This window comes from Meleagris gallopavo, chromosome 2, assembly GCF_000146605.3.
Source record: "Meleagris gallopavo isolate NT-WF06-2002-E0010 breed Aviagen turkey brand Nicholas breeding stock chromosome 2, Turkey_5.1, whole genome shotgun sequence".
In the NCBI taxonomy this organism is placed as follows: domain Eukaryota; kingdom Metazoa; phylum Chordata; class Aves; order Galliformes; family Phasianidae; genus Meleagris; species Meleagris gallopavo.
This window is the reverse complement of record NC_015012.2, coordinates 92,770,816-92,839,259: the sequence shown is the minus strand read 5'-3', so window position 1 is coordinate 92,839,259 and position 68,444 is coordinate 92,770,816. Positions and strand designations below refer to the sequence as shown.

Genomic DNA, 68,444 nt, shown 5'->3' with positions numbered 1-68,444 from the left:
TATATAGTGATCATTTCATTTGTTAGCAGAGTGTACCCGTTTCTGGGACAGAATACAGGAGCTCACATTGTATACTACAAAGCAATTTAAGATAGGAAATAGACTGTACCCTATTGAAAGTATAAGGATGTTTAGTCAGGAAGAATGTAATTATCTAGGATAGAGTTTGGCCCAGAGATGAAAGCTAACCTTATTCTACCCACTGGCTACTTAAACTCGTATCTTTGTATGAAAAGATATAAAGAAATACAAAACATTTTTGAAAAATTGTATATTTTCACCCCCTTCCCCTACTTCCCCCCCCATCCCTACACACGCACATATATACACACACAATTTACTCTTTGATACAATTATTTGCTTTTTTTTTTTTTTTTTTCTGCTTTGCTTTGAAGAGTTGTTTATAAGGTAAGATCAGGAAATCTTTGAATATAGCTTGTACTGAATACATCATCAAAGACTGCAGAGGCTTGAGGAAGAGGCAAATGCAGAACTGTACTGCTGTGTGCTGGAGCTATCAATCACATATGTAAGCAGATTTATACATTTCTTGGATCCTGACTTCACAGCAACCAGAATTAGGGTGAGGAAAAGGGCTAGGCATCATAGAATCATAGAATCACCAAGGTTGGAAAAGACCTAAAAGATCATCCAATCCAACCATTCACCTATTACCAATAGCTCCCACTAAACCATGTCCCTCAACACAACATCCAGTCTTTCCTTGAACACCCCCAGGGTCAGCGACTCCACCACCTCCCTGGGCAGTCCATTCCAGTGCCTGACCACCCTTTCTGAAAAATAATACTTCCTAATGTCCAGCTTGAATCTCCCCTGCCGTAGCTTGAAACCATTCCCTCTGGTCCTATCACTAATGACACGAAAGAAGAGGCCGACCCCCAGCTCACTACAACCTCCCTTCAGGAAGTTCTAGAGAGCAATGAGGTCTCCCCTGAGCCTCCTCTTCTCCAGGCTGAACATTCCCAGCTCCTTCAGCCTCTCCTCATATGGCCTGTGTTCCAGACCCCTCACCAGCTTTGTTGCCCTCCTTTGAACACGTTCCAGGGCCTCAATGTCTTTCTTGCTGTGAGGGGCCCAAAACTGGACACAGTACTCGAGGTGCAGCCTCACTAGTGCTGAGTACAGGGGAACAATCACCTCTCTGCAACACTGTTTCTGATGCAAGCCAGGATGCCATTGGCCTTCTTGGCCACCTGGGCACACTGTTGGCTCATGTTCAGCTGAGCATCAATCAATACCCCCAGGTCCATTTCCTCTACGCAGTCCACCAGCCACACCGCCCCAAGCCTGTAGCGTCGCCTAGGGTTGTTGTAGCCTAAGTGCAGGACCCGCCAGCTTCTGCAGGAGAATACTTTGGGAGGCAGTGTCAAAGGCTTTGCTGAAGTCTAGGTAGACCACATCAACAGCCTTTCCCTCATCCACCAGTTGGGTCACTAGATCATAGAAGATCAGTTTGGTCAAATAGGACCTGCCCTTCATGAACCCATGCTGGCTGGGCCTGATCCCCCGGTCATCCCGCACATGCCGCATCATGGAAACCTTGTCTTCTAACTTTGTGTGGAAAAGAAGAAGTAGGAGGAGGTACAGAGAGAGTTAAACTCTGAATAACAGGTTATTTTTTCCTCAGATACTTATGGAAACAATAAAGAACAGTGGGAGAATTTGCAAGAGCTTATAGAGCTTTACCAAAGGAAACAGAGTGACTAAGATGCTTATTGTAAGTTTAAGGAAGCAAAAGTAGCTGCAGTCTTGAAAGAGTAGCAGATCAACCCTACTTAGGCATACCTTTAAAAGTGAGTGTTCATCAGCTGCTTTTTTTTTTTGGTAGGAGGAATCAATTAGTAGAGCCAAATTGTAGCACTGAGTAGTACATCAGAAAAAATAGATGGAAGCAATCACAGCATCAGCAGCTGTAATCTTCTCCACAGGGAAGCAAAGGCAGTTTTCAGCAACTTCATAGATTTCAAGGGACAGCAGGAAAAGAAGTATATGTTTTTTTAGCCTTTTAGTAGTAGTAGCACAGTAATATGGGAATTTAACAGTAAATTGTACATACACCAGTGATTTTCTTGCTAATTCTTGAGTTTATTTTAAAGGTTTCTGTTGTGTTGTTGGAGAGCTACCAAAGAGCTTTGATTGCACAGTAAACTATATGCTCATCATGTCAGTACTAAAACCCTGTTTAATTAAGGTGAATTTCTGAGAGACACCAACACTTTCAGTTCAGTATGTGAGTTTAAGAAGATAAAAAAATTCTGTCAGGTCATATCACTGTGGGCTCACTCTGGCTTTAGAAGCTCCAGTGCAGTGATTATATCCTCTTTAGTGGAAATAGATGGATTGGAGAGGGTTTCCCAACTTAACTCTCTGTACTGCAAGGTCAGGTTCCAAAGAGGTTAAAAAAACTAATCTGGACCATCTCGCTCCCAGGTCAGAATCAAATCCTGTGGTGTTTTTCTGTAGTCTTTTATGCAGTGTGATTTTAAACTTTTCAAGTAACAGAGTTTCTTCACTTGAGCTTTGTTTTCAATTTAGAGTGTGATTTTCCATAGTCTTCTTCCCTGAAGCCAGCCTGAAATCCCACTGCTGAAGCCACTTCTTCTTCTGACTTCCTATCAGTAACCCTCCCAGATCTTCAGAGGTTTGAGCAGAGCACTGCCAAAAGACATTCCTTGTTTTCTTGTTTGCCAGAATACTCCACTACCATATAGCCTGGTGACTTCCCCAGAGGCAGGAGTACAGCATCTCAGAAGTGAATCCATACAACTGAATTCTGACTGCTGCCCCAAGGTTCAAAGCACAGTGCAGTACCAGAAACTTGATAAGGTTTTTTGGGAGGAACACACGTAAAATGTCCATTACTAAACATGAAGAATAAAAATATAGATGAGTACTGTGCTAAAATTCCCTAATTACTAAAGAAGGGGAGATTTAGATTAGATGTCAGGGGGAAGTTTGCCCAGAGAGGCTGTGGATGTCCCTGGAGGTGTTTGAGGCCAGGCTGAATGGGGTACTGGGCAATCTGACCTAGCAGCTGGCAGTCCTACCTGTTGCAGAGGAGTGTGAAAATCATGATCCTTGAAGTCCCTTCCAACCCAAGCCATTCTGTGATTCTGTGATTCCATGAATATCTGCTTGTTGTTTACTTTTACACTGGCACTTTTTCTGTGTTATATTCAGCCACATGTGAGCAGCTCACCTCCTTTAGGCATCTTACTGAAAGTAACGAATGTAGTCAAGGTTTTCTATTATACCTCTTGATCTTACTAGAGATCTAATGAGATTAAGTAAAACAATGAATGTGAGTGTTAATTTTAACTGGTTAATTAATCGAAGTATTATCTTGTGATTTCCCAGTCAGTATGATGCAATGTGTTAAGATCTTACTCTTTGATATGCAAAGGTACCACTGAAATGCAGATTGCTGAGTAGACTTAGAAACTAAGTCTTGTTAATATTAATTCTTCTAACATTAATTTGGATTCTTATAGTGAGAAGGTTTGGGCACTATGGATTCACAGACGCTTTAGAGAACTTTCATAGATGTAGTTTGGAAACTATTCATCATACAGACGCTTGTGTGATAACAAAGGAAATGCAAGCTGTTAGTAGCTCTTAGTAAATACCTAGGCAAAATAGGCAGTGAGGCTGACTGGAGGACAGTGGTGCATCTGGTAAAATCATATTCTCATTATAGTTATGTGGATTTAGAGCAACTTCCCACATGTGATTATAAGGTGGGCATAGCAGAAAGTTACCAGAAGGTAAGCTAGTTGCAATGTACCCTAAGGTATTTGTTCAGCAACGTGAATCTGTGTATGCTCTTCTAGTGTTAATGAAAACAAGATTAACCTTGTCTTACTCAGTGATAAATAATCTCACATTTATTGTGGAACAGGATCATGTCATGGGCAGCTACTGAAAAATATTGACTTACCTGTGTAGGTTCATTGTATTCCCACTGGTCAACAGCCATCTGTTTTATTAAGAGCTGAAGATAATATGCTAACTCAAAGATTAATTTTTTTAAATGTTTATCTTTCTACTAAAAATGCTGCAGCACTATTGCAGGCAGCAAAAGATAATGGAATGTCTGTAACATGTTTATTTAGACTGCCCAGACAAAATTGATAAAGCAGACTTGTGTCAGGAAGATGGTTTTGTTTTGATAAATTATCCACTGAAGCCTTGTACTTTAAAGGTTGGCAGATAAATCAAGTCTCTCCTAGTTATTTTACAATATTTACTATGCATAGCTATACACACAGTCAGGTACAAGCTACCTTTTTGGCCATCGTGTTTGCTCTTTGAGGTTACTACTTTATGTTCACTCTTTCTGTAGTTTCCCCCCCAGAAAAATTAAAATAACATTTGCTCATAGATTAGCCTTCTTCATCACCAGTTTTGTATTTTGTAATTAGTTTTCTATCATTTCACATTAACATGGGAAAGGATGGCATCCCTTGACGGGACCCACATGGAACAAGAGCATAGTGACCATAGACAAGCAGCAGAGGTAAAACATTATGGACTAACCACAGTCCCCATTCCCCATCCCCCTACACTGCTTGAGTGAGGAAATAGGAGAGAGTGGATGAGGGGAAGTTGGATTTAGTTTGCTTTTAGTTCTCACCTTTAGTAGTAAATAATAAATTATATTAATTTGAATATGCTGAGTCTGCTTTACCCATACTGCTATTTAGTGATCAATCTCCCCATCCCTATCTCAACCTACGAGCCTTTTTTCTCTCACTGTTCCTTTGAGGAGGGGGTGTGAAATAGTAATGTGGTGGAACTGAACTACCTACTGGTGTGAAAGCACCACAGAAGGTGTGATCCCTAAATTAGTTCTTACAGGCTGTGTGACAGACTGTGAGCCATCAGTGCTCTCCTGAAGTCAGACACTACAGTGGTCACAGCACCTCAGAGCTGCCTGCAGAGGGAAAAGAATCTGCTTTCATGGAATCATAGAATCACAAGGTTGGAAATGACCTATAAGATCATCTAGTCCAACCATCTTCTCATTACCACTGCTACCACAAGCACTAAACCATATCTTGCAGCTCCTCATCCAGACTCCTCTTGAACACTGCCAGGGATGGTGACTTCAGCACCTCCCTGGGCAGCCATTCCAGTGCCTGACCACTCTCTGAGAGAAAAAGTTTTTCCTCATGTCCAACTTAAACCTCCCCCGGTACAACTTGTGGCCGTTTCCTCAGGTCCTTTTTGTTGCCTGGGAGAAGAGGCCAAACCCCTCTTCACCACAACCTCCCTTCAGGAAGTTGTAGAGTGCAATGAGGTCTCCTCTGAGCCTCCTCTTCTCCAGACTAAACAATCCCAGCTGCCTCAGCCGCTCCTCATAAGATTTGTGCTCCAGTCCCCTCACCAGTTTTGTTGCCCTTCTCTGGACACGCTCCAGGGCCTCAATGTCTTTCTTGCAGTGAGGAGCCCAAAACTGAACACAATACTTGAGGTGCGGCCTCACCAGTGCTGAGTACAGGGGGATGATCTTCTGCTGGCCACACTATTTCTAATGCAGGCCAGGATGCCATTGGCCCTCTTGGCCACCTGGGCACACTGTCAGCTCATGTTCAGCCAAGCATCAATCAACACCCCCAGGTCCCTTTCCTCTTCACAGTCATCCAGCCACTCAGCCCCAAGCCTATAACGCTGCATGAGGTTGTTGCGGCCAAAGTGCAGGACCCGACACTTGGTCTTGTTGAACCTCATCCCATTCATTTCAGCCCAGTGATCCAGCTTACCTGGATCCCTCTGAAGGGCCTCCCTACCCTCAGGCAGATCAACACCACCTCCCAACTTGGTTTCATCTTTCACGCTGACGTCTCTCAGAAGAGCTTTCACATTATTTTATCTGCTGACTTAATTCTGTTTATGAACCAGGAGCTGATGCTGTACTGGTATGAATGGGTTCCACTAATGTATTTACAACCCGTGAAAGAAAGTCTGAGGTGCCCACAGCTGGAAACCTGCATGAAAATAACCCAAATACCAGAAGACAGTAGATGAAAAACAGCCCAAACAATCTTTGATTCTTGAAACAGAAAACAGCTTTCAGGAGGAAAAGCTGATGCCTTGGGGACTGCAAATGGCAAGCAGATGTTCTGCTCCACTAATTGTCAACCGGTTCAACCTTTTCTGCTAATCTCCTAGGTGTCCGCAAGGTCTTTGTAACTCAGACACTGTAGGAAATACATTTCTGCATAACAAACAACTGGGAAAAATTATCCAAATTTAATTATGTGATTCCACCTGAATGCCTGTTTTTGCCTACTGTTTTGTCATGCATAGTAAATAAATAGGATACATAAATAGGATAGAGTATATTCATCGTGAGCCTGCACCTTTCAGGTCTAAATAGTTTTTCCTATCAATTTGGTTCTGTGCTGAAATTTGTGTTTGCAAGACTGGCCCAGAAGTGTCTGAGTCACAGCATATTCTGCATTATGTCTGCCATTCTGTTACATTTCTTGTAAGAGTTTCAAAAATAAAGAAACGAAATGCATACTCTTATTAACGTTGTTAACTATCCATACAAAATTTGGAAATACAAATGCACATAAAATACATGCAAGATAGAAACAGGGTGAAAAATAATTATGGATGGTGTAAGTGCTATTGTGGATTCTCATCTCCTTTGAATCATTTCCACATTACTCTGCCATTCATAGCCATTCCCTTACCTTCTCATCCCATAACCTGTGTCTTCTTTGTAAAATCAAAATGGTATAAAGTGGAAAAAAAAACCAAAACAACACAGTAACCTCATGACTTCAGCTATTTGAAATATATTATTAAAAAAATATTTATGTGTGTTGTTAAACATTCTGCATGCTACAGTTGCTTCTGTAATAAACGTTTCATGGAAACAAGGAATTTTTCAAGAATTTTTTGAGAAATTAAAAAAAAAAAAAGATGTTCCAGTCAAACATTGGAAACCAGTTAGTTCACCACTTTTCTGCTAATAGAAATCTTGAACTGCTTGGCACCTGACCAGTAGTAAAAGAGCAGTGGTGTGGTGGTGCCTGGTTGGCCTCCTTACTGCTCTGCCAATTTATGGGAGCCCTCTCTGGCTGCTGGGCAGGTGTAAAGGGCTCGGGCTCTGTGTTCTACCCAACCTCAGATCCAACCATGGAAGGCACTTCGGTAGCAGCTTGCTTTTGAACAGAAACATTTGTTGTATCACTAAACATGAACCTTACTTATCTTCACCAGATTCCCTACAGGTATTAGTTGATACTGGTTGACTACTCACGAAAACGTGTAGATCTACAGCAATAGAGAATTTTGTTTGTTTGTCTTTGTGTGCCTTAGGCAGTATATGTAAACATGTTTAAATTCCCAGGTACAAATAATTATTTCGGGTACAATTTATAATAGGAAACATGGAGGATAGATGTAATTCTAATATAAAACTGAATGACGGAGGAAGAAATGGGACATTGAGGAGTATGCTAAATCACATATGTTATCAGATTAATTGGTCAGGATTTGTTTGTACTGCAAATTCATGAAGAGCCTCGATCATAGAACTTAACTGATAATTGCCTGCTTGCAGTCTCATAAAAAGAGGAGACAAATGGTAGTTGATGAAAGGCACCAATTTATGGTCCCTGCAGAAATAAAAGCAAACTGCTGGTATATGGAATGGTCACACAGAGAATTTCTAGTTCCTTACTGTGAAAACAGGACTATTATTAACTGAAAGACATTATTTATTTTTTAAAAAAGTGTTGTAAATGTTCTTTCATACTAGGATCAAACTGCTTATTATTTCTTTGATTTACCTTTTTAAATAAAATGAAAAGGACTTGTTCTCCATAGAATGACATTAAAGCAGGCTTTACAGAATAGGTAGAAAGGAAATCTTGACATTTGTATTATTTATTCTTTTGTTTTGATGTTGACAGAAAGCCTGCTGTAGTTGATAGCAGCATTTTATTGACTTCTGTGGATTTAGAATTGGAAAGTAGATAATCAGCAAAGAAACAAAAACCATGGAAAGATACATACTGGAAATGACAGCTCTCTGCTTGACTCAGTTGTCTCTCTATCCTCTTCCTCATATGTGTTCTTGTGGATTCTAAGTGTGGGGAATAGTGTTTGTTTACATTTATGGTAGTTAATGCAATAGACATTCAGCTCAGTTTGTTTCCAGGCATTTCCATGTTTCAGCTGTTACTCAGTAATACATCTAGCCAATCATGCAGACATAACAATCAGTAAAGGGAAGACCCCATTAGGTTTCTTTTCTATGCAGCTAAGCTTCATTATTTCTGTTAACAGCAGAATAAATGTTTTTAAATGACAAATTCCCCATCCTAATTATCAGTACAGATCAGGGTAAGTAAGCCATATCTGGATTTCCAGCTACTAATTAGGATATGCACTGAACTACTTCAAAATGTATGCTGGATTACACAATTGGTGTGACCCAGTCTGAATTCAAGGAGCAGTTGCTGCTGCTGAAAGCACTATGTTTTTAGCTTCAGCCAAGATTCAGCTGGATTGAAAGCAAAACTAATGGTCTTTTATTTATACCACATAGGAGAAGACTGTCTGTGTATGCCGATAAAGATACAAGGTGTTCACAGGAATGTTGTTTCTTGCTTAAGTTATAACCTGCAGGGACTTAAGTGTACTTACCTTTACCTTGCTGTTTGCCTGTGCTGCCTCTCTTATCTGTGCAGAGGCCACGTCCCCTTGCTTTTCTCTGCTCTCTGCGGATGGTGAAAGTTCCTGGAGGTATTTATTAAGGGCCAAGGAGGGGAAGGGAGAGGAATCTGAGCTTTACTGAATGATTCCCAGATGCTCTTTTCTTTCACTGCCTGCTGGATGCTGGTTGTGAATCTGCAAGAAATCATACATTCAGTGCACATTTTGAAAGATGGGAGAAAAATTATGCGTGCTTCTTTGGAAAGCTATTTGCCATTTGTAGTGCAGAACCCAGGCACTGTGCCGGGCTATACCTGTTATGCAAGGTATTACACAGATGCACAGCAAGACAAACAAACGAGCCTCAGAATCTTCTCCAAAGAATTGCACTTTGTGTACATTGGCACCAGTGAACATAACAAGTAAAGCAGGAGGAGAGAGAGGCAGCTCCTTCGGGCATGTTGTGCATGGCATAGAGTATTTCAATGTAATCAGCAGATTAGAAGTGGTAGCTGCACTTGTTTCCAGGCTACCCATTAATTTTTTGCTGCAGCCTATTCTTCTATGAAGCAAAAATAATTTTTAAGTCTGGGTCCTGAGCCATTTATATAGTTGGGTTTTCTTTGTTTTTCTTTCTCATTTGTACATTTCTTTTGGACCTTTTGAACATACAATCATGACAACTCTTCCCTCATGTTCCAGACAAAAGGGAGAAAAAGTCCATTTTGATTTTTTTCATGGCTGAGTTAAGCACAGCATATTTTCAGCAAATACTCCTTCCACTGAAATCTCACAATTTAAATTTTCAATCATATATTTTTGCTGTTTGTGTGCAAAGCTTCTAATTACAGCATCCTAAATAATCACATCCAAATGGGAAGGGTGACAAAAAGATTGCTGTGCTGCCAAGGGCTTTGTAGACCTTAAATGCTCCTGGGAGGGAAACAGAATATTAAGCCAGAAAAAAAAGTCTTCAAGGAATATTTAGTAATAGATTTTGTCATTTGCAATTAATTCTTTTAACAATAAGCTTCTGAATATAGTGGAGAAATGGAACATCTTGTTTGTCAATTAACGTAAAGTGCTTTACAAAAGATGTTATGACATTTGTCTCACTTTGTCTATATCAACATGACAGTCTAGTTAGTAGCTTAAAGTCTATTTTCCTCATGGTTTTATCATAAAGACAGGATGGAGTCACATTTTTTTTTTTTCTGTGTTACGTACTTACCTTCTCCTTGTGTTTTATTTCAAAAAGTTACTTTAGATTTGTGCTTGCTGCATAGTCATAAATACAATTTTTGCATCCTGGTGTTTATTTAATTAAATCAGTGCTCATAACACTGGAAATGAATTGACAACCAGCATGACTGAAACTATTCATAATAAGAGCTCTAGTTAGCATTCAAATCTATCATTCTTGTGGGAGCTGTGAATAAATTGATAAGAAGTAGATAGTAGCCAGTGTGCTCTTCATGTCATACCAACGTGCATTGAAACATAAATATTCAATATCACTCTGAATTTTGAAATAACGGAGCAAAAAAGGAGCAGAAACTTCACACAGCATGTGCGTGGCATCCAGGGGATCAGGCCCAGCCAGCACGGGTTGATGAAAGGCAGGTCGTGCTTGACCAACTTCATCTCCTTCTATGACTGGATGACCAGACTGGTAGACGAGGGAAAGGCTGTTGATGTAGCCTACCTAGACTTCAGCAAAGCCTTTGACACGGTCTCTCACAGTATTCTCCTGGGGAAACTGGCTGCCTGTGTCCTGGACAGGTATATTCTTCTCTCAGTAAAGAACTGGCTAGAGGGCCGTGTCCAGTGGGTAGTGGTTAATGGATTTAAGTCCAGTTGGCCACCTGTTACAGGTGGTGTCCCCCAGGGATTGGTACTGGGTCCCATCCTGTTTAATGCCTTTATTGATGACCTAGATGAAGGGATTGAGTGCACCCTCAGTAAGTTTGCAGATGACACCAAGCTGGGAGATAGTGTCAGTCTGCCTGAGGGTAGGGAGGCCCTTCAGAGGGATTTAGATAAGCTGGATCACTGGGCTGAGGTGAATGGGATGAGGTTCAACAAGACCAAGTGTCGGGTCCTGCACTTTGGCCGCAACAACCCCATGCAGCGTTATAGGCTTGGGGCTGAGTGGCTGGATGACTGTGAAGAGGAAAGGGACCTGGGGGTCCCTTTAGAGTTAGACTTGGACAGTATTGCTCACATCTCACTACATGGAATTCAACTCTCTTTTAGTACAATAACACTGGTGCAATCATGTTGTAAATGACTAACTAGCAGGGAGAGGTGGTTTTAAGTCAATGTTTACTGTCCTGTAGCAGAGTGGAAAACACTTAACTACTCCACTAGGAAGAAAGAACATTTATTAGCACAAGAAAAATGCAATCTGAGATAAGCCTAAGGCAAAATGCCAAGTAAATTCTGCAAACCATACTTTAGGAGTGAAACTACAGCACTAGGATCAGCATATACAGAACCTCTTTCACTTATGTCTTCTTCAGCATTTTATTTTATTTTATTATTTTATTTTTGCTGTATTCTGTCTGTCTTTTCATGGAAGTTCAGACAGTACAAACTTGAATGAAAAGGGCTCAAGCACTGAAAAACAGAGGCAGAATTTGACTGCTGCCTTTGTGAATGAAGAGGAAAATTTCTGTTGATGTTTACTTGAGTTAGCGAGAAATCTCATGCCAAGAGATTAATGGGTGCCTGCAAATAATGTATGAGCAATGCAAATAAGGAAGGTGCACAATTTCATCCTAGAGGTGATAGATGGTTAAAAAGAAATCCTGCTCACATATGAAATGCTCTGACATTTCTTAATAGCAGATCTGGCTGTGAACTTTGGATTTGATTCTTCCATCTCCAGTGATGCAGATTGAACTCTGTCTTGTCTGATCCATACAGGCACTTGCGATTGCCACATACAGACTGGAGCTATACAAAAGCCTTGGCATTTGTATAATTAACAGAATGCATTAAGTAAGCTCTGGATACAGAATTCAATAATGCAGAGCTTGTTAAATGCCAATAGCTCTAAAGGCAAGCTGATCATCTCATGCCTTCTTTAGGTCCCTGTGGGACTGACTCCCTCGTCAGGAGATCTCCATGGAGGAGACAGTGCCATGTCACTCTCCATGGGGATATGGCACCCTACTCTTCCTTGGGAGTGTGCCCAGAGCTATGTCTGGCTAGTCACATCTTACACACTGCAGCAGCCAGCTGCTTGGTGAGAAGGCCGAAGTGCATCCAGCCTGTTGGTTTATACTTTGTGTATGTGTGTGGTCTGTTTTTGTCCCAAACAAAAATTGTATCTGAATTACATTATTTATCCACACACACTGCCTGAACTCATTCCTCTCAGCCTTCTCTGGGGCCCACCATACCACTCTCTGCTATCTGCTGTGCCAGTCAACTCATCAGACCTCTTGGCAGAAGAGCAAGTAATGCCAAAATCTAAGTCACTCTGGTGGAAATAGCAAGTTTCTTGAGTCCTCTTCTGCAAAAAGAAGCCAAACTTTTCGTGGATTTCTGCATTGTTTTTCTTTGTGCAGCCTTTAGATTTAAGGATTGTGAAGAGAAACTGATTTGTAACTTCTACAGAATGACGTTTGAGAAGGACATGATTATGCAATACTGAATTTACCTCAAATATATAATTATTACATAACTCAGTAGTAATTAGAATGTAATGATATTTACTATCTGAAAGGACTATTAAGCCTGACTGCTCCACATCAGGACTGGTAGAATCTTTTCAAAACTCTTCATATGAAAACTGCTTGAAGTCAATCCCATCCATCTTATCCTTCTACAAGGGTAACGTGATAGAAGTCATCTTCTTCTATTCCTATCTGTTGGAAAACCCTGTTTTGTCATGTGTTTTGTCATGTGTTGTCCCAAGCATTGTTCACTTTCCTACATTCTTAGCAGAAAGCTTAGCTTGTTCACAAAAACTGTTCTTCATGGCAATTAAAAGAAAAAATTCAGAACTCCATATAAAAAAATCAAACAACAATCAAACAAATTATTTCTGAGCACCAGTCAGAGCTGAAAGTATAAATAAAGAGTAAATGCTGATTATTAAGCTTTCTTTGCCAAGATCAGGACTTTGAAACGTTGTCTTGGATTTATTATCATTCTTGCAAGCACAGCTCAAAGCATTTCAGATACGGTACAGGCCCATCTGTCAGCTAGGGGAGAAGAAAAGGCAAGTCAATTAAGAACATTATAAATTAGATTTGTTGCTCTGGGCTGGAAAGATCCAGTTGAGCATGCTGCAATTCTGAACACAGAAGAATGGGAGATGAGCCAAGAGAGAATTTCTCTTGATGCTATCACTTGACCTACTTGACCTGCTTCCCCTGTATCCCCAACTCCCTCAGCCCAGGATACAGCTGTACCCAACCTCCTCTGGCCCTCAAAGTTAGAGTCAAGTACTCTGTGAATGTGTGGGCTGAGCACTAGATCGGGCTATTTAGTCTTGTAGTCTGACCCTGTGACAGAGAGAACGCCTGTTTTACATCTCATTGAGTACACCCAGCCCTGACTTCTGTAGTGAAGAGATTGGTGGCCATTTCCATTTGCCCTGCGTAAACCAGATTTACTTGGTATTGAAACAAAAGCAGAAGAAGTAATTCTTGTGTTATACTGGCAGTGATAACCTGTGACATCCTGCAGGAAGATGGCACAGAATTAATGCTCTTGCAAGTGGCCTTGCACATCTTGTACATTTTCCACAAATAACTGTGGACAGAAGTTGTGGGAGCCCCTTGTCTGGAGGTGCTCAAGGCTGGGTTGGATGGTCCCTGGGCATCCTGATCTCTTGGGGGGCAACCAGCCCACAGCAAGGATTGGGGTTGGAGCTGGGTGGACTTTGAGCTTCTTTCCAACTCAACCACTCTGTGATTCTGTGGTTCTACGCCTCATAATTTAATCTGCTTTGGCTTGGCATTTGAGGTCAACATGGGCAAAGAATGACCTTCAATATGTTTGTTGCACTTTTTTTTTTTTTTCTTTTTCTTTTTTTTTTCTGACAGTCTCCATATCCTTTCTTGGTGATGCAGCACAGTGCTCCTCTGGTATGCGTGTAAAGCACTAATGGGAAAAGAGTATCTGAGAAGTGAACGTAGACCACATTACTCTTAAGTAAACACATCAGGCAGCTGGTAAAGGTCCAGCCAGCCACAGTTCCCATGAAACTGAGCCTTATCTTTACGTTTCATTATAATCTGAAGGAAATTAACACAGAACCCTTATGCTATGTTTGCTTTACAGAATTACGGCTGGAATTGATGATCTTACGGACCTTTTTCAACCTAAATTATTCTGTAATTCTATAATTCTGTGATGTACTATAGGCTGTTTCTCTGTCGTTTTTTTTTTTTTACTGGTTCCTTTGTTCACAGAACTGCTATGACCTATTGCCCAGAGCATGTCTGTGAAGCACACACTCATAAACCTGTTGCCACGACCTTAAAATCATTGCTGCACAATGTGCAGCTCAATTCTGAGTCTGCACTAGACATACTAAAGCTGTGGCTATTTTTGTAGGCAGCATCACTTGTTTTTCCATTCTCTTCACATCATGCACCTGCTTGATGCACAGCCAATCTGCATTCTGCCAGCAGCTTGCATGTGGTCAGCCATCGTATGCCAGGGAAGGAGGTGAGATGCCTCTGCCACACCATCAGCAGGGTAATTTTCCAACTGAAGGCTCATCATTTTGGACAGGAGCGAAGTGATTTCTTCCTTGTATTTAAATAGCTTTGGTCTCAAATAGTGTCAGGGCACCGTGTACTTGATGGAGGTTTCTCAGATGGACTTTGGGATCTACTGCAGCCTGGTGGTTAAATATTGTTTATGTGTTTATGAGAGTTGCCAAGACTGAGTCTATGTACTCAGTGGTCATACTGCAGTGTGGACAAGGAGCAGCTTGGACACCACCTCCATTGCCCAGCAACCACCGAAAGCACCCTCCATGCCTGGAGGATGTCATAGCTTGGGGACTGCTCATTTGTCTGCCAGCACCTAGCTGAGCTGCAGGCTGGGCTTGGCCAAGATGTGACTGATGACTGCAACTGAGATGGATGTGCATAGAGTCATAGAATGGCTTAGGTTGAAGGGGTCCTTAATGATCATCTAGTTCCAACCACCTGCCATGGGCAGGGCTGCCATCCACCAGATCAGGCTGCCCATGGCCTGCACCAATCTGGTCTTGAATGCTTCCAGGATGGAACATACACAAAGTTGATGATACAACTGGATGTGAAAATTGTCCCAGATTATCTCCATTCATCAAGTGGGAGAATAGCAAAAGTGGCCATTTTACTAAGAGCACAATCAAACCTGCATGCAGAAAATAAATGAAACTAGTCTAAACAGAATTAATTTTTAATAACTTTTGCAGTGGTTCATAAATCATCCTCTACTAGCTCATGTATGACTGGAAACTTCTCATGGAAAGCTGATCTTATCTCAGGGGAAGCATTTTGCTTCTGATACATGGAAAAAATGTTTGGTTCAGCTTGTAGAAAGAGGTTAGAAACACAATCTTCTTGAGAAATGGTGAGATCTTTCATATAATCCAGAAATGAAGATACCACAGGTTTCATAAGATGCAAAAAGTGTTACTGGCTCTCCAATAAAGGATGAATTTACTCAATTAAGAAACGTTGCAGGAATTTGTTCTCTTCTCTTGCACTGCACTGGAAATCAGAACTGGGTTTTTAATATATTGGTACAAATTGGAAATAATTTTCAAGGGTAAACTTATGCTTTAAAAAGTATTGTTATTCCTTTTTACTTTTGAGTTCAATTAAAAGATGGATGACTCAAGAGAGTTTTAAAGAGCAAAGCCTGGGTGAGCACTCGTCATTAACGCTTGTGATAATGTCACTAGAATTGGGTAAACCTTTCCCAGAGGAAGGTTGCTCTCATTCTCTCCTTTACCACTTGGTAAATTGTCTGGAGCCTGGGGAATTACATCTAAACATTATAGAATTAAAAATTATATAATTAAAACAAAATTGGTAGGATTTTATTACATCTTTTTCATGCATTTGCCTATACATCCAGATTGGAATTGAAAACCTATTTAAAGGTTTTAAATAGGTTTTATTTAAAGCATTTCCATTTACTTAGGGGATAGATGCCACTGTTGCTATTTTTGCAATTTATAAATGGAGGCATATAGAAATTGAGTCAAATTCAACACTGGCATGAATTTTCCTTCACGCGCCTTAATGCTGAGTTCAGCCATGAAATACTATGTAGCTCACACAGATGATGCGGCTAATAAACATGTAGGAACCTGAGGCACCAGCTCCTGAGTGAGAAATGACCCAATCTATGGCTGGTATCATCTGACATCTGAGAACCATGTGAAGAAGAGGCCACCAGAGGAGGCTACAGCCAGTCCAGCAGCTCAGCTGTTGGTTTAAGAGTTTGCACTGAAAGGCAACGGGAAAGAAATATTCCATTGGCTCAGTGGGTCGTTGTGGTCCTCATGATTTTAAACATTTCAGAAGTTCAGAACTTAATAGTTCCTAGTAGTGTAGTTTGATTGGAAATAAAAGACATCTCCAACAGCACAAAATCCTGAAATAATAAGTTCTACAAATTAAGCCTCAGCTGCTACAGCAGTCAGTCTTGAATAATAATTCATTTTGTAACAAATGAGATGATATTTTGGAAAGATTATTTGTGCAGAACATAAATAGACTATTTAGGACTATAAGAATGTGAAAAAATTGTGCTTGGTGATGCAAAGATAAAATGTTTATCTTGAGACTGTGAATATAATTCTCATTCCATTATATTAATTCTCATTAAGTGTAGACCAATGTGTTTAAAACAGGAAGATGATTTCTTTCATCGAGATTACTAGAATGGAAAGGCAAAAAGTAAATCTCTCATTTTAACATCTCACTGGTTGTCTGAGTTGGGTTTTTTTGACAAGTTTTACAGTGCATTCCTTCATCTACCTCAACCTTTCAATTTTTTCTGTGAATTATACTGCAAGAATGTTTCTATTTTTGCCCAAGTATGAGCTTTTTTAGAATGCAGTTAGGTATTCATCAAAATGGTTTCTCAGCTGAGTGAGAGTCGCTGATTATACAGCAAATCAAAATCGGTCACTGAACATATATATTCACTTACATTTTAAATACTGAACACAGTGTTTTTATTGTATGTATGTTAAAAAGTCAGTTCCAGAATGGCATAATTTACTTCTAATAACTGAATGTTGTGAAAGCTACAGAATTTTTTGTTCAGTTTGTCTTCCCAAATGATTACTTCAAATACTACCTCCTTATCTCCTTAATTTTTTTTTCAATGCCAATAACTGAAATTATGCTCTAACATGATAGCAGAAATCAGTGGCCAAGGATACTAGTGGAAACCTATTGATGCAGAAGATACTCTTTTTTTTTTTTAGCCGTAATGTTGGGCCAGATGCTCAGCTATTGGTTTTATGCAGAAAGTAGGCAGGCTGGGAAGCTCTAGCAATCCAGAAGCAATTGCTTTTGACAGGCTCTACGAGATTATTTACAACCTGTAACCACAGCTTTGCTACCTACTGTATATTTCCACCATGCACAACATCCCCTTCCACGTATTGGCTGAACATGATCCTTTGAACACATAAGTTACAGGGATCTCGTCTGGGACTTCTATGAACTTATGGAAAGCCATAAATCCATTGCTCTGCTCCCTAGATATTCAGTGTTTCTGAAGGAAGATGCAAAGAGTCATCCTTAGAAATTTTGTTAATTGTATTTATACGTGGACTAATGTAATATATTGAATGTATAAAAAACTTTTATTAAGTTCTGACTGGTACTTTTGCTGCCTGGTAAATTGCTTCTGGTCAGAGCTGGGTACATTTAAGTCCTTGGTTGATTTAGGATGTGGATGTAAGTGGCAAAACTCAGTTTATGAGCTTCATTATTTCTGGAGTGAGGCTGCCCGTACAGTTCATTAATCTGCCTCATTTTTATTATCTCTTTCTGAATAGCAGCCACTTTCTTAATATGCATTTTGACACCGAGGTTTAACGGCATTAAAAAAGAAAACAGACCCATGCGGAGAAAGTACAAGTTAGACGTGTTCAATTGCTCAATCACGGGAAGGTGGTTCATCTCAGAAGTGGAATCTCTACCGTTCTTTTTCCATTTAGGTTTCAGTTTTTGCTCTGTTAGTTTGAAAACCATCTGTATAAAAACATTTCATCTTGCTCTCTGGAAAGGTTTTTTTTTTTTTCTCTGCCCAAAACTAGAAGGATGAGGAAAGCAGCTACTACAGGATCCCAAGTATACCATCATTTTTTATGTTTTTTTGAGCACTTCTAAAATCTGTATAAATCAATTTGATAAGAATAAATTCATCTGGCAATAATGCAGTTAATCTTACATGACTCTGTGGAGGGGTGTCCTTCTTTCTGCTCAATCCCTCTACCTTCAGCAATGCACTGCATCTCCATATTGAGTTGAAAAATACTGGGGATGTGCCCTTCCAGTTCAGAGGCAAAAGTAGATCAAATTAATGATTAAGTTGTGCTGGGGTCTGCAGTTCTTTGTCTCAGTAATTCGAGTCAGCAATTCAGATAGGACTTTTTTTCTGTGGGTACATAGGAGAATATTTTATCTTTAACTTTCTTTTCAATGTACTTTTCACTTGGAAAAGTTCTGTATTTAAAATATATGCATATATTTGAGCTGACATTAATTTTCATAACGAATGTGAAAATGTAATGTACGCAGTCAGTTCAAGCTCATTACTGAGCTATTTTAATAACATTCATAACCATTTTGTGCTAAAATAAATAAGCATTTTTCCTCACAGCCTGAACTGCCTATGGAGAGCAATACGCTCTTGCTGTGAGCAAGAGGGGAAGCACCATTTTTCTGATGGCCTGAATCTTTTCACCCTGTCCATACGGTTGCAAAAGGATTAGGACTACATGGATTTTCTGCCGTGTATGGAGCAGTTTAACCTTCATGCATGTGTTCTCTGCTTGGAAGTGTCTGTCTGGATTAGCACATGTTTTTTTAGCTCTGAAATGCAGGGCTTCTGCAATATGTTCTCAGCATAATTCTGGACGAGTGCCTGAACGAATGGAGATGCTCACAGTGAAGGAGTAATGTGATCTTTGGAATAGATGAGTATGAATGGGAATGCTTTGACAGCAGAGATCAGACAGACGTGTGTCAGACTGTCATGCCATTTGCAGGAGTCAGGAATTGTTGCTCGTAGTCATTATTCCTCTTCCAGGGTGTTGCACTTCTTCATGTACAAAACTATCCTTATGCTAAGGGAAAGGCAGTGATAGGATTTAGTCTTGCACAGTAAATAACACCTTGCTTTTTTGCCCAGGTGGTTTTATTCTTGTCTCCAGATTTTTATCATCTGTATATATGCATGTGAACTGGAAAGTTTCAGTGTACAGATAGGCATATTTAAAGGGGTGATAATAAAACATCTTTACAGTGGTAATTTCCACTAGAATTCCAGTGAGCTGATACACAGAAAGTGTTAGGATCACAGAATTGTTCACACTGGGATGGAACTCTGTTACCTCAGGACTAACCTCCTGCTTTGAGCTGGCTGAGCTGAGTGGGATGTTAGGACAGCTGCTCAGGGCTTTGAACCCCCCTTGGATGAAGACTGCACAGGCTCTCTGAGCCTGATCCCATGTCTGACCATCCTCAGTGATATTTCTTTCCTTACAGCTGGACATTTCTTTAATTTATGGCTCCTGTCTGTTACTCTCCTGCTGTGCACTGCTGCAGCTCCTCAATGCATGCCTCACAGGCAGGGGCAGAATGCTGGTAGATCCCCTGATGATGTCCCTCATCCTGGCTGAATCAGCTCAGCTCCCTCATCTCCTCACAGGGTAAATGCTCCAGCACTGGCCATCCTGGTGGCCTGTGCCCAAATTCCCTAAGTCTGTCAGCATCTTCATACATCAGGCTTCTGCAGAAATAATCGCAGAATTAAGGTCTCAAACTTGAGTTTGTATATATTTTTATACCATTCCTTGCTCTTGCTATTCACTGAGCTAATCTTTCAGCATTGTTCTGAAAGAAAAATCTACTGCCAGTCCCTAAGAGTCATTATTCATGTTATCTATCTTCTGGGAATTGCATTAATAGTATCATCTTTATTTTTGCTGTAACATCTTTTTTTTTTTTCTTTTTTCAGTTCATTTGCTGAACTCCATAGATGGTGGATGTTTTCCAGAATTAATGAATCCTTTAGTGACAACACCATAATTCATTCTCTAAAGATTCAATAATCCTTTTTAAAGAATGATGTGAACATCAACAGGTACATGAAAAAAAAGTTTCAGAATTGCTCCCTATTTCTGGCAAGCCAATAAAGACTTCCAGTGGGAAATTTCTGAACATCTGCAGTGCCAGGTCAGGCACCAAACACTCACCTGAGGGATTCCAGGTGTGCTGACACCTCACAGCAAAGACAGAGAAGCTGCACTTTCTTTTCTTCAAGAGAAAGGAAAAAAATGCCTGTATTTAGTTCTCAGCATTTTATCTGTGTTCCAATGCAGTCAGTATAAGTAGCCTTTTTTAAATAACTGATTAAATAAATATCATAGAATCACAGAATGTCCATGAGTTGGGAGGAACCCACACAGAGTCCAACCCCTGGCTCCGCACAGGACCGCCCAAACCCAAACCCTGTGTCTGAAAGCGGTGTCCAAACGCTCCTTGAAGTCCGGCACTCAGGGCTCTGCCCACTGACCTGATCAGCCTGTTCCATGCTCACTGCCCTCTGGTGCACAGCCTTTTCCTGAGATGCTCAGAGGTTCTCTGCATTTATTTCACAGGTCTTTAGTAAACAGTTAACTCCTCTCATAACTGCACAATGTAAGATGAGAAGCCAAAGATTAGTTACTATCTCACAGAAGTGGCAGTTTTAACCTGGAAGTATTTATCGAACTGATTTACAATGCCATCTCCAACCTGTGACCTCTCAGTAGAAATTAAGCCAAGTGTATGATTTTTCAAATTATTAAAAAATATTTTAAAATGAAAGACAATCTGTCACGATTTCCAGCACGAAAAATATTCTTCTAATTCATACGGCACAATCTTGCTGTTGTTGCCTTGGAATTGAAGCAGATACCCATCAGAAACAACCAGAGGAAGAACAGTTCATCAAAGAGGAGAATGCAATGGTTTTATCAAATGAGAAAATATTCATGCATTCATTGAGAATTTTCCCTTAGGACTCACAAGAAAACATTGCCATCTGGAAATAAAGGGGATAAGACATACAGCCATTAATTTTCAGAAACATTCAATATTCCTTTTTGTTGGATTTTTTCCAATTAGGTGAGTCAGCTCTGTGCTGCTTGTGGAAAAAATAAGGTAATGACAAGTTAATTCTGAGGAAAATGTGAATAGACTGAAACTCATTACTGAGTTCACTTCAGAGTTCTTCTGTAGCAAATTGTGGCTGTGTGAAAGATTATTTTCTGCATTATGCAGAAAATAAATATTAATAGAAATTTTCTTTTATGTATATAAATAGAAAGGTGAAACATATAAATATGTGCTAGCTTATATATACATACTCAATAACAAATCTATTTACTATAATATTTTCCAATTATACCTGTAGCAAACTTTTCTGAAAGTATTTACCAATAATTTTGATACAATATGCAATGCTGATTGTATATGTACATATACATGTATATACACAGTCTTACACATGTACTCTGACACTGTTCCAGCTGGATTTGTCTTTAGCAAAGGTCTTGCAGTGCCAAAAGTACTGAAAGGACTTAAATCATATCGAGCTAAGTCACTCAAAGAGAATTGAAAAATTGAGCCATTTAGTATCTAAAGAAAGGAGGGGACAGACTATCGGGGTCTGCTGTGATAGAAAAAGGGGAAATGGTTTCAAACTAAAAGTGAAAATTTAGATTGGACATAAGGAAGAAGCTTTTACATTAAGGGTGATGAGGAACTGATACAGGTTACCCTGAGTGGCAGTGGACATCCCATCCCTGGAGGTACTCAAGGTCAGGTTGGACGGAGCTCTGAACACCTAATGGAGCTGTGGGTGTCTCTGTTCAGTGCAGGGGAGTTGGGCTGGATGACCTTTAAGGATCTCTTCCAACTCAAACAATTCAATGATGCTATGTATGATGGTATCTTTTCTGCAATATAACACCACACCAGGCAGTCTGGTAGAGTGATAAGTTCATGGAATTTTAATACCCAAGTACTACTGACTGCGAGTGCTGTTTTGGCTGTAGTAAAATCCCTGTCTGTCGCTCCATCTGCAATAAACGGGAGATGAAGTCACACCATTTCAATGCAGGGGCACAGCAAGGACTAGGGAACGTGATGCAAAGCATATGTATGGCAGTAAACATCATGGAACTGCACCATTAGTTGTATTTCATCTAGTTCATCTTATTGTAAAAAATGAGCATGCAGTAATGGAATAAGTGTTCGTAAATGTTTCACTATTGAATTTAAATCACAGATTTACTTCAATAACAAACATGGGATAGCATCTTAATTGGTTGTTAGTTGAGTTGCGTGGGTGGTAGTATTTTATCTTTATTCAGATGACTCTGTGAAGTCATATTCAGTTATGTTTTCTGTAGTGAGGGTACTGAACTCAGACATGTATCAAGTGTTCTTCACTTTACTGAAATCATAGGGCAATAACATCAGAATTATTACCAAGTTTTATTTGTAAGATTTGAATATGTATGAGAAGCTGTCTGGAGAATGCTAGATGTACACCAGAAAGGCAACACAACGCTTGGGTCAGAATGCTTAGGAAAAAAAGCCCTTGCAAAATTAAAAGCATTCTGTAAGTACTGTATCTGTAAAATTTGGTGCTGGTTTAGTTTATGAAAACAGTATTCATACATTGCTACTCAGGAGTCAATTTGCAAACCTGGAAGCATGATCTCCTTGCAGACTGTTAGAAAAAAACAGTAAGGATTTCTGAAAGGCTTGGTCTAGACTCATCACCTGGAAGGCATTAACCAACCATGCTCTTCCCAGTGTTGAATTTCTCTTTCCAAAATAGGAGTTAACAGTGCAGTTTCTAATTCTGTTTTCTTTCACATCAGATACTGAGGATCCAAAGCTGCAGATTCTGCAGGGTGGCAAAGCTAGAAGGGGAACGGCAGTGAGGAGCCCATGGTTTTGTCAGGGCAATGGGCTGCAGGGATGGCTGGCAGAGCTTTGTGAGCGTCACAAAGTGTTTGTAATTTGGAGAACAGTCATCTTTCCACCCTGCTAGTTAGAAACTGTAGTATTACAACAGCCAACACACTGTGTTATGTGGTAATTCTCCTGCCTCATCTGAACTTTAAATGCCTTTCCTCATCCAATATCTGTCATTCAGAAAGCGCAAGCAGCCTGTGTGCAAACTTCACGTTCTAATGCATTTTAATGGATCATAGTTAAATAAGACCAATTTGCCACACATTTGTTATTTTCTCTACCTTTATCAGTTTTCACCAGAAAATCATTTACTTTGATTTATTTTTGCATTTGTTGCAGTCTCTGCCAACAATGGATTTTCACTTTTTTTTCCCAGATCATTGGTAGACACTGATGCACTAAACAGGACAGTGAAAAGCCCTGAAGTATTTTAATAGTAATTTGTGGCCCTGGGCAGCCTCAGTTGGTGGAGGGCAGCCAGCCCATGGCAGGGGTTGGGTGGGTGGGCTGTGAGGTCCCTTCCAACCCAACCAGTCTGTTATTCTATGTTTCCTTGATAAGGTATGTTCCCAAAATGCAGCAGCCATGAGGCTGCCGTAACTGCAAGTATCCTCATCCCACCCCATCACAGGACTGATATACACACAAATTTTTCATGTTTCATTACAGGTTGCCATTGTCACAGAGCATTATATGCCTTGCATTGATGCAATGGTAGAATAGGTTGAATTCTGAGATTTTAGATGAGTGCACTGCACTCCACTCCTAACTACAGATTCCCTAGAGTCACCATCATTGTACTGCCCCACACTCTCTTCACCTTGCTGTTCATTTTTTAAATCTACACTAAGTACCAATTTAGATGAGTAAGCTAACTGAGGAAGCATCAGAAGGGATTGTATCAGCAAATTATCTTCCTTTTCCCCTCTTTGTCCTTGCTGTAACGTCATTTAGCCCACAACAGTAAGAAATGTATAAGAATGGTTTCTTTCTATTAGCGGATGTGACACTGATTCTTGAGTTCTTTTGAGCTGCTCTAGCCACTGTGGGTATTTCAGCAGCCAGTTTGCTTGCAACAAGTTGCAACATCTTCAGTCATGTAAAACAGAATTTTATTACTTTCCTTCTAAAAGTCCCTAAAAATTGTGAGCCACAATCTTTTTGGGATGGCACATGTTAGTATCACAGAATCACAGAATCACAGAATCACCAAGGTTGGAAAAGACCTTCAAGATCATCCAGTCCAACCATCCAGTTATCAGTAGCTTGCAATGGTATATAGTATAATATATACATATTATATATAATATAATAGTATTCAATAAGCTTAGCCAGATGGTCAAGCGTTACTGATGTGTGCAGTGACACCTGCAAGTCTCAGTCATGGATGTGAATACTGTCAAACTGTGTCCTATCTACAGCCCTATGACTAATCATAGAATCATAGAATAGCTTGCATTGAAAGGGACCTCAAGGATCATCAAGCTCCAACCCCCTCTGCCACATGCAGGGCCACCAACCTCCATATCTAATACTAGACAAGGCCGCCCAGGGATCCATTCAACCTGGCCTTGAACATCTCCAAAATTAACAACATAGTCCCTTCAAAAAAAAATAATAATAATAATTAAAAATATATATGTAACAAACAGGTATAATTGGTATAATTTGGGTTTAGACAAAGAAGGGAAGTTGACTTCTCTGGAAGTTTATTCACCTCTTACAAAGTCTCTTGTATTCGGAGCCTGCTGGCATGTGAGCAGTGGTTCCCATGTGGCTGAGCCAAGACCATCTCCAGCAGCCCAGCCTCCAAGGCAGGAGGCTGCACGCCTCTTAGCTGCTCATTGAGGTCATATCCACTCTCCTGTGCACTGTTCTTCCCAACTCAGAAACATTTTCAGATACATTAGCTATGAGAGAAGCTCACCTGAATACCCCTTTGAGTTGCTCGGGTCCCAAATGAGCAGTTCAGGTGGTAAGGATCCCCACATAAGGCAGACTGTGATGGCCCCAGTGTGCAAGGCTGGCAGCTGGTGCTCCCTCTTCCAGCCAAGGCAGCATAAATGTGCAGCATGTGAGTCACAGCAGGGATGATGTCGTACAGCAGCAATTAATTTGCTCCTAAGGCAAACCAGTTTGAATGGTGAAGGCTTTTGCAAATGGAACTAACTGCTCCAATGCAAATAAAGTGGCAACAACAACCCCTTAAGTCTGAAACCCAGTAGGCAATGGCTTGACATTTGTGCTGCAAAGAGTTTACGGATTCCCGACAAGCTGGATAGGAGCTGTGTTTTGGAGCAACAAGTGATTTATTTCTGTGACAACCAGTAGAAATAGAAGGACCTGCTGGCAAGCAAGGTCCTTGCAAACAAGCAAGAAATAGCCAGCTGGCCAGCAGCCATGCCCAGAAGAAAGCCCAGGGGAGGGTACAGGTCTTACGTCTGCTTGAGTCTTGCCTGCTAAATAGCAAAGGAATTCGTTGTTGGCTCTTTTTTATTATTACTGTTATATTGTACAGAATTACATTTGTTTTTAGTAATGCCTCTACAAAGTAAGCTGGGGAGGCAAAGGTCAGGCTGCCTTCTAGATATTTCAGCTCTCAAGCAATAGGGCTGTGCTTTCTCTGTTATTCATGAGCAGAAAATCATTCTCATTTACACTGCAGCTGCCCCTGCAGGGACCAATCAAGGTCCCATTGTGCTGCTGTCTGACTGGTGGCCAGGAGCAGAAAATTGCTGGTGCCTGCTTGGATGTGGTTCAGAAGCATCTGTTCTTTGCCATGTAAGGTTTAACATGAGCACATTTGGATAGGCAAAGCACATAAGCCCATGGTTAAAGTGATCTCTGTACAGGAAAATGTATTACAGTGTTTCTGTTCTCTTGAAGGGAGCAAAATTTAAACGTGAGAAAACACTTGGCTAAATCAGACAGGGTTGCTGTACCCAGACCTTGTGTCTTTTGAGCATTACACATCAGAGAGTTTTCTGTGGATGGCTGGGGTCTTTCAACGGGCGTGGTGATGATGGGTTGATGGTTGGACTAGATGATCTCATTGGCCTTTCCAACCTTAATGATTCTGTGATTCTCTGCATAAATAAAAGTCTTGAACCAGCATGGTTTCCCTTGCTGGCACGTTATACGCCTGCCCTGTGACTGAGCACAATGCAGGAGCAGCACTGCGTGGGAGCGTGCGACTCACCTGCTATGGGCTGTAAGCAGCAGAGGGACGGGGCCTTTCAGCTGTCTGAAACAAAATAATGGAGTGTGATAGACTGAGATTAGAATGGGAAAAATGACGCTGAAAGGAAAAAAAATGTAACAGTGATAAGCTGTCCAATTATGGAGTAATCTTGATGGAGCAGGGGAAGAAACCAAAATGGCATGAAGTGTTTAATGATAATTACTCCTGTATAGACTGAGAGAGAAGGGTTAATTCTTTACTTGCTGATAATGGACGAGCTCAGACTTCAGAGATGTGAAAAGTTAAAAATCAACGTATGGCAATGAATTCATTATTTATGTGACTATGACAATTTGTGGTTCAACATTTTTGCTGTTAAAATAATGCAAAAATAAACAACATTGACCAACGGCTCCTTCATATTCTGGGTATGGAGTCAAAATGCTGCATCTTACGCAATACTATGCTGGTAAGCATGTAAAAAGCTGATTTTGTAATGCTGGTAACTGTAATGCAGCAGAAACTTTGGTTGGGATCAGTGGAGTGCATCGGAGTGATAAAGAATTTCCCCATAAAGCTGTTACAGCAGTTGGTGCTGCAGTTTGTCTCCTGCATAGCCAAGCAGGTGCCGGCTGCCAGAACGCTTTCTAAAGCTCTCTGCAATGCTGCCCGATGTGCTGCCTTCCTCCAGCGGCTGTTATCTGACTTTCCACCATCCCATGAGCTCTAACACAGAATTGTGAGCTCTGGCACAGATTGATGAATACAGATTCATTTATTTGCAGTGCTACCTATTAGAGGGTAGAGGTTAATTCTTTATAACATAGGGAATCACAACATTTCATGCTTAAACCATTTTCCACTGAGGTCAGGAGAGCGATGCAATGAAAATAATTTCTGTAAGCATATACAACGTAGTATTCAGTCTTCCTTTTCATTTTGAGATGTAATGTTTAAAGACAGTACTCTACTTAGATTCCTTTTAAAATTTTCCTTCCTTTCTGTGCCTATTATACCTCTTTAACTGACCAGGATGATTTAACAGTACTTGTCTTCCAGCATCTTAATCTTCCAATCTTAAATAGATTTTCAAGGCTCCCCTTACATGGGTAAGAGAAAAGGCAGCTTTAAGGCATTGGCAGCTTTTCATCTACATACGAAAGCAACAGAAAAGAAACAATGAAATGGCACAGCTTCTCCTGGAGCTCTCAGACCTTTCCATCATCTCCATTTTCCCCCTAGCAATTTATGTGAGCATGCTTCATGCATTAGCCTGGTTCGCTCCTCTGCATCATTCCCGCTCTTATACTCTCAGGGCAGGCAAAGCTCCTACTGAATTCAGGCCTAAACTGGCTAATTGCAGGAAGAGAAAACAACTTCTGTTTTAGAGGGATATCTACAGCCAAAGCAAATGCATTAAATACACATTGCCCTGAGTTTACGAGCATTCAAGAATAATGTTGCTGCAACTTCTGATGAAGTTTGATCTGCACTCATAAATACAGAGATTATTCCTCACATTACTGTTCATCCGAAAGGTAAAATGCCATGTGAAATCTGGTGTGGAAAGAAATGCTAATATTCATAGAATCAGAATCATTGAGGTTGGAAAAGATGTCTAAGATCATCAAGTCCAACCTCCAGCCTATCTCCACCGTGCCCACTGACCACGTCCCTCAATGCCACATCTCCATGGTTCTCGAACACCTCCAGGGACTGTGAGTCCACCACCTCCCTAGGCAGCCCATTCCAGCACCTGACCACTCTTTCTGAGAAGAAATTTTTCATGAGATCCAACCTGAACCTCCCTAAAGGTTCTTAAGACCATTACCTCTTGTCCTATCATGAGCATTTTTAGGCAAAATCCAGTAACATTGGATGGAACAGGCAGACAGATCTGCACATCCCAGTCACTGCCTGTAGCAGTGTGGGCAGGAAACACTGGGGTTTGTCAGGGGATGTAGCACTGATGGCCACGCTGGCAGAGGAAGCACTTCTGCCCAGCATAACTCATAAAGAATTCTGCTCCATTTATCTTAGCACATCTGAGAATGAGAATATAATGGTTTTGTGGTTCTTCCTCTTAGGTTTTTTGGCCAGGGAGATTCAAGGAGAACATGAGGTGTAAAGAAAACTGCCTAAGGGTTTCTGAGGTTGCATCACTGTTACATTCAGCTAAAAGCAATAAAATCCTACCTATAGATGTTTTTTATCTGAGTGTCCCCAGAGCCAAGGTGGCATGTCAACTGTGACATGCCCCAGCACACAGCACAGGTTGGTTGCTGCGTGCCTATTACCTCCCTGAGATTAATGCCGTGTGTCACCAATCACTGCAGCCATCTTCCACACATCTGAAAGCAATTTCCACTCCATTAAGCTCCAACCCATGCGATGCCCAGAAAGCTGGAAATAGGCTTCATTTTACCTACAGCTTTAGCAATTGCCAACAACCTACTGTAGCGTAGTTCATTAAGTTAAGACTATTGAATCAGATTCTGCTGGCAGCTAATCCCAGATTTACAAGTGAGGTTGGTGTTAGGTAGGAGATAAAAGCAGTCTCTTCAAGGTTTTACTCTGGAGCTTCTGTACAAGAAGGGGACTGACGGCAACTAAAATTATAGTAGCTCTGCTTTCTTCCAAATTTCTGTTCACTGTTTTCTTTCTAACATTTTCTCCTCAGCCCTCCCAGTTCCTCACAGGAAGGGTAGCCTGTTTGCTTTGTCCATCTGGGAGTCCAGAGCTTTTGGATGGTCGTGGGGGCTGCACAGATGTTCCCACCTACTCCACCCCAAACCCTTAGGTCTGCTAAGTCTTATTTTTCAGATTAACTTCTAATAAAGGAAAGAGACCCTGCTCACCTACAGACTCCCCCGTGTGCTGCCAGCATGCCCTGTCCCTTGTCAACACTTGATTTCCCCAAGGGCTCCTCCTGCAGTGTGGGCTAGGCAAATGGTAGAGATCTGTGCTGCCCATTCACATACATGTAAAATATATATATCTTACCAATATGTACCTTACACAAGCAACACCCCCCAATACAGTGCACATAGCCTGGCTGGAGAGCTGTCTGGGCATGAGAGGCATCAAGGTCACCCCAAAGCTCTTCTCAGGCTTAAGCAGACTCTGGTGCTCAAAGGCATAACTCAATGGGGAAATACAGCAATAAATTTATTTCTGATAAGAGATGTTCATTTTTTTTATATTATTGTCACATTAAATAAATGGCAAAGCACAGCGTTGAAGATTTGGTACTTGGAGTGCTAAACATATCTTTTAGCATTTATATAGTGCTTCCCTCACTCAGGAAAGCACTTTTGCTAACTTAATTCACTCTCAGCCACCCTCTGCGTGTCAAGAAGGAAATCAAGAAGATTTAATATCTCCATGACAGATGAGGCGTACCACTAGGGCTGGCACAACTCCCTTCCTTTTACTCGTCTCTCACCCTCAGTATCCCATCCAAGGTGACTTTTGGTGGCTGCAAACCACACCTACATCCTGGAAGACCCCAGAGTTGGACTAGATGATCCGAGTGGTCTTCCCAACCTCAATGATTCTATGAGGGGCAGGATTGTGCCCCTCTGGTGAGAGCCAGGGGGTGAAAAAAACTGGTGGAGGGATTCTGATAGAAAAAGGGTTGCTTTGAATTGTTGGGTGTTTAAGACAGGATATGATGAAGAGATGGTTTAAAAACAGGGTCATGGGAGGAAAAAGGTCTTGCGACTCTTCCACTGCTCTAGAGGAGTGCTACAGGTGGGTGCTAAGGACCAGCCAATGTCACCCTGCATGGGCCACCACTCACCCTTGATGCCATTAAAGAGAGCAGCCATTGCCAGCAGACAGCTTCTCATTCACCAGAGCCCAGGGGTCAGCAAGGTGCCAGGAGAGGGTGCAGAGCCCACCCTGCATCTCTGCACCCCTCCTGTTGCCACAGCCCCACCACATGCCCAAGTACCAGGAGAAGAGTCCCAGGGGTCTGCATGGGGTCTCAGATACAAGCTGCTCAGGGACAGATCATGGCTCACACTGTTGTTTTCCACTTGAAGATGGAAAGGGGCTGCTTGACACAAAAGGGAACAAATAAGAACAGCCACCCTCATCCTTTAATCTGCTGGGATCTTACTTTCAGTGTACATAAACATGTCTGTACCCCCAGGTCTCCCCTCCCCTTTAAGCTAGCATCACTCCAATGGATTGATTTCAATGGATCTCTCTGGTAGAGAGCCATGTATTGCACTCTTTATTCATGCCAAATGAATGCACACATAGACAGTGCTTGCTTTTGGGAAGGATAGTAGTTACACACTGGTGTTGATTAATATGCTGATTAATGAATAAGGCACTGATTAGTGCCTACTACCTCTGTAAACTGACATTCACAAAACCATACAGTTATTGTAGGGATGTGATGGGCTGAGTTGTTGGGTTTTTTTCTTAATAACCTGATAATATGCTCATTCAGATAGACAGTCCTAGCCTAAATCCTTTGGAGATGATACCATTTTCTGAAACTTCCCTTACACTTACTTTCAAAGAGCTAAACTTTCCTATTGAGCGGTTCCTTCTCACTAAACTTCTCTTGGTTTAATGGTGCAGTAAAATATTGCAATGTAACTTACATTGTAAATCTTACTGGAATATAAAGACTTCTTGAAAGATACCTGCAACTATCAATTGTAATTTTGTAATTATGGTAGAACAGATGTTTATTTCATTTGTTTCTTAAAATACACTTGATTCTGTTTTGCATCACTGCCCAAAAAAAATAGCTTCAGGTGCTATTTAATTTTTTTTCTTGAAAGAGAAACAGGTACGTATCCACAAAGTCAAGCCCACGGTACAGGTTACAAAAATGAAACCATTCATTGCCTGCGTTATTCAGCACAAGGTACATGCTCATGCTCTCAGTATCTTCAGGCTGAAAGTGTTTGCAACGTTTTGCTATAAACCCAAACCCATGATGAGTGAAATATTGCTTTAATTTTTGAGAATGATTTTCCTAGCTGAAAAACCACTGATTACAGCCTGGAAGACACACTCGGTGTGTGATGTTGCTCTTTATTGTTATAGGTACAGAGCTCTGATTTGGCAATGCTGCACACTCAGATCATCAAACATTTACGGGTCAGGAAGAACTTTTCAGTATTTAAAATGGTTACAAATGGTTGCTGTCAGAATGCAATCATTATAAGCAGTCTGATCTCAATGGAGTCCTATGGTTTTACTTTGGATAATAACAGCAAAGTCTTACCAACTGCTGATGGAGGTAGCACGGGTTACTTTATGTTCACGTTGGAAAAGCAAAGCAGTGCTCCCTCCCAGCACCAACAGATCCCTCTTGTCCTTTCCAAAGCTGTTTGTCAGGTTGTCCCCATCTATAGGCTTAGCGCCGACAACAGCTCACAGTTTATTTGCAGCTTTGAAGCCTGGTCCTATAGTGTTTCTCTTCTGACAGGAGATGAATAAAGGTGTCACTGTGGGAGACTTTTAGCCGGCTGCTATAAAAAGGGCCCTCCTTGCCCTCACTTGCAAGGTCCCTGAGTTCACTCTTGGAGCTTGCAGCTTTCCCCTCAGCTGAGTTTAGCTCCATCAGCTCTAATTCGTGCTTGGCAGCTGTTTCTAAAACCCTCTGTTTGTTATAGTACCTGACAAAGTTATTAATGATAGGGTGGATGGGAAGGGCAATCGCTATCACTCCGCAAAGAAAACTGATGGCAGCGTTCAGTTTTCCTAGAGTAGTTTTGGGGTATATGTCTCCATACCCGACCGTGGTCATGGTGATGATTGCCCACCAGAATGACTGAGGGATGCTTTTAAATAAGGTATCGGGGTGACTTTGCTCCATGGTATAGCCCAGGGCAGAAAAGACAAAGATCCCAACAGCTAAGTACATGAGGAGCAGCCCCAGCTCCTTAAAGCTGCGTTTCAGAGCATAGGTCAGGGTCTGGAGCCCCGAGGAGTGCCGTGCGAGCTTGAAAATCCTCGCGACCCTCATGATGCGCAGTGCTTGGACTGCCTGCTGGACATTGCTCAGCTCCATCAGCTTGGCTCCCAGGTGTGTCAAGGTGAGGCTGACATAAAAAGGAAGTATAGCTAGTACATCGACAATGTTCATGAATGACAGGGCGAAGTGAAGTTTATTTGGAGAGGAGATGAGCCTCAGCACGTACTCCATGGTGAACCAGCCTATGCAGGCTGTCTCGATGCTGTCCAGGGTTGGGTGCTCCACACGGTTCCCCTCCGCATCCAAGACCTGCATGTCTGGGATGGTCCCCACACACATCACAACTGAGGAGATCAAAATAAACAGGAAAGACAGAACAGCAATCACTCGAGCTGGGTAGGATGATTCTGGCTTCTCCAAGAATTTCCAGATGTACTTTTGACATCTTTTCCAGCGGCTTTCAGAGGCATCCACTCCCAAGTCATCTAGGATCAGTTGCACCCTTCGGGCTATTTCCTCCAGTTCCTCCTTTTTCTCACTCAGATGAGTTTTGCAGCAGTCATCCAAAAATTTAAGATCCACTTTCCAAAATTCCATCTCATTCTTGAAACAGATGGGGCATATTCCTTTCTTCATGTGAATTTCCCCAAAGTAGTACACATCAATAATGCATTTGAAAGCATCTGGATCTCTGTCAAAGTAAAACTCTCTCTTTCCAGGATCGTAGTCATCGCAGAGGGAGAATATGCTGTCGTATCCCCCCGACAGGCAGTTGAGCAACTCTGCCAGCCGTGTTTCTGGGTACTGGTTCAGGTTATCACTGTAGAACACCTGCCTCACCCCACCGACATTGACTACGATCTCAGTTTCTTCGTTTTTCTCTGTTACGTCAGTGTCCGCATCTGGAAACCTAAAGTCACCTGCCATTTTAAATGGTATTGGATTCTAGCTGATTTTTAGGCTGCCGTTCGGTTTCAAAGACTTGTGGATTTAATTTCTCATGAAAGCAAATCGGCAGCAAATCAGCTCTGCTGCAAATGCCACCAGACTGACCTGGAGCAGCGGGGGAAAAGGCTACGGACACAGAGCTGCGCTCAGGAAAGCCTGGTGAGGGATGCAACAAGCTGCAGTGAAAAGACAAGTCATTGGGCTGCCGTGCCTGAAAGCAGGAGGTTAGAAAGCTCCAGCGGATCGTAAAGAGAAGAAGCCATTCAATAAAACTCACCCCTCTGCTCAGTGCTTGAGAGTCTTTTCGGGTCCCATTCTCTCTCTAAATGCTATTTATTCACAGGTTGGAAGTCACAGCCGAGAAATAAATCCTGTGCTCTGCTTACTGCAAAGTGGCTGACAGTTCTCGGGGAGGGCGAGCCCGCAGAAAACTGTTGCCGTTTCCCTCTTCGATGTTTCCCTAGAAAGATGCTTTTTGATTGGGCTTTCTCTTTCCGTTCTCTTTTTACTTTAAGGTCCTCCCGAGTTTCCGCGCTGACTCCCGCACACGGTCGGTGCGAGCGTGCAGAGCAGAAACTTGGGCTTGTTTTCCCGTCGCTGTTTCCCAACACAATGGGGCTGAGCTCCCTTCCCAACCCTACCCTCTTCTGGCGAAACCCAGCAAAGCACCAGCTGCAGCAGCACCCGGCTATTTATACACCCGCACGCCTGCAAGAGGAAGGCTTTCCAAGCTGCCCTGCACCTGAGTGATTTTTTTTTACGCATATTAAATACAATACACGATAATCTATAAAGGAATTCAGAGCTGCAGTACAGTGCTTCTATGAGAAATATAGTCAAACAATTTCTTCTGATGGTAGAAGTCAGAGAAAAAAAAAAAAAAAAGAAGTGTTTTGGAATAAAGACCCAATGTAAATCTTGCTCTAGTGCAAATGAAGAGTGATTCCCTGCCAGGACTTTGAGTTACTGTCGGCTTCATAGAATCATAGAATTGTTTGAGTTGGAAGGGACCCTTAAAGGTCATCCAGCCCAACTCCCTGCAACAAACTGGGACACCCACAGCTCCATCAGTTGCTCAAAGCTCTGTCCAGCCCAACCTTGAGTGTCTTCAGGGATGGGGCATCAACTACCTCTCTGGGCAACCTGTGCAGTGCCTCACCACCTTTCTTGTAAAAATTTCTTCCTTATATCCAATCTGAATCTCCACTCCTTTAGTTTGAAGCCATTTCCCCTTGTCCTGTCACCACAGACCCTGCTAAAGAGTCTGTTCCTTCTCTCTTACAGCCCCCCTTCAGATACTGAAAGACCGCTCTCAGGTCTCCCTGGAGCCTTCTATTCTCCACACTGAACAGCCCCAGCTCTCTCAGCCTGTCCTCGATTTGTACCCATGTTATTGAGAGTCAATGGAGATCACAAAGCTTTCACTGTAGTTGTAGAGTCAGGCTTTCCCTGCACTCTGTGTACATTTCCCAAAGGTCTGTGCCCTCAGTAAGTTCTGAGCTCTTCTCATTCACTGTCCTCTGAAAACTGGTAAGTGGAGGGGAGCAGAGAGGGGCAAATCAAGCGACATCTTGCCTCTCTAGACTCATGTTGATCCCGGGACAAGGAAGAGGGCTTTGACGTGCTCACTGTCATCATGTCAGGCAGCGATGGGGAGTCCAGGACACACCTTGCACCCCATTTCTACTGATGGGGGATGAATGAGAGGTTGTGCACCAGGCCTCATCTTGGCATAGAGTGTGCACATGGCCTCAGTACATTATGGTATCATGGAGATAGGTCATGACTCCCAGGGAAGCACAGGCCAGGATTTACATCGCTGCTCCAGGCCCTTTCAGACTTTGCAGTGACCTTCCTTGTCCTTGAGCTGTCACATGAGGAAGGAGAGTGAAAACTCACTAAGGAAAAGATGGATTCAAGAAACCTGTGAAGCAGAGGAACACAGTCCTTTGTCTTTCACACATCCGTGCACCAATTTATAGAGCAAAGCCTAAAGCCAAGTGGAAGTGGATTTTTGCTGCTCTGTTCTTGTCACTCAGGAAATGCAACACCCAGTTACCCAGGGAGGAATAAGACTTGCATGAACCGCAGCTCTGTCACCTTCTTTGAATGCCTGGATTGGATCACTCATATCCATGCTGCAGAATGGCAGAGGGCAAGGAGTGATACTGCAGGGTTTGAACACCTTATTCAAATGACAGCCCAGGAAATTGTAATACCCATCAGCCTGCACCTGAGCCACATCATTAGTCTCTGCAGGTCTTTGTCACCTCTCGTGTTCCCAAGGGTATGACATAAGGTAGAAGTAACAGGAGATGTAACTTGAATTTTGTTCCACATATATATTTACTGAGACTTGCAAGCTTTTTGAGTCAAGAGAAATATCTAATAGATCTGGAAAAAAGATTAGAGGCTCAGCAATAAATATTTACCCAGCTAACCACACTGAAATGAGATTTCCTTGCCCACTGCCATGAATGGTTATCTAGACTTCAGCAAAATAAATTTTAAGATGCCAATACCACTGACATGCTTGCACAGATGACAGATGCGGATGAGGTTCAGATTCCCAATTTGTTCAAAATAAATTTGGGACCCAGGATAGTTAACTTTAAAATGTTGACAGGCTGAATTAGTGTGAAGAAACAGGTTTCTGGGTTCTCAACCCCAGATCTGACTGCCTCAGACACCTACTCTGTGATTCATTGTAGTCTCTTGGTTTTTCTCCAGGTTGCAAAACCAAATCACAGTATCAGTCCAACAACACTGACCCAAAAGCACCACCTTCACTTCCAAAAAGTCTGTTCTCCCTGCCCTATAATTTTGCAGAAAAACATCCTGCAAGATTAGTATACGCATTGTTCGGTTTGAAAGGTGAAATCAGTTCCTTTCAAATGAGAAATTTCAGCACATTCTCAAAAGGTTGGAAAGAAACTATTTTTGAAATGCCAGATTGGTCCTTATGAAGACTTTAGTTATGCAGCTGCTAAAATCCTGGTGCTTTACTCTCTTGTCTTGCACCTTTTCAGAGATCTTTACACCTTTCAGCCTGACTGGCAAATATCAGCGATCTGATTGCATTTTAAATCCACTTGGACAAATATAAATGATCCAGAAAGAGGGTCAGGGAAAACGTATTAAGATTTTATTTCTTATTAGTAAAGAGTGAGACAACCTTACTTGAAATTATTTTTTGTCAGACTTATTGCACAGCAGCAAACAGCAGAATGAATTACAACAAATAATTTATTTCGCTAATTTAATTCATTTTTTCATCCATGAAAAGAGAGATTCACTGATCTAATAATTTCGGTAGATAATTGGTGCCCTGCAACTCATTTAGTAGTAGTTTGATGCATTTATTAAGGATTCAAAATTCAACTTCTGCTGATTTGTTGGGACTGGACAAGCAGATCAGGCTGGAAGCAAGAAGAGCTGGGAACTGAATTCCTACAGATTCAGTAAGAAACAGGGAGATAGCTCCTTTCAGTATCAAGGAACAACTCATACAGATGTGTTAAGTTTTGACTATGGTTCTGACTGGTTCCATCAGGGAGGTTTGTAGGATGGTCGTTTGGATCTCAAGCCTTGCAGCCTGATGGAAGGGCTCAGGATAGCAACATCCCAGGTTGCTGAGATCTCCTGGAGGACTTGGATCACCATGGGATGGTCCACAAGGTGCAAGATTACGTCTGGACCCAGCAAAGTGCTTAGAGCTGTGTCTGAGTTCTCAAGTTCAAGAAAGATTAGGGTCCTGCTATGACCGTCCAACAGAAAGAAGATAGAATATGTCTAATGCCATCTGGTTGATGTGGACGATTCCCAACCTCTGTTTGGCAATAAGGGACCATTCCTAATAAGCAGTTTTCAGGCAGCCACCTATATTGAAGACTACAAAGGAAGTCCTAAACTAGATGGAGACAAGTCACCAGTTGGCCTTGGCTTCCAGAAACACCTACGGGCTGGTCTAGATCATGTTGAGGTAAGCTGAGTCACCTGCTGCCATTGGGCATCTGCTTTTTTGTCCTTTTTATGATTTCCAAGCTAGGTGCAGTTGTGCAGCCCTCAGAGACAGTACAACTAACAGCATGTTTGGATGATGTTGGATCCTAAACAATGTAACCCCCAGACATCTACTCAATATAATTGCTTCCTATTCAATATAACCACACATTTCTGCTTCATCACATAAGGTTTTTATATGACACCCCCAAGACTGGAACTGTGATAGATCCAGCAAGAGATCTCACCACCTAACACACAACTTATTTTCAGACAGAATCATAGAAACATAGAATCATTTAGGTTGGAAGAGACCTTTAGTATCATTAACTCTATCTAGTCACATAACACTAAAAGTCCACAGCTAAGTTCTGTCCTTAGACACCAAATCCACACCTTCTAAATTCCTCTGGGTTTGGCAACTTCATCACCTCCCTTAGCATCCCATTCCAAACCATCATTTTCTTGAAGAAATGCTTCCTGATATCCAGGCAAAACTGATAGAGGCAAATGTGGGAAGCTACTCAAGGCAAGCACATCATGAAAAGTCAATCAGAGACCAAGAGGAGGATTGAAAAAGGAAATATCTTAGTTCCTCAGGATATTCTGGGGATAAATCTTGCAGCTACACAGGGACTGCTGATAGCAGATAGCACAAAGTTCTATGTAGAGGAAGCACTTACAATTTCTTTCATCGAGCAATGCAATTTCATGTCATTGAGGACACTGAGATGTTGGAGCAGGTCCAGAGGAGAGCCACAAAGATAATCAGAGGGGTGGAGAACCTCCTCTACAAGGACAGGCTGAGAGCTGGGGCTTTTCAGCCTGGAGAAGAGAAGGCTTCAAGGAGACCCCATAGCATCCTTCCAGTATCTGAAGGGGGTCTACAGAAAAGCTGGCAAGAGACTTTTTATAAAGGCATGTAGTGACAGGATGAGGGGAAATGGCTTTAAACTGGAAGAGGGTAGATTTAGACTAGATATTAGGAAGAAGTTCTATATTGTGAGGGTGGTGAGACACTGGAAATGAAGCATACCCACCACCAGCTGATATTTCTTGCTTTAGGTGAGTCTTTCCAGTCCCTTGATATGGGAAAAGAAGGGCTCCTTCAAATGCAAATCTTGTGAAACTAAATTTCTACATTTTTTTGTACACCTGTCTGATATCTTTAGGATTTCAGAAATAATAGGTTATGAAATGTCTGAACAGAGGTGGGTATCTCAGAATAACTTCAACTTGTGAATCTGGTTCTGTGTCTCTGTCTTTGGCACACACACATATTTTCCCATGGCTATTATTTCAGACCAAGTCCCTTCATAGTTTATTTTCACCACTCTTAGGTACATTGGTTCTTTTTTCAAGTTCAAAATTATACATAACCAGTCAATTTGTTCTAGCAGATCTTGTAATTAAATCCTTATTAAAAGATGGGTAATAACTTGTTATACATTTTAATTGGCCTTACTTTCCATCTGACATTAATGACTCTATTTTCCCATACAATTAAACCTGCTTTAAGTGGCCACTCAGGGGACAAGCCAAATCTCTGACTTAATATAAGTGGTTTTAAGTAAATAGGATGTAGCCTCCACTGCAAGAAGCTAGCAGCTGGGTTCAAATTAAGCAGATTAGTGAATCATGATTAGGATGTGAGATGGAGATGATGTAAAACTTTTTAAGACCCTGTCTTGTTTTCAGTCTCTGTTTTGAGGGAAGACTGGAATTCTGCTTCCTAATCCAACAGCACAGTCCTCTACAGTTCTTGGAGTTGGAACAGTGTTTAATAATACTCTGCCCAAGCTATGGCTCTTAATTCTGTGCAAGAGCATGAGTTTAATTTGTGCTATTTTACAATGGAAGAGTTTTTAATATGAACTAGTATTTTTATTGTGGGCAACCAAAATAATGACTATGATTAAATCATTCGCAGAAGACGTAGTCAAAAGCACTCCTGTTTGTTCTGAGAGCAAGGAAAAATAGAAAAGTGTTTTCTAGTGTGAAAAGTCTGCAAAGGAAAACAGTAATATATATATATGTATATGCCATCAATATGCTGTATAAAAATAAAATACTTTCATTTATCCTAGAAAATATTACAGTGCTGAGGAAAATATAGGCTTCACCAGAGCTATATTTCTCTTGTAAATATAATTTTCCATCTTTCAATGAGCAGTGTGTAATGGGTCACAGAAGAGGAAGGTGTCTAGGCGGTAGTAGAGGCAGAGTTCATATCCTCACAAATACGAAGTTAATCTTATGGCACCCAAGGAGGAGTCTATGAACATTTACTTCATTAAATCCCATAGGACTGAGAGCTATTGCAGGAAGCCCTGAGCATTTGATTGATGCTCTCCTGCTGCCAGTAGGCAAAGCAAAGAGGCAAAGCAAACTTAGTTTCCTGTTGTACCTACTGTCTATTTTGGAAGCTGTAGGGAAGCATGTTTGTGCTCTCGTCGTCTTTGAAAAAGAAGTCCAGACAACTGCGTGGACTTACCCTGAAAAAGTGATTTTAGCATCTCCATTTTTTCCATGTTCTCTAGCTTCAGTTAGCAAAACTTCTTAATTCAAGTGAAATTTTGAAGATGCCTTAAGTCAGTCTACATTTTCTGAACGATAAATTATGTATTAGAAATAATTTTCTGGCCTTCCTCTGGATACTGGTGATCAGGCAGGTTGTTTACACATCATATTTCTTCACAGATTGCAAAAACACTTTTTATTTGGCAAACATATTACAAATAAGTTTACACATTATCTGAATGGCTCTAAAGGCAACTCATGTTCCTGAGTGAGTTGTCTAGACAATGGGTGAGTCAAGCCTTTCATCCATTCTGTTTTATACAACCATCAGTTCTGCTCAGTTACGATTTCATTTCACTTTACTAAAAATGAATGCCTTTCATTACTATGTACCGTTTAATTTAACATTTTGCATACTAACTCACTTTGCTCAGGATAGAGTCACAAGCCTATTTGAACAATGTGATGCATATAATATGGGTTCATTGTGTGTACTCCCAGTGTCCTCAAAGATAAGATTATAGAATTCAAGATATCCCATTCAGGGGAAGAAAAAAAAAAAAGACTAAGGAGATGAAAGGAAGTTCAGTGATGAATGGAAAATGCAGCTGTTCAGCCCTTTCTTTATTGCCATTCTGTGACATTTGCAATTGTTCTGTCTGGATGAGTAACGAGGACTTCATTGCTTTCGCTCAGCTTCACTGCAAATTGCTGCTGCTCACACCAGTTAATCTCAGGACAGCCAGAGGTTTCTTGTTCTGGGGATGGGTACATTTCAACTGCCCTCTGTATCTACGCTTCTCACAGGTGACCTTGAGAAAAGAGTCCCTGCCTGGCATCTCCTCCATGCTCTGGCCTGTTTTTCTCCACTAACCATTTCCTTAGGCTTTCGTGCAGTTAGTGAGACTGTGTCCTTCCAGAGTTGAGGAAGAATGACCCACCAGATCAGCCTGCCCACTCTACATTTTGCCATAGATCACTGTTCACATACTACATATGGACGTAAATTCTTGTGCTGATGGAAACTTGTTAATTACACTGAATATAAGAGTCAAAGCATCATCTAGGTTGGAAAAGTCCTTCAAGATCATCAAGTCCATCTGCCAGCTTCACCTACTAAGTTTCATCACTGAAGTATGTCTATTAGTGCCACAGCCACATGGATCATCCTCCAGGAGCAAGAACTCCAACAATTCCGTGTTTCAGTGCTTGATCACCCTCTCCATGAAGAAATTCTTCCTAAAAATCATCTATATCAGGATAAAAACTGCAGTGCAACCTGCTTGTCAAATATGAAATCTTAGCCTAGATGTATTAAATACTCCAGTATTTACCTAGTATTATAAAAAATAGCTCAAATCTCTGAACAGTTTCCCCTGATTCCTTTTAGTTGGCGATAAGCATGGATGTTGTCATTTGAAGTCAGGTGCAACCAGGCAGACAACCCCATCAATGTGACAAGCATGCATTATTATCAGTTCTTACACAAACACATAATACAGAAATTAATTATCTATGCTTAGAAATGGGCTTTGCAGATTATGAATGAGATTTTAAAAGCAATTGTCAATGGCTCATCATGGAGGTTTGACCTTTGGTTCATTTGAGAAGAGATCTAGGTACAGTTGCACCACTATAAATATTCAAAATAATTTATTATTAATCCTTACAGGTCCAGTTTCTTCTCTTATACTGATTTTACACTGGTGTACTGAAGGGAGAATCAGGTCCTACATGTTTTATACATTTTGTAATAAATTCCTAATGTACACGAGTGGGGAAATAAACCAGAACTTTACATAGCAGTGTCCTCATTCTCCAGCTCCACATTCTGTTTGAGATTTCCATTTCAGAGCTTGTAATAAACCATTTACTGCCCAACCATTCAGTTTCTTCTTCATTCAGTTCTTGAAGTACACGTCTTCCCTGTCAGGACTGATAAATATTAATTTTAAAGAGAGCTATACAGAAAACAGAATATTTTCTAGGAATTTCCAATGTTCTGACATTTCATTGAGATACATGAGAAAGAAAAAGTAATCTGGATTTTAAAATTTTTGCTTGCATTGGCATATCAAAGAAATCTAAATATATATCAATTCAAAAATTTCAGTTAGAAACACTGACATTTTACACTGTAAAAATACTTATATTCCATATAGTAGAAATAACATGCTAATATTGTGCTTTAAATACAATGCAGTTCGTGCAATACAATTTATAAATAAAAAGAATTCAGCTGCAAACTGAAATTAAATGTTTTATCTCTCATGATAAATATATTATGGCACTATGAAAACAGTTTGTCTCCACATGAGGTTATCTCAACTAAGCGATTTTATTGTAAATTTTGGCAACTTTCAATTTTACCCAGATGTGTTTTCTGACATCAATCTCCTCTGTCAAAATAATTATCAGTTCTATTTCCAGTGTGCGTCACCACTAATTCTGATGCTGACGACATTCTTTGCTTCTCTTTGCCAGGCCACTTCTTAGAAATTGGAAATGACAGATGGGAGTTGTAAGAGGAAAAGGATACTTTCTGTACACACAGCCACAGGGCAAGAGAAAAAGTCAACATCCTCCACACAGATATTTACTTGCTGTCGCCTTTATTTTCTCTGTAGCCCCTCTTGTCCTATTAAACTTGAATCCTCTTCAATTGCTCTCTATGTGCACATTTTTCAAAAGGAAAGAACGTCCTTAACAAAACCTTTGGGAAGCCTGAGGGTGTTAATGAAGTGCTCTTCACATCGATCAAAGAGTAACAAAGCTGATCCATTCACCACGTGTGGACACAGATCTCCAAAGCAGCTCAAAGTCAATAAAACACCAGAGGAAATAATTTCTATTGTGTCAGTATATGAATGTAACAAAAATTCAAATGAGGATCTTCTTCTAGTTCTACAATAACCACTTTTTAACTGCAACACTACCATATTAATACATAAAATGTATAGTGCATCACTGATAAAATGGCAAGCCAAAAGATTTATACCTCACAAGTGCCGTATCTCTATATTTAAAAATTCTTCTTTGTTTGTCCATTTGTCTGTTTGCTTGATTGTTTTATTTTGCTTTGTTTTTATAGGAATACCTGAATTTCATCTACTGAAAACTAACTCCTTCTGCAGAACTGTGGCTCCATTTGGGGCACAGTGGCCCACCAGCTCTGCATATCGGCTTAATAACATGAATCAGATCTGAGGTGTATCATAAGCTCTACGTGTATTAATTCCTCAATGTACACTTTCAGTATTAGCAATGGGATATCCAAATTATGTTGTTAATACCTTGTACTTTTTGGGCAAGCAAAAAATATGTAATTATTGCACACACATACAGGAAAAAAAATTATTCTCTGACTAAGTCATTAAGTTACTAATGACTCTGATGTATTCCAAAGGAATTCTGTATTGGATTATTCACTGATAACCCTCAGCTGGTTTTCAATTCCTGCCAAAGCATCAAAACCAGTGTTTCAAAAATTAAATGAACATTGTGTAGACAGAATATATAAACACAAACAGGTGTACCTGTCAGAGTGGCAGAGATTCACCTGGACTTGCTGCCAGATCAAATAACCAGGAAAGTGACATTCTCCACCCTGTTTTCCATGAACTCATTACAAGGATGTCTCAGTTTAAACACATAAAATTATTGAAATCATTTTTCTTTTTATCCTGCTTGGAAATTGCTTGCAAGATGATCTTACTTTCCTTCAAATGTTTTCGTTATCGCTGCTTATTATTTATTGGTATTACAAATGTGCACACAGGTACCGTTGGTCACTGGGAAATTATCCCAGAAATGAGCAAGAAGCAATAGAGAATGAATAGCAATCAAGAACAGAGACAGCACGTCCATATGCTAATACTTTTTACCTACATGAATACCTGCAATATTTTATATGTGAATAAATACTACTTCTTCCCACAGCAAAGCAATGGGAATGCCAATCATAAAATCATAGAACTGTAGACTCATAGAATGGCCTGGGTTGAAAAGGACCACAATGATCATCGAGTTTCAATCCCCATGCTATGTGTAGGGCCAACAACCAGCAGACCAGGCTGCCCAGAGCCACATCCAGCCTGGCCTTGAATGCCTCCAGGGATGGGGCATCCACAACCTTCTTGGGCAACCTGTTCCAGTGTCTCACCACCCTCTGTGTGAGAAAATCCTCCTAATATCTAACCTAAACCTTCCGTGTCTCAGTTTAAAACCATTCCCCCTTGTCCTATCACTATCCACCCTCATAAACAGCCGTTCCCCTTCCTGTGATTCCAGATCTTTGGAGTCCAGAACATGTGGATTTTTTTTAAGTGCAAGGATTGATATTTACTGTCAGTTGTGGGATGTTTCAGTTGAACAATGTAGTTTTTGTTGGAATCTATAAATAACTTTACTGATTACATGAAGAATGTCATACATACTTTCTGTCATTCTAAAATATGTATATTTCTTCCCGTTAAATGGAAAACTTCATTCTATCTGAGATTACCCATGAATTTCCTATAGTATGTGTGGTGTCTGGTGGAGAAAAAAAATAAAATAAAGTTAGCTAGAAAGTAAGAAATTTCTCTTGCTCCAGACTGAGCTTGAAAATTTTTTCCCCTTAGAATAAAAATCTATTTATTTAGCAATTTCCTCAGTTATTTTTTTCCAGTTTTACATTTTCATCTTAGCAGTATATTGGAAGAAAACCTGATGGGGCACTGACATTCAGATAAAGCAAAGGTTTATTTCCTATATCCTCAGAGAAAATTCAGGCACTGTGATCTCAGGATTTCCATAGTACTGCAAATTCCCCAAGAGCACTACATGGTTTTATATACCCTGTCCTCACCAGGAAAACAGCATTGAGAGCTCAGTGTTGAGGGCAATCAAAAGGCAATTAGTGAGGCACTGAGTGCTAAACTTGTTTTGAAAAAATACCAGTATGCTTTCAACTTCTTATACAGAAAATTCTCTTTATAGTGACACAATTGCAGTCAGGAACAAACAGTATTACCTTACTTCTATTAATAGTCAAAGAAGATTAATTTCCTCAGTTGCTCATAGTACCGAATCTTAATCCTAGAAAATACTGATGAGCAGTAATTAAATGTCTGTAATTTTAAAAATCACAGAATCACAGAATGGCCCTGGTTGGAAGGAACCTCAAGGATCATGAATCTCCAACCCCCCTGAACAGGCAGGGCCACAAAAAAAAAGTAATACAGTAGTGATTAAAAACCCCTACTGTCATATGATGTAAACTTTTTTTTTTGTAGGTGATTTACAGTTTGCTCTCAAGTACAGCTACTTTGACCTCAAATCAACACTTAGGCAAAGCATCTACCTGCTCACCATCTCTACCTTAACATTTAACGTGTTAAATATGCTGAGAGTTCTTCTGGAGCACTCATGGAATATTCTCCTTTTGATGCTTTCCTACCTCTTGTTTCTGATGAACCACATCATCCCTTTTTTTCTCAGGCTTTGTCTCCCTGCCCTCTGCATGATATAGCCATGATTTTTCTGCAAATCTTCATCTTGGCTTCAATATCCTGTTTCATTTTTTGTGAAGTGGCCAAATTTACATGCACTGGCTTGAGGACCGAGTATAGAAAGTGATGGTGAGGTGTAAAATGGTGTTTATTCAAAGTCATGGTGGAAGGCAGAGAATAGGAGGAACAAAACGTGAGGAACCAACAACTATCTGCAACTTCGCCACATTATTTCCATGGAAAAAAAGCACTCATTCATCCTATGTCTTCTTTCAGAATCAGCTTTACAGTCTCCAGGGGCCAGAGGAAGGGATCAATGGACTTTTGCTGACTGATTTTCTCAATCCAGCAACAAATGTACTGAGATCGCATCTTCATGCCAGTCTGTAGTCATAAAGGAAGAAGTCAGCATTCAGGAATTGCAACAGAAGGGTGTGATGAACAATTACTGTTTTCCCCACACTGTTGGAAGGGACCATTCCATATAATAAAAAAAGATTCCCCAATTGTTTATCTGCAACTGTTATCCATTTGGATAGCATATGTCTTCTTATATTGGATTCAAATTTCCACTAATCCTACATTAGAAGAAAACTGCTAATAACTAACTGAAAACTCTAGCCCAAGAGAAGTGTTGGTTACTTGTTTCCAAAGCATCTGGCTATGGTCATGATAAACAAATTAGGTTCCCAGCCAGAACGGGAGGGAAAAAGAAAAAAATCATTTTATGTTTTAAGGTCAGTCTCCTGATGAATGTGCCCTCATCTCTTCTGTACTCTAAAAATCTCTTATTTTAACCAAAATAGCATGAAAATGTGTAGTCATGTCAATTTCATAGTCAAGATACAAACAATAAAATCTGATGAAAGCTTTTGAGACTCTGACCCAAAACACCGGGCCAGTTTCACTCAGCCATCCCTTAATGCCATGCTTTGTGCCTCTGTGTTTATCAGGCATCAGTCACTGAGATACGGTGGGCTGGCCAAAAAACAAAAGGCAAGGAGCATTTGGACTCATTATTTCCACTAAAATGAAAAGTTGCTTTGTTTGTCCTCCCAGCTGGCTCCTGCAATATTAGAAGGCTTCCTCAGCAGTAATACCTCTGCTTTAGCTCTGGGACTTCAGATACACTGAATATTTCTTTTTTTTTGTCTAGACTTTTCAGGTTCTCAGGCATGCTGCCATTTTCTGTTACTTACACACAAATGCCTCTACAAAAACCTTAGTCACCGATCTCAACACTCTTCAGAGGCTGTAAGAGAACTTTCATTCCAAATTTCTAATTTCAGGTACTACACAAAACTGATGAATTATTCAGAATTATGTGTAACCAGTATAAATTCTCTAGACTCTATCTAGTTTAATTGAGGATGAATCCCAACAGATATTGCAATTTAAATGAGAAAGTAAATAGCTCAGAGAGAGTTAAGCAGCCTGTAAATTGGAGATAAATTTAAAAAATCTCTGTCTTGCCCAACATTTATCTCAAAGCATTCACTGCTGGCTATCACTTTATGGCTACCTAAATTCTTGCTATTAATTTAGAACAACCCATGTCACTACATGAAGAACTGATTTTTACAGTGATAGAGGGGAGATAGTTAATTCACAGCTAGCTTGACAGAGCAGAAAAACCAGTGACCTATTGTCTATCTGGTGCATGGTGATCCCTGTGGCATACAAAAGCTGAGAGTACCTGTCTGGGATGTGTTCTCAGTTCATCTGTGTTGTGACTGAGCAAGATAAACCTACCCCAGGAAAATAGCAATGACACAAGTAAGCATCTGGATTTGGGTGACTGGGTCTCAGAAGGAATCCCACCATTTCTGGCAACATCAGGAAGGAATACAGGACATTCCTGTGCAGCTGGTCAGGTCCAGGGTGAATATTTAGCTGAAACTGAAATCTCAGAGAAGACTGTGAGGCACAGCTGGCTGTGAGGAACAACCATGAGGACAACCATCAGAATATTCCCTGAACAAATAAAATATCAAACAGCTGTCATAAGCAGATGCTAGAAGCAGAATCTCTTGGAATACGCAAAGCAAATGTTACCCACAGTATACTGACTGAAATGAAATATCCATTCATGAGCAATCTGTGGCTAAGTACTCCATAAGACAGAGTTGAGCAATCATGGAAAGCAGTTGCACAGGAACATTCCCCTTTTACCTGTAACAAGATCTTCTCTGATTCCATTTCTAGGGTGGGGTGTTTGAATGTGTGATAGCTTTGTTCAATTTGTTCAATTCCTGTGCAGATGTAAGACAAAAACAAAAACAAAAAGAATTAATTACCAGGTTAAATGCTCAGTTTCACATTTGGGTATCAAGAATTTGACTTCTGTGAGTCTGATTCCTTTCCGTGCAAGTAAACAGCTTTACCTCATTGTGTAAACTTATGTTAGTACTAAGAGGTGAAAGAAAAACAAAGGGGCCAAGCTCATGATTAAAGAGTTAGTTGACCAGCATATCTATCCTGATAGCTTTTTTAAACCACATTTCCCCTTCCAATTTTCCTATCTAAATTAGTATATTTATGTTTAAGAGCAAGTATCTGCATTTGTAAATACACATTCTCTCATCTTGTAGGAGGGCTAGAAATGCTCCCATACATCACAAAGAAATACAGTATGTGGGTGGTAATTTTCTCCAAACATTTTATCAGACAATTCTCAGACAGTTAGTATTACAGATTTTCTTACCTAGTTAAAGAAGAATAACAATAGTGCTATTAAAGCTATTGAAAGATAATAGCTGATACCTACAGAGCTAGAAAGGGCTGGGAATGTGGGAGAAAAATGGTTGTAGTTTAGGCGATGGAACCTAATCCTGTGATGTGCTGAGCTACCTCAGTGCTTCTTTCAGTCAGTGGAAAGAGCTCAGCACTCTGCAGCCTATGCCACCTTCTATAGATAAATTTTGGTTTCTTGGTACCTGACCTATGAAACATGGCTGATCAAAAAAAGCCTAGGGAATTCCAGGTTGAGGATCTCCAAAACCTAGACTTTATCTACACAATTAAATCAAGGGAGGCCTGGTGGGTGCAGACAGGTTGGAGATGGCTGCACCCACAGATCTGCATCTCAGCAATGTTGAGTATGGAGCCGATCAGCTGCAGAGCCCGAGGCAAGCACAGCTACATTACCTCAATCACCAGGCAGCTTCTATGTGGTACACCTGCAGGACACAGCACAACATGGACCTAGTCTTCCAATTTACGGCTCCACTACATTCAACCCTCACCATCACCTACTGATGGTTCATCTCCTATGATAAAGAAAAGTAGTTGTGATCACCTAACAAAGTAATGTGATGAACTAGATCACAATCTCATAGTCCTTTGGCTTATCCAGGTGCTAGCCCTGTTTCTAAAATGCTCGTGTTATGAGCCATTAATAAAGATACCTAGTTATAAGACATAGTAAAGAGTGAAAAAAACATCACAAAATTGCCAGTAAGACTAGTATGAAAAAGAAACACTTTCCTGTATACTTGTGATAATGTAAATTTCAAACATGTCACAACAATTTTCTACATTTTATTGTTAAAATAATGAACATCACAGATCTAAGGAAGTAGAGGCACGGAGTGAAAAAATGGATTATGAATAGAGCTTGATGAAGTGGGAAAGAAGGTCCTGCTTCATTTTGCAACTAATGCAGCCATTATACACTTCAATCTAAAAACAGTTTGCCTGTATATTCTCAAATTCAGCATTTAAAACTAGAACCTTCATGCAGTTTCTTGCATAAAGGCATCTACGATTCTATGAGAAGACCAATGGTCATGGTCTCTTTTTGAGCCAGTCCAGAAGAACCTAGACATCGTGTTCTTGGTTGTGCCTACCAACACATGCATAGGTCTCAGACATCATTGGGCATCTCACTGGGCACAAGATGCCAAGGTCTAACAATAGAGGTAGCCCGAAGAATGGGCCTGATGAATTCTAATTCTAGCTCCACTACATACTTTCTTTGGGATCTGGGTTGAACTCCTAAACTAATGACTCTAAATACAATTTCTCATAAACTTCCATGGGAACAATGATTTTTGAAAAAGAATATGTGTGTATGATTGAATTGAGCTACCCTGGTTTAGATACCTTATCTGCGCCTGCAGTTTAGATACCTAATCAAGGACTGAATCAGTCCTGCAGAAATCCAGGCAGACAGGATCTTCCTTTGAAGACATCTCACTACTGACTGTATAGGAAATATCAGATCTTTTTTTAGGATGACTGGCTTGCTTTGGCATTTAAAATGTAGCACTTTAGATGTCTGCAGTTAGATAGACCGGATTTCATAGTTTATGTACCTCAGTGAATGTGAATTGTATAATTAAGTTCTAGCAAGATTCTGTGGTTAGCTCACATATGCATTTCTGGGCAGCCTGTACATAACTATAGTAATTGTGTGTCCACATGTCTGTCTGAAAAAATTCAGCCATTTGGCTGTACAGAAACCAAGATTACAGTAAAACTGTCAGTGAGTGGAATCTATGGTGGGCCACCAAAGTCATTAACGTTAAATTGCACAATCTGTTTAGTCAATATGATGATATTCACATGATTCAATTGCAAGATAAACAAATGTTTAGGAGATATGCAGATATTAAGATGGAAAGTGAGCTGTTTTCTTTGAACTATTATTGTAATTTAAAAGCACCATCTGTGTAACATCAAAATATTTTTTTTCTTTTATCTCCCTAATTTGGAAAAATGTTGTATGCTTCCATGTCTGATGGAAACAACATGAAATTTTCATCTTGCAAAAAGATCTGTTCATGAGCAAAGAGCAGACTGAGGGAGTTCAGACAAGATAACTCAGTGGATTACACCAAATAAATATACCTGAGAGATCTGCAACTTTCAGGAACGTACAAAAATCAAGATGGGATTCAACGAATAAATTTCCCATAGTGAACTGGTCTCCTCACTGCACTTGGAAGTCCGACAAAGAAAAAAGTAGAGTCAGTAGTATCTCACTGAAAAGTTCTCCAGCATTGCAGTAATTTTATCTGAAAGATATTATATAAAGATATTATTCTCAATCTTTTACCAGAAGTTGATGTTCAGCATATGCAATAGTCTTCAAAATTTGTGAGTGAGATTAACCTCACCTAGCTTTAGATGTTGTTGATAGCTACACCCAAACCCATTGCCTTTGGATCACTTTGTAGTTAAAGGAGAGCAACAGGCAATCTAGGGTGCAATTCAGCTGTCCTATTTAGGAGGCCTAATTTTAGGTTAAGATGAATCACATTCCAGAAGTGTCTACGTCTCTCCGTCAACTAGAGAGAGAGCTGAGATATGAGGTTTCTGCAGCTTATTTTTTCTCAGTGAACACTGCTTTAGAAATCCTGAATCTTAATGCTCACAGATATGGTTTTAAACTGTGTAAACAGAGAAAGAATAAGTTAAATATATATATCTATATTCTTGAGGAGGCTGGAATAGCTTCAGAAGACTGAAGGCTACTTTGAAACTGGCTGGATCAAAAGTTAGGCTGATGTTTAGGGTCATACTGGCAGAAAAGAGAACTCCACCTGAACAAACTTGGAAATAATTGATTTATGCAAAGGCTTCTCACCTGGCCGGGAATCCCTTTCTATCCCCATACCCTTATTATCTGAGCTCCCAGCACTGCCAGCAGCAATTTCTGCTCTTCCCTGTGTCAGTGAAAGCTATTTGGGGTGAGGCATCCACTAACAGGAGAACAAAGGGCATAAGCAATCAAAGTATTTCAAGAGCTCACCTTGCAAGCTTATTTTCTTATTCTTCAGTCTAATTTTACTGGCCCAATTTTTGTCCCCAAGTTGCTCCTACCTTAAATAAGAGGAAAACATGGCCTATTTTAAAGTTTTTCATGCATAAATTTTGCATTTTATATTGGAAAAAATGCCAGTATCTTTCCCTTCTTCAGTTATACACTAGAGGGAAAATTTGTAGTTAGAAGAGTCGAGCATGTTCCTATGGTTGCTGCATGCTGTTCCCACTTTTGTGAATGAAATGTGGGGGTGACAGATGATGCTCTTTATCTGGAAAGATAAGAATGGCAGAAATACTGAGCATGAGGTCTTTTATGGACAAAAGCTGTTAAAATGAAAGTGCAATCAAATTATTTTATGAATAGAAATGAGGCTAAAGCACCTCTGCAGAAAAATTCCTAGGAGTTCTGGTGGACTCCAAGTTGAACATGAGACAGTAACGTGCCCTTACTGCTACAAAAGGTAATGGTGTTCTGCCCTGCGTCAGGCCAAGCACTGCCAGCACAGGTCAAGGGAGGTGATTCTTCCCCTCTACTCAGCACTGGTGAGGCCGCACCTGGAGCAGTGTCCGGTTCCAGGCACCCCAGTACAGGAGAGACCTGGACATACTGGAGGGAGTCCACTGAAGGGCCACCAAGATGGTGAAGGGTCTGGAGCACCTCTTTTATGGGGAGAGGCTAAAGGAACTGAGACTGCTTAGCTGGAGAAGAGGAGGCTCTGGCGGATCTCATCAATATCCATAAATACACAAGAGAAGAGTGCAGAGAGGATGGGCCAGGCTTGTCAGTAGTGCCCAGTGCCAAAAAAAGAGGCAATGGGCACAAACTGGAGCACGGGAGGCTCCTTCTGTGCAATGGGGGGGATGGAGCACAGGATACCCGGAGGCTTTGGAGATCTCCAAAAGCCCCTGGCCGTGGTTCTGGGCACTCTGCTCTGGGTGTCACTGTTGGGGCAGGGCTGGACTTGATGGATACAGAGAGCCCTGCCAACCTCAGCCTGTGTAAAGAACACAAGAATATTCTTAGGCTGTGAGTAAGGAGAACCAATGTCCTGGTGATGGCTGATTTGTTTTTAAGTGGCAATTCTGCTCCTGTCTTTACCAGGCTGTGTACTTTTCATGAGAAATGAGCACATACAATTGAGTTTTACAAACCAAGGCATGTGTTTACATCAGCTATCAGTGACGTAGTTCCAGTTTTTTCAGCCTAGCAATGACAAATGTGAGGCCTGATGTGAAAAATGGATCCTGCAACCCTGCTGAAGTCAGGAGAACTGGGCTTGTGCAGGAATAAGTCCGGAACTGCAAAGAAACAATTTACAGTTTCTGAAAGTTTTCTTCATGTTTTTCATTCTTCTGCAGTCAAACCATACAGAAACTTCATTCATCAGATGCAGAAAATTCCACTGTCAGTGACAGATGTCACTCCACTTATCTTGTTTTCATCTTATCTTCTAATTAGCCCATTATATTTTATGACCTTCCAATTACAAGTTTCTGTTATTATTTGAATTGCTGTAAAACTGAACAGCCTCCGTATGCTCAGAGCAGCTTGTAATTATTGTTCCTTGAACTTGGAAGATGAAGTCTATTAAAAATATGGAAATATTAAAGCATAGCATCTGGGAACTCGCATATGTTCGTCTTGCACAGGGGCTTTCAGATGCCAGGGTCAAAGAGAGACTCTCAGCTTCCACATAAAAGAGCTTATGTGATCACAACAGAGCTGCAAGATTTCAGATTTTTTATACTTTCTTGGGAACTGCTTCACACTTAGCTTTTATTCTGTTTTTAGAGAAAAAATAAAAAGAGCTAAAGGAAAGAAAGAAAAAATCCCAAAGATTTTCTAAGTTATAGCCACTCACTTTGAGTTTTCAATTAGGTTTATAGCCACAGCATCAATAAAACTATGAAGATACGAACATGAAAGCTTTAATTTGAGCTCAAGTTTTTTTTTACTATGCCAACTGTCTCATTTTGTGAGGATTCCATCAAACTAAGGACCTGCTGGAGAGCCATTTCTGCTTAACTATGGTTTTGTTCCAACTCATAAAAAGTATAAGGAGTACTGTTCTTGCAGGAAGAAAAGTAGAATACAAAGCTGGGGCTTATCTCTCTTCCAAAACTGAAGAGTCCTGAAATGGACTACATTGTCTTCCTCTCCATATAGCTATCAAGACAAACGCAAAAACAAAAGATTTTTATCCTATGCCGATTCCTATTTGAACAAATATACTACACTAGCTGAGGGCTGTTTTCCACTTTAATAACAAATATTCTGTCAGTAACAATCTTGTATATGAAACAGGAGCTTTTTGAGTATGTGTTATACGAATAAGAGTAATTGGAGCATAACAATTGCTGTTAACAAGTAGCAGCAGATCTGAAGTGCTTTTTGGAGGTGGCACTACTGAAGAAAAGAAATCTAAATGATACTTATTACTTCATACAGTGTTTAAACACAACATTGGGTAAGGCGACAAGTTGAGCTCAGTGCCTTCCTTGGCTACCGGAGGAGTGAGGTTGGTACAAAGCCTGGGATTCAGCTCCAAGTGTAGAGCTCTACTTCAAGTAGAGCTACTCTACTTCAAGTTTAGGTGTTCATAAGCAGGGAAGGAGGCTAACTACTGCAGTCAGGTGGGATTTAAGATAGCTGCATCATGTCCATGGGCCTGACAGATAAGCAAAATGAGTTAAGAGAGATATGCTCACGTCTGAACAGCTGCCAAGGCCAAGAGGACACAACAGGGCATCTCTAGCAGCACTTACAACCCATGTTTAGGCAAATAAATGTAGTTTCTTTGTCAAAATAGTCAGTAATCATTCTATAATAGTCATGATTCCACTGTGCTAGGCAAAACATAGATCTGTAGTCCATTTTTCTTGTGATCATAAACACTGCTATAATAAGACCATTTGCTATGATGAAATACCTCCAAAAGAGTACTTTGTTTAACATGATTTTCAGCACTGGAGAGGATCAGCAAAACTTGCAAGATTTGTTACCTGCCATCTTGATGTGAATTATTTCCCCTGTACTGCATTCACTCTCATGGAGCTGACCCAATAAGAATGTATCTGGATGCCAAAACTTGATAGAAGGCCAAAGAAGGCTTGTTTTCTTAGGGTCTGGCAGCAAAACAGGTTGGACCTCAGTGACTCTGCAATCTGCTGGTTACAAACAAGCAGCCTGAGCGGCAATGTGCCCTCTCCATGTCCCGTGTATCTTTGTAAAATCATTTCAGTCTTCCTTCGCAATCTTCAGCAATAATCCTCTGATGCTTCAGCTGAACTCTTTCCATGTCATAAATATATTGACAATATCCTTGAGTATCTCAGTCTCAGATGTCAGCTAGATTTGTCTGTCATTCTGTCATTTCCAGGGGTGCATGGCTCATTTGTTAAAAATGAATGGATTGTGTCCTTTCAATAAAGGAGTCATTAGAAAACAGATACGATCAGAAAGCAGATAGAAGATAAAGGAGGAACAAGAAAGACAGGAATGAAGTGAGTCATGTGAAGACAGCAATCCCCTCAACCTTTCTCAGTAAAATGAAGTTTGGAGATGTGATGAAATTGAGAGCCAGACCTTTTAAAGCTTTGTTCTTTTCCTACAGCATGCAGTTGCCAAAAGATGCTGTTTGAACATGTTCTTGTCTCTGTTATGTGTCTGCTTCTCCAAGCAGAGGTTGGTTTTTCTCCTTTTGGAAAACAGAGCACATCCTGAATGTGCCCTTTGCAAACGATAATGGGAAAAAGGAGGATTCATTTCATTTAGATATCATAGAGTGACGGAATGGCTTGGGTTGGAAAGCACCTGAAGGATCATCAAGTTCCACCCCCCCTGCTGCATGCAGGGCCAACAACCTCCAGATCTGTATTAGACGAGGCTGCCCAGGGCCCCATCCAACCTGATCTTCAACACCTCCAAGGATGGAGTATCCACAACCGCTCTGGTCAGTCTGTTCCAGCACCTCACTACTCTCTCTGTAAAGAACTTCCATATGTTTAAGTATTACATGTGGTTTAGGAAAAGAATGAGCACAATAACTGTTTCAGCAGCAAACAGGAGATAAAGCAGTAATGACACCTTCACAGGTGCACTGTGCTGGCTGATGCAGATGCTGTACTACCTAAAGGATACAGATGCTTTTTCTTCTTAGCCCTGTTCATTGGTACAACAGCCAGGGGCATGCCAAAGAACAGGGAAAGAAAAAAACATTTTGAAACAATCCTCTAGAGCCTGCAATCCAAATCACTGACAAAAAACTCAACTGGGAGCACAAAACATTCCTGCTCCTTGCAGCACTGCTGCAGATACAGATGGAACCTTTACAATCTATTTGTTTTCCAGTATGGGGCTGTTGCTTTTTATCTGGCCAATAGCATTGCATTAAAACAAAATAAAAATGGATCTCCTTATTGACTGATTGCTGAAAATATTACAGAGAACTAAGTTTTGTGCTGACTTCTGTAGGGAACTATGTGAAAGCAAAGTTTTCTTCCTCTAGATTTTCTGCTCCAGCTATTGAGTGCCTGGGCAAAATAACGCAAAAATGTGCAAAGCTGATTCATTCCCAGAATAGGAAAGAGGGCACGATACAGAACAGAGCTCTGTATCCATGCTTTGACTCCTAGCTCTAAGACATGCACCAGCAAAAGTCATATTTATTTACTGCGCTCTCTATTCCCTCTGCCTCATGTAACAAGGAGGGATTAGGGTGTTGTGCATCAAAGGGAATGAGAATATCTCTGGGGTCAGAGAGCAGATAGTTTGTGCTCCTGCTCCATGCTATGACTGAAGCCTGAATGCATCTTACTGCAAGTGGTTTGCCGTTGCCAGATATGGTGAACATGCAGTGTCTGAGTCCCATGCCTGCTTTTAGCAGCCACGTTCAAGCAATCATAATATTAAAAGGAAACTATTTAATCCAATAAATTAAAGGCTAAATATATATGCACGTATGAATCTGTGACACTGGATGTCATGTGCTGTTAGAAAGAGTTTACAACTGGAAAATGGTTGACTGGAATAACTGTTGATTGCAGTGAGGGGATTGCATTAATATCTCCAAGGAAAAAGAAATGGATACATTCAGGAAATTGTAACTGTGAAACTTTTGAAACTGGAATAAATGAAACTAAAGGAATGTACAAAATATTGGAGACAGAAACAAGCCTATGAGTTGATCTGAGCTATCTGAATTAAAGATATATATTGGTATTTACGTATTGATGCAGGTGGAAAGAAATCACCTTTGACTATAAAATCCTTTCCTGTTCATCTCTAGTATGATTAGGGGATGGGTAACAAAAGCTTCATACTCATGAGAGGGGAAGACAAAAGAGGATGATGAAAATCAATGCACAAATTAAATATACATGTAATTACAATATGGTGGTCATATGGAGTCATATTTTATATCACATTCTGAATGAAAACAATGTTATTGCAAAAAAATATACAACCACAGTTTTATTTTTTAAAATGTGTTAAAATATAATTAAAAATTATTATTAAAAACATGAACACCATGTCCTAAGAAATTAAGGAATAATAAAAAGCACAAAAGAATGTCTTGAGTTGTTTTCATTTCATTATTGTGTGATTAAATAAGTCATAAATAAACATTACCTCACTGCTAATATAGATCAGAGACAATAACTGTCAAGCATTCGATGCATCATAAATACATGGTTGTACAGACTGTGACAAATGAGAGCACATTGCAATACAGCCTAGAGAAAAACATCAGCCTTGGACACAATGCTGTGGAAGGCTTCTGCAGGCAAACTATCAAAATCATCTACCTCCCAGAAATCGATATTTCTGTTTTTAGACCTCTGAATCAATTCAATTTGGGCATTTGTTTAGCAAATCAATGCAATGCAATACAAGTCCAGTATATCTTGAATTGTAACCCAGCAGTCCAGCACTAGAGACAGTAGCCCAATCTTTATGATAGAAAATAATAGTATCTTCATTCATCTGAAAATCTGAATGGCGTATTTGGAACTGGTGTTCTTATGAGCCTGAGCTCTTCTCTACATAAACAAGACAAACAGCAACAGTGCAACTTCCCAGAGTTACCATATTATTATGATTATTAAGGATGCATTTCGGCTGCACGAGGTACAACAAAGACATGATGCACTGAAAAGAGAAAGACATTGGACTCTGAACTCTGCTGTTGCTAGGGATGGCTGTGATACAGTGCTGGACTGAGCAGCTCTGCTGAGAGCAAGGGGTTGAATGCTGACCTGTTTTGTGCTTCCAGAACACAACAATGCAGAGATCCACCCAAGCTGCAAGCTTATGCAGCTGGTCCTAGAAACACCAGATCAAAGCCATCTTCTCCCATGTATTCCACAGGGAAATCAGTGGAGAGAATCAGGGCCCAGGCCCTTACATCTTCAAGGCCAAGTTGGATGGGGTATTGAGCAGCCTGGTCTAGTATAGATCTGGAGGTTGGTGGCCCTGCATGGGGCAGGGGATTTGATGTTCCTTGGGGCCCCTTCCAACCCAAGACATTCTATGATTTCAGAAGCACAAAGCTGGCTTGGAGAAAGCCCACCTCCAGCTTCACCAGCAAATCTAAATATTTTCCAACTTCACACAAATGGTGAGACCACATAAATACTATTCCTTGGTGCAACATGATCGAAAGGCTTTAGTTTTCCCTCAAAAACAAAACCATTGCCAAAGCCTGTGCACCTGCAGAGATGCGAGATCCATTCATGTTATTACCACCGTGACTGTTTTTAGTGCGAATGTGAGCTGGGCTGAGACAACAGTGGCTATTCAGCTTTTTCTTTTTCAAAACATGCAAAACATGACATTCATTTCACAAGCCTGTGCACAATAAATACTGTATTATTCAAAATTTTAGCACTTACAAATACAAAAGTTGGTTGAAGGAGATTGTCACATGTGGAGCTTTGATTATAGTGTTTCATCACTCAGCTGAACACCTAATGCTTAGCACGGTTGTTGGAGTGCTTCTTTTCATGTCATAACAAAGGTTGCCCTCAGAAAGTAATTACAGCCTTCCTAATAAAAGGAAAAGCAGTTTAAAACTGCCTAAAAGTTGGGAAGCTGGAGAAAAAGTTTGGAAAATCAGTTTGCCATCATCTTGCACATGGCAGGTAGCCTGCAGTCTAAGCTGCTGTGCAGTCAAGTGGCATATTTGCCTTGAAAACATTTCCCCAAAATAGGAAACTTTAAAAAAAAGACTGATAGGGAAAAAGGCAAGTCTCCAGAATTACAAAAAAATCACAATAAAGTCAATGTCTCTGAAAAAGGAAGCAAAACAAATCTGAAGATGCAGTGCAAAAAAGATGTAGTGAAATTTAGATGCACAGCCAGAAATACACTGGGAACAAATCCGCCTCCTTTTCTTTGGACTGCAGCTGCATCTTTAAATTTGGGTTTCAGATTTTGACCCATTCCTACAAGAATAAACAGGACTTCTCTTTCCTGTGGTTTCCTAATTTGATGATCTGAGCACTTCCACAGTCATGAGGAATCTTGCTAATCTCTAAGCATTTGCCTGTTGTCCTGGGGATTCCTCTCCCACCACCAAATGAAGGACCAGACATCAGAAATCCAGCTGGCTTAGTGGATTCTTCATATCAATAAAATTAATCACTACTGACACCGTTTCTGATCAAGATATTGTGAGTTTGGACAGAACAGATAAATCTGAGGAGGGAGAAGAGAAACCAAATATTCTACGGCTGTCTTTGTGCATGCTGAAATATCACATGCGTAGAGGCACCGTTTATCTAATCCAACCTGGAATGATAATCTTCCAAATAAGTGTTAATATAGGGGTCATATCGATGGGGCTTTGCCAACAAGCTCAGCAGACATCGCAAGGGCTGTGCTGAAAAGCCCCAAGTACTTGCCCCTAGGCAAATATTACTAAAATTCCCAAAAACCTGTGGGCTCTATTTCATGTCTGCAAGCCTCACCAGTGTTTTAAGGTCTCAAGTCTAAAGAACATTGAGAGAAATTACTGCAAACTTGTCTTCCTTCCCATGAGAGATACAATTTCCAAAGCAATCATAGGGATTCAGGATTTGCTGTACTTCTGTCCCTTGAGTTTCACTCAGTTTCACAAAGAGCCTTACAGATGTTACAGCTGATGTACATCACCCCCAGCTGTAGGTGTTCAGCACAGTTACCTCAGTGAGGAGAAAACTGCCCCTGGCTACCTCTGTACTCATAGGAAGAAGGTGGGAAAGCTGGAGATAGTACATATTACAGGGACTTGATTCACCTCTGGTACTGCCACTCCCACCCTGCCTTAGCAGGGAAAGCTGGCAGGGAGAGGTAGGAAGACAAGGAGCAGATGGTGTGGACAATGCTACCGCCTATCCAAGCCAGGGACCACCTTAGTGCCAGGATGACATGGCTTGTAAAATAAGAATTCATCATGGATAAGGGTGTTATAGCAAGAAGCTAATTTCTAGAAGTCCAAAACTTAGTTTTCCCACACTGTAGGCTTAGAATCGTAGAATCATCAATGTTGGAAAAGACCCCCAACATCATCAAGACCAACCATCAACTCATCACCACCGTGCCCTTTGTTGTGGTTTAAACTATTAGACCTATAAGCTATACTAGAGTTCAGCTCTGCTAGACTATTCCCATAGTCTATGGGCCATCCATGTAAACTGTCCATGGTATTCCCTTTGTTCATAATTTTGGGCTCCACCTGTCGTAACAGTCCTTCAGTGTAGGAAGGATGATTCAGTGTTGGGTTACTGCATGCAGAAGCCATTTCTGGTTCCACCAGAATTCATTCTTCTTCAACTTGGGTGATTGTTACTGTAACTTTGCTAACAACGCATATAAAACTATAGTAATTATGACTTGCAGTATTATGTAGAAATTGACATCATACTACTTAAATTAGTAGCTGTTCTCACTCAGCATCAAACCACCCTGAGTTACATGACAGACATCCCCATCCTTCTGCATTACCCATCACATGCACCCTGGTCCTTGACCAAAAGCAATCCCACAAAGAGGCTTTCCTTTGCCTGAGGTAGGAATTACCCAGACTGTCTTGCCCAGTATGTTCTTTATGTGTGCCACTGAGACTTTATTCCCTTCTACAGTGTGCAGGAGGTTTGACTGGGCAAGACCAGCTCGATTGACAGAACCTGAATGCTGACTTACCAGGTGGCTTTTGCTAAATGTGTGTACCACTGTTTGAATATCCCACTACCCACTGATCTCAATGTAGTCTTTAATAGTCCACTATATTCTCAATTTTCCTAGAGGCAAGTGTGTGACACACGATGTCACATACCCACTCAATGTCACGTTCCTTGGCCCAGGTGTTTATAAGGTTGTTTCCAAAGCAAGTCCTGTTGCCTGATTCAATTGTTTCTGGGGTATCATGCAGCCACATGACTTGCTTTCTAAGACACAGGTTTGTATTTTGGGAGGTGGCATAGGGCATGGCATATGTTTCCAGCAATCCTGTTGTTGCTTCCACCAATGTAAGCATGTGGCATTTGCTATGGTGAGTTTGTGGGAGTGTGATATGATCCACCTGTCAGGCCAGGAGAAAAGGCCAGCTACACAGTCCAAGTTCAGAGAGGCATTTGTGCTTATGGTAGCAGGTCGTTAACACAAATCCTAATTTGTTCAAGTGTGGGCTGTGCCAGGCAACCTGGCAGGCTGAGGATATGGTGTCAGTGCCCCCAGTAACAGAGACAATTCAAGAAATGTTGGGAGCATCCTCACCCTCCGTATGTGTCCAAATCCCCTTTGTCTGTGGCTATTGAAATGGCACATAAAACCTGACGTCTACAGCTCAAAAAATATATATGGGAATGTTTCTTTTAAAGCTTACAGGCTGCATGTGAATCTGCCCAATCTTCTTTGCAGTACCACTTCTCACCAGGGCAGCTTCCCAGTTCTAACAGGTGCAGGCTGTGCAGCCATCTTGTAACTAAAAGGTACCTCCAGATCCAAAATGTCACCCGTGATAAAACAGAGGACAGGTTAAACAAACCTAGGTTTGTTCTGACAATAACGTCTGTGTTTCTACCAACTTGTCTTTATCTTAATTTATTCTCATGTTCCTGTGGAACTGTTAGTGATATGCACACAAGCCATAATGTCATGCTATGCATTCAATTTATTGTGTGACCTCCCTTTTGAATATCTGAGCCAGTGACTTCAGAAAAATTTCAGTCTGTTCTTTGAAGAACATGAGATCTACAGATAAGAAAAGACTCTTCTCAGAGATCAGACAAGTATAGACAGTCTGCTGCTAGTATACCTGATTTCTTTCAAAAACTAGATTGGAAAAGTTTTTTCAACGCATAGGAGGACAATCCACATTCCTTAACCCAACATTTCTGCATGATGGAGTGTTGGGAAATCCATCTCATTTGAGCACCCCAAACCACCCACTCCCTGCTGAGAAGCTGCCCCAGAATGGAGCTGCCCCAGTCCCAGGGACATTTCCCAATCTTATTTTTTGTGTCCCTGAAAATACATGGGCATAATTTCCTATTTGAAGTGCACCTTTCAGAAAAACCTTGGGTTTAAAGACTTTTAAAATATTATTGTCTGTTTGTTTTGTTCTAAATTCCAGCATACTTGCCAGTTTTCAAAATCATCTCGTCCGCTTGTCAGTAACTTTCATTGTTTATAGCATCTTTAAGGCTGGTACTATTGATCTGAAAGACCCATTAAAAGTCACATAGTCATTTTGTTTTCTTTATTCATTAAAATACCTGTTGACAAGATAAATCAAGTTATAAATATTTTCCACTACATTGATGGGGATGCCATTAGAGCTTGGAAACATTTGGGTGCTACTCTATCGGAACAGAAAATCAGCAGTAGTTTGGGAAGTGTGCTTGCGCTCTTTGGTAGAGTTTCAAATAAAGCTTTTTTCATAGAATCATAGAATAGCCTGAGTTGAAAAGGACCATAATGATCACCTAGTTTCAACCCGCCTGCTGTGTGCAGTGTCACCAACCACTAGACCAGGCTGCCCAGAGCCACATCCAGTTTTCATTTATTTTCATATTTGCACAGGTTTGTAAGTGGCATGCTCTCACCACTGGGACCTTCCATTTGTCCCCAGCCTTTCCTTTCCCAACATGCTGAGGACACAGAATCTTGGAGCAACTCATGTGCCTGGGAACTATATCAACTGCACCAACTTTCACATCAAACAGAGCTGGAAGGTCTCTTGGGAGCACCAGATCTATAGGAGTATCAGCTCACTCTAAACCCCTTCAACATGAAAGCCCAACATGCTCCTTAATCAGTTTAAGCCTGTTAAGAAGATTTTATTAGCAAATGGAAAGCATTTCACAGTTTATCCTCTAAAGCAGATAGGAATAAATTCTTGGGCTTATCTGTCACCTATCTGTGGTCCCAAACTCAATGTAATACTTAGGAATCACGCCCATTTCCCACAGCCGTGACTGCTGGCTCTTGAAATGCTATAGGGCCACTGCGTGCCATGCTTTGGAACAGAGAGCTGCTGGAGCTGTGGCAATGTGCAAAGCCCTGGCCAGCCCACGGTGCTCTCGGGACGGCCTCCAGTCTCATATGGGGAGAGATTTATGGGCATGGGGCCTGGCACTCACTGAGGTCATTTAAAAAAAGAAGGAAAGATGTCAGAGTGGGACTGACAGCTGCACCTGCTCTCCCTGCAGCTTCTCTGTGCTGTGTCTTGAGCCAGGTAGTGGAAAAGCTGAAAAGAAAAAAACTCGTCCCCTAAGCAAAGCAGAGAAGACAAAGCAATCTCCCCCAGGGCCGCGCATCATCCCTCAGAGGATAGGCAGTCCCTGCAGTGCCACAGTTCAGAGACCCCCACTCTGACCATCCCCAATGACACAGACTGTCTGCAGCCCATCCATCATGCCACACTGAGATTTGATCTATCTTCCCCCACACTGCCCTTTCCAGAGCCTTCTGTGGCCTTTATCTTTCCCTCACAACACAGGAGAGGTCAGAAGGTCCCAGCAGAGCATTCCTGCTGATCCCTGTCAGTACTACCTTCCTCTGCTCCTCCTGAGGCAGTGATGACCTCATGATGCTGGAATCCTATAAGCACCCCTTCATGCTCGAAATCCATCTCCCCAGCAGCATTGCTGTTTTTCAATGGGATCAACTTGTGGCTTTCACTACTAAAGGTATCCCAGTGAGGTATCAGGCAGATGCTTAACCTGATTTTAAAAGATCTCCAGATGTCTGAAGGAATTTCACTTCCAGAAGCAATGTAGCAAGGATCCTAAAGAACAATAAAAAGGCAATACTTGGCTGAAAGCAAACAACTGCTGTTGTGAATTACATTGTAAGTTCCAGACCTTTAATATGTTCCCTTTTCACTTCAACATACACATAAAACTATTTCTGTGTGTTCCCAGGCCATGGGCAGCCCTCACTTGACTTAGAAACACAGAATCATAGAATCATTACAGTTGGAAAAGACTACTACGATCATTTAGTCAAACAGTTGACCCATCATCCAACCATCAACGCATCCCACTTGCTTGGGGCAATCCTACAGGATAATAGGCAACATCTCTGATTTCCAGCAGAAGCAGGCACCAGAGTGCAACTTCTTGGTGAAGTAATACAGTTTAAATTCTCCACAGAGCCTCCTCAGTGCAGCAGTTGAGAGGACCAGGGCTAAGGCTGCTGCTGAACAAGAACAAGTTTTTGCCATGATGTTTAGGAGGCCTATAGCAGGACAGGCTAACACTTTTTGGAGGTAACCTAACCCAGTATTCAACTATGCCAGTCAAGTTCTGATTATTTTCTCAGAAATGATAAACTGGTGTTCGGACACCTTGACACATTCTCATGTGTCTGCAGTTCTGGGGCCCATCTGCATCTCTGAGGCTCCCAGCACAAGGAGAACATGGACCTGTTGGAGAGGATCAAGAGCTGGAGCACCTCTCCTATGAAAAAAGGCTGAGAAATCTGGGCTTGGTCAGCCTGGAGAAGAGAAGGTTCTGGGGATACTTTATAGTGGCCTTCAAGGAATAATGGTTTTAAACTAAAAATGATAGATATAGATTAAACATGAGGAACAAATTCTTCTCCATGAGAGTGGTGAGGCACTGGCACAGGCTGCCCCGAGAAGCTGTAGATGCCCCATCCCTGCAGGTGTTGGATGAGTGCCGAGCAGCCTAATAAGGTGGGTGGCATCTCCGCCCCTGATAGGGGTAGAGTTGATCTTTAAGGTCTCTTACAACCAAAACCATTCTATCACTCTATGAAAGGCACTAGATTTAAAGCAGTTCTATAATGAATAGTGGAATAGTTCTGGTTTCCGAGTGCAATGATAGCTGAACAACAGTTACTGTGGGATTCAGAACTTTTCTTTGAGGCAGTTTAGCATAATATTTTCTGTTTCAGAAAATAAGACAAACTCAGAGGTTCTTCGTCAATTTACAGGTCTTTAGCTGGCCAAAGCTGCTTCCTGCAGACTTCTCATTCTGCAGTTATAGTTCACAACTCTAGTGAATCTAGATGTGATGTCCTTCTTGGTTATGGGAGCACGGCTTATCATCTTGTAAAGAGCTATCCACTGGAAACTTGTCACATTTACAGACCCGTCATTCTCAGAGATCTTGATGTATCTTCTCTTCCAGACAAAAGTGGTGAGTGAGAGTTCAGGGTTAACAATCACTGAAATTGCACTGAACCAGACATGCAGGTCACTGTGTTTGTAGCAGTCCAACATCAGCCCAGCATGGCTGCCCAACATCTGTCAGTTCTTGCCTTGGAATAACAGTGCTTCATTGGGTGAAAACTCAGACACCCAGCAAGTCCTCACCAACGGGAAGAAGCAAGGAGTTCATGTGACACAGCAAACACTCCTCAGACTGTCTCACCCTCTCATCCAGATTGTAAAAAATAGCATTAATTTTGGTTCTACCGTTATGTTGCATTTATTGAGGAGCTGGGACTTGTGGAACACATTCTGCTCTGTTTATTCTCATTTTCTCATTAAAAATTGAAGCCAGGATGCACACTAGAATTAAGCACGTTGCTCTGAAAGGCCACATCCTGCTCTGCTTTCTGGCAAGGACAAAATTCCCATTAGTTTTATTAGCACAGTACTAAGCCCTAAAACTAAAAGTAGCTCCATGAGTGACAGATCCATTGCATTGAAGATTAAATACTCTTCCTGATGCAGAGCTGGGCTTCTTTCTGTACTGTCATTTGTGAAAAATAATGATGATCTCTGCAGACGTCATCCCTGGAGGTCTGTGCTGTCTCAAAAAAACCTTTTGTGACTTTGATTGCTTGGCCACCACCACGGACGTGCTGATAAGCTGACAGTGGCACATCCAAGCCACAGGCGGTCAGAGCTAGATGGGGAAGGAGGAGCTCAAGGTCAGCTGAAATTCTGTGTGTGCAGGGAGAAGATATACAATGGGCTGCTCCTATCAGGAGTCCTGGAACGTGGAAGATTTTCCCTTCAAACTGAAAGATAGGAAGGTTTACAGTGCATTTTCTGGCTATTTCATGCATCTTTTCTTGCAAAAACAACATCATATACACAGTTAAGTCTTGAGGAAAGGAACATTACTGTTTCTTTTTTTTTTCCAGCTGGACCATTTGATTGGTATAAAAAGAAAAAATCATAACTCCATGACAACTCTTATGAGTCTGCTACGCACATCGTAATTGAGTGTCGCTTAGAAGGACCCAGCTGATGAAACACAGACACTGCTCTGTGCAGCCTGTACTTTTAAAGGAACATTCGGAGCTTCATTTTTCAAACAAAACCTCTTGATTTGGGAGCCGCAGATGCACTTTTTGGAGCTTGTAAATTGTCAGCATGCAAATACAGTATTCACAGCATCTGCTTTTCAGTTGCATCAGCTCTCCATTATTTTGTAAAACTCTTTACTAATCAACACTCATATATCCATGTACTTCCTTCCTAGCAAATATGCAGACAGGATAACATGTACTGAAGTAGAAATCCGAAGGTCTGTGTTATGTCCTGCATTTAGCTCTGGCAGAGCAGCTGGCTGGACAGCAAGTCTTGGACAGCAAAGCCTTCTCCCCACAGATGCCTGATGTCCTAATGTCTGTGAAGTTATTTTGATAAATTTCGTGCTAAGCTTTTGGTGGTGTTTGCTCTTGGACCAGTTGAGAGATAGAGAAGTCAGAGCCTGTCCACCACACCACGGCACAGTGTGTCCATCCCACGTCTCTTTGTTTTGTAGGATGTATCTCTGTGTTTTACGCTCATTGTTTTATCCCAGAGTTAGGATTGCAAAGCAGATCAATCTGTGGCCAAAGAAAGAGTAGCTTTAGCTTGTGCTTCGTGGCATCTCTAGATGTGAAGGTGCAGCAGCAGAGCTAAGCCATTTCCCATCATCGTCCCATCTGCTGGTGCTGTCTCCTCCAGAGAAAGTCCCCACAGAAAAGTACTCCCAGCGAAGACCACTCTTTCCCTCTACTTTCCCCTTCTCCTAAAGGAAATCCCCTTTGTCCTTGCTTCTGTCAGCTTCAACAGAAGTTGACAAAAGTCATCAAACCTCTCTGCTGATAAAATCTCCCTCTCTTCCCTTGCTTGTGGCACTGGTTGGGCTGCAAAATAACCAGCCAAGACTGAGCAATGAAAGCCTACAGCCAGCAACTCACCGGTGTTTGAAGGTTTATTTACACCACAGCTCTGGGAACTGAACACCACAGCGCAGGGAACTGCTTGAAACCTATAGATAAGCTCTAGCCCTGTAGTAGGCTTTCCAATATCTAATTATCTCTTTTCAACCTCCTTCTAAAATACTTTATTTCTAAACTATGAACAGGTTTAATAACAGCTTTCAGCTTCATTAACTGTTTTATATACCTGAAATTAGGAAAGAAAGCAAAAAATCTTGATAAATTTCCCAGCAACCCTGCCTAATGCAGCATAAGGTTTACGCGGTGTTAAAGAATTTTTAAGAAATCAAATTTTTACGGTGCAATGAAAGGCCTATATCAAGTCAGCATCTACTTTGTGAAGATAGAGAATAAAAATCACGTGTTGTGTTCCTCATGTTACTTGGTTTTTAAAAACTTTAGAGTAGCAATTTGGTTCAAGGGTGCAATGGTTATATCAGTTAAAGGAGAAGCTTTTAAAATTGAATGAAACTGTGACTTTGAAGTAATGTATTTCAAACTTATCGATCCACAGCCAGAATTTACCCAGCCATTCAGCATGTCTTAGTTTCAGCTGGAATGCAATTGTTTTCTTCAGAGTGTCTGGTCTGGTGTTATCTTGTGGTTCTAGGAGATAACACACCGCTGTTTATAGCTGCTGCTAAGCAGTGTTGTACAGAGCCACGGCCATTTGTAGTGAAGGGCCCAAGGAGCTGATAGGGAGCAGAGTTAGGACAGCTAACTTAAACTGTTCAAAGGGGTATTCCATACCATATGACATCATGATGAAGGAGTTTTGAAGGAGACTGGGGTTCATCTCTCTCTTCTGCCACTTGAGGGGATAGTTGGGCTTTGATTGGGAGTTGGTAAGCAATTGCTTGTGCATCACTTATTATATACATTCAGACACATATAATCATAACTACTATCCTTTTCCTTTTCTTTATCTTATTAAACAGCTTTATCTCGACCCACAAGTTCTGCTTTTACTTATTGATTCTCTCCCCCATCACATTGGGAATGGGGAAAGTGAGCAAACAACTGTGTGGGGCTGAGCCACCTGCCAGGTTAAACCAACGGCACAGTGTTAGCAAACAACTGTTCTTTCAATGTGGAAAGAACATTAGTTGGGTTGGCATAGTGGCCACATAAGTGGCTTCTACAGATTCTTGTTGCCACATGTCACCCCTCCATTTTCAAGTGTTCAGTACAGTCTGAATTCCTTCTCAAATAGTCTACATTGCATGGATAAATCTGAATTTTTCATATTCAAAAGCCTCCCTCAACTAAGCATGCATTTTGGTGCTAAAGGAATGGAAAATGAGCAAATTTTGCACTGCCATTTACCATTTAGCCAAAATGACTGGTCCCTTTTGGAGTAGGGCTGGCTTTTAAGGACGCTCAGCACAGTATTAATGTTGTCTGTGAACCAGATCAGATTTTATGTCATTTTCTTTGACAAGAAAATGAAGACAAGAGTAGCAAGACGTCAAAATGCATGAACAGTGCATTACAGTTTAATATTCCAGTGGAGCAATGTGAATAAAGATAAGGGAGCCTGGCTGCTAAAAATAACCCCTTGTTTTTAATGTTGATCTGCAGCTGTAATTAGTGTGCTCAGCAGTTCTCTAGTCTACCAGTTTTTAAATCTAGTAAGTTATTTCAACCTCAGAGAAAGACTCACTCTGACTTTTAGACAAGCTGTACTTTTTTCCTAACATAGCTCTGCTTGATTTTGGAACCAAGTATATTCCCCAAACCAAAAGCAGACCAAAGGCACGCTGTCACCTTGGCATTATGCAAAGTGTGAAATCACACTGCAGTAAGGAGAGCCCCAGGGAGATAAAGCTGTGCTTAGTGTCAGGACCACTTCAAACAGTTTGGGATCATCATCTTGCTGTATTGTACAAGTGGGCTTTCACAAGTAAATTCTTGCTATGATTTAATTAGTATTCTAGAGCTTAATTCTGATCCATTCTCCCTGGCTTAATGAAGGATTAAT

General features: G+C 41.0%; 1 protein-coding gene and 1 long non-coding RNA gene across 2 annotated transcripts; both read right to left on the bottom strand.

Moving 5' to 3' along the window:
• Positions 1-7,801: 7,801 nt before the first annotated feature.
• On the bottom strand, positions 7,802-21,766 carry LOC104909981. The gene is made up of 3 exons (XR_004158998.1): positions 20,159-21,766; positions 8,686-8,889; positions 7,802-8,122 (listed from the first exon to the last, which is right to left on the bottom strand). It is a non-coding gene; the product is annotated as an uncharacterized LOC104909981 (long non-coding RNA).
• Positions 21,767-27,932: 6,166 nt separating this feature from the next.
• On the bottom strand, positions 27,933-33,642 carry KCNF1 (potassium voltage-gated channel modifier subfamily F member 1). Its single transcript, XM_003204501.4, has one exon. It carries the CDS (start codon positions 32,984-32,986, stop codon positions 31,523-31,525), a length of 1,464 nt encoding a protein of 487 aa, XP_003204549.1. The 5' UTR covers positions 32,987-33,642; the 3' UTR covers positions 27,933-31,522.
• Positions 33,643-68,444: the final 34,802 nt, after the last annotated feature.

Coding starts and splice junctions, on each gene's coding strand:
- KCNF1 (XM_003204501.4), bottom strand. CDS start 32,986: ATGGCAGGTGACTTTAGGTTTCCAGATGCGGACACTGACGTAACAGAG.